Below are 72089 nucleotides of genomic sequence, written 5' to 3' on the forward strand. Positions count from 1 at the left end.
GTAATCTGATAATTCAAATCAGTATACTAGTAACATGATAATTCAAATCAGTATACTAGTAATCAGTAATTCAAATCAGTATATTAGTAATCTGATAATTCAAATCAGTATACTAGTAATCTGATAATTCAAATCAGTATACTAGTAACATGATAATTCAAATCAGTATACTAGTAATCTGATAATTCAAATCAGTATACTAGTAATCTGATAATTCAAATCAGTATACTAGTAATCTGATATTCAAATCAGTATACTAGTAATATGATATTCAAATCAGTATACTAGTAATCTGATATTCAAATCAGTATACTAGTAATCTGACAATTCGAATCAGTATACTAGTAACATGATAATTCAAATCAGTATACTAGTAATCTGATAATTCAAATCAGCATACTAGTAATCTGATATTCAAATCAGTATACTAGTAATCTGATAATTCAAATCAGTATACTAGTAACATAATAATTCAAATAAGTATACTAGTAATCAGATAATTCAAATCACTATATTGGTAATCTGATAATTCAAATCAGTATACCAGTAATCTGATAATTCAAATCAGTATACTAGTAACATGATAATTCAAATCAGTATACTAGTAATCTGATAATTCAAATCAGTATACTAGTAATCTGATAATTCAAATCAGTATACTAGTAATCTGATAATTCAAATCAGTATACTAGTAATCTGATAATTCAAATCAGAATACTCACAATCTGATATTCAAATCAGTATACTAGTAATCTGACAATTCAAATCAGTATACTAATAATCTGATATTCAAATCAGTATACTAGTAATCTGATAATTCAAATCAGTATACTAGTATTCTGACAATTCAAATCAGTATACAAGTATTCTGACAATTCAAATCAGTATACTAGTAATCTGATAATTCAAATCAGTATACTAGTAATCTGATAATTCAAATCAGTATACTAGTAATCTGATAATTCAAATCAGTATACTAGTAATCTGATAATTCAAATCAGTATACAAGTATTCTGACAATTCAAATCAGTATACTAGTAACATGATAATTCAAATCAGTATACTAGTAATCTGATAATTCAAATCAGTATACTAGTAATCTGATAATTCAAATCAGTATACTAGTAATCTGATATTCAAATCAGTATACTAGTAACATGATAATTCAAATCAGTATACTAGTAATCAGTAATTCAAATCAGTATACTAGTAATCTGATAATTCAAATCAGTATACAAGTATTCTGACAATTCAAATCAGTATACTAGTAATCTGATAATTCAAATCAGTATACTAGTAATCTGATAACTCAAATCAGTATACAAGTATTCTGACAATTCAAATCAGTATACTAGTAATCTGATAATTCAAATCAGTATACTAGTAATCAGATAATTCAAATCAGTATACTAGTAATCTGATAACTCAAATCAGTATACTAGTAATCTGATAATTCAAATCAGAATACTCACAATCTGATATTCAAATCAGTATACTAGTAATCTGACAATTCAAATCAGTATACTAGTAATCTGATATTCAAATCAGTATACTAGTAATCTGATAATTCAAATCAGTATACTAGTATTCTGACAATTCAAATCAGTATACTAGTAATCTGATATTCAAATCAGTATACTAGTAATCTGATAACTCAAATCAGTATACTAGTAATCTGATAATTCAAATCAGTATACAAGTATTCTGACAATTCAAATCAGTATACTAGTAATCTGACAATTCAAATCAGTATACTAGTAATCTGATATTCAAATCAGTATACTAGTAATCTGACAATTCAAATCAGTATACTAGTAATCTGATAACTCAAATCAGTATACTAGTAATCTGATAATTCAAATCAGTATACAAGTATTCTGACAATTCAAATCAGTATACTACTAATCTGATAATTCAAATCAGTATACTAGTAATCTGATGATTCAAATCAGTATACTAGTAATCTGATAATTCAAATCAGTATACTAGTAATCTGATAATTCAAATCAGTATACTAGTAATCTGATAATTCAAATCAGTATACAAGTATTCTGACAATTCAAATCAGTATACTAGTAATCTGATATTCAAATCAGTATACTAGTAACATGATAATTCAAATCAGTATACTAGTAATCTGATAATTCAAATCAGTATACAAGTATTCTGACAATTCAAATCAGTATACTAGTAATCTGATAATTCAAATCAGTATACTAGTAATCTGATAATTCAAATCAGTATACTAGTAATCTGATAATTCAAATCAGTATACTAGTAATCTTATAACTCAAATCAGTATACAAGTATTCTGACAATTCAAATCAGTATACTAGTAATCTGATAATTCAAATCAATATACTAGTAATCTGATATTCAAATCAGTATACTAGTAATCTGATAATTCAAATCAGTATAGTAATCTGATAATTCAAATCAGTATACTAGTAATCTGATAATTCAAATCAGTATACTAGTAATCTGATAATTCAAATCAGTATACTAGTAATCTGATAATTCAAATCAGTATACTAGTAATCTGATATTCAAATCAGTATACTAGTAATCTGATAATTCAAATCAGTATACAAGTATTCTGATAATTCAAATCAGTATACTAGTAATCTGATAATTCAAATCAGTATACTAGTAATCAGATAATTCAAATCAGTATACAAGTATTCTGATAATTCAAATCAGTATACTAGTAATCTGATAATTCAAATCAGTATACTAGTAATCAGATAATTCAAATCAGTATACTAGTAATCTGATAACTCAAATCAGTATACTAGTAATCTGATAATTCAAATCAGTATACTAGTAATCTGATGATTCAAATCAGTATACTAGTAATCTGATAATTCAAATCAGTATAGTAATCTGATAATTCAAATCAGTATACTAGTAATCTGATAACTCAAATCAGTATACTAGTAATCTGATAATTCAAATCAGTATACTAGTAATCTGATGATTCAAATCAGTATACTAGTAATCTGATAATTCAAATCAGTATACTAGTAATCTGATGATTCAAATCAGTATACTAGTAATCTGATAATTCAAATCAGTATAGTAATCTGATAATTCAAATCAGTATACTAGTAATCTGATAACTCAAATCAGTATACTAGTAATCTGATAATTCAAATCAGTATACTAGTAATCTGATGATTCAAATCAGTATACTAGTAATCTGACAATTCAAATCAGTATACTAGTAATCTGATATTCAAATCAGTATACTAGTAATCTGACAATTCAAATCAGTATACTAGTAATCTGATAATTCAAATCAGTATACTAGTATTCTGACAATTCAAATCAGTATACTAGTAATCTGATATTCAAATCAGTATACTACTAATCTGATAACTCAAATCAGTATACTAGTAATCTGATAATTCAAATCAGTATACAAGTATTCTGACAATTCAAATCAGTATACTAGTAATCTGATAATTCAAATCAGTATACTAGTAATCTGATAATTCAAATCAGTATACTAGTAATCTGATAATTCAAATCAGTATACAAGTATTCTGACAATTCAAATCAGTATACTAGTAATCTGATATTCAAATCAGTATACTAGTAACATGATAATTCAAATCAGTATACTAGTAATCTGATAATTCAAATCAGTATACAAGTATTCTGACAATTCAAATCAGTATACTAGTAATCTGATAATTCAAATCAGTATACTAGTAATCTGATAATTCAAATCAGTATACTAGTAATCTGACAATTCAAATCAGTATACTAGTAATCTGATAATTCAAATCAGTATACTAGTAATCTGATAATTCAAATCAGTATACTAGTAATCTGATAATTCAAATCAGTATACTAGTAATCTGATAATTCAAATCAGTATACTAGTAATCAGATAATTCAAATCAGTATACTAGTAATCTGACAATTCAAATCAGTATACTAGTAACATGATAATTCAAATCAGTATACTAGTAATCAGATAATTCAAATCAGTATACTAGTAATCTGATAATTCAAATCAGTATACAAGTATTCTGATAATTCAAATCAGTATACTAGTAATCTGATAATTCAAATCAGTATACAAGTATTCTGACAATTCAAATCAGTATACAAGTATTCTGATAATTCAAATCAGTATACTAGTAATCTGATGATTCAAATCAGTATACTAGTAATCTGATAATTCAAATCAGTATACTAGTAATCAGATAATTCAAATCAGTATACTAGTAATCTGTTAACTCAAATCAGTATACTAGTAATCTGATAATTCAAATCAGTATACTAGTAATCTGATGATTCAAATCAGTATACTAGTAATCTGATAATTCAAATCAGTATACTAGTAATCTGATAATTCAAATCAGTATACTAGTAATCTGATAATTCAAATCAGTATACTAGTAATCTGATAATTCAAATCAGTATACTAGTAATCTGATAATTCAAATCAGTATACTAGTAATCTGATAATTCAAATCAGTATACTAGTAATCTGATAATTCAAATCAGTATACTAGTAATCTGATGTATGTCTCTATTACATGTCTCTATTACATGTCTCTACTACATGTCTCTATTACATGTCTTTACTACATGTCTCTATTACATGTCTCTATTACATGTCTCTATTACAGTTTCTATTACATGTCTCTATTACATGTCTCTATTACATGTCTCTACTACATGTCTCTATTACATGTCTCTATTACATGTCTCTATTACATGTTTCTATTACATGTCTCTATTACATGTCTCTATTACATGTCTCTATTACATGTCTCTATTACATGTCTCTATTACATGTTTCTATTACATGTCTCTACTACATGTCTCTATTACATGTCTCTATTACATGTTTCTATTACATGTCTCTACTACATGTCTCTATTACATGTCTCTATTACATGTCTCTATTACATGTCTCTATTACATGTCTCTATTACATGTTTCTACTACATGTCTCTATTACATGTCTCTATTACATGTCTCTGTTACATGTGTCTGTTACATGTCTCTATTACATGTCTCTATTACATGTCTCTATTACATGTCTCTATTACATATCTCTATTACATGTCTCTATTACATGTTTCTATTACATGTCTCTATTACATGTCTCTATTACATGTCTCTATTACATGTCTCTATTACATGTGTCTATTACATGTCTTTATTACATGTCTCTATTACATGTCTCTATTACATGTGTCTATTACATGTCTTTATTACATGTCTCTATTACATGTCTCTATTACATGTCTCTATTACATTTCTCTATTACATGTCTCTACTACATGTCTCTATTACATGTCTCTATTACATGTCTCTATTACATGTGTTTATTACATGTGTCTATTACATGTCTCTATTACATGTCTCTATTACATGTCTCTACTACATGTCTCTATTACATGTCTCTATTACATGTCTCTATTACATGTCTCTATTACATGTGTCTATTACATGTCTCTATTACATGTCTCTATTACATGTCCCTATTACATGTGTCTGTTACATGTCTCTATTACATGTCTCTATTACATGTGTCTATTACATGTGTCTATTACATGTCTCTATTACATGTCTCTATTACATGTCTCTATTACATGTCTCTATTACATGTCTCTATTACATGTCTCTATTACATGTCTCTATTACATGTCTCTATTACATGTCTCTATTACATGTCTCTATTACATGTTTCTATTACATGTCTCTATTACATGTCTCTATTACATGTCTCTATTACATGTCTCTATTACATGTGTCTATTACATGTCTCTATTACATGTCTCTATTACATGTTTCTATTACAGTCTCTATTACAGTCTCTATTACATGTCTCTATTACATGTCTCTATTACATGTCTCTATTACATGTCTCTATTACATGTCTCTATTACGTGTCTCTATTACATGTCTCTATTACATGTCTCTATTACATGTCTCTATTACATGTCTCTATTACATGTCTCTATTACATGTCTCTATTACATGTGTAATTCAAATATAATCTAGGTATATACTACTGTAATTCAGATATAATCTAGGTATATACTACTGTAATTCAAATATAATCTAGGTATATACTACTGTAATTCAAATATAATCTAGGTATATACTACTGTAATTCAGATATAATCTAGGTATATACTACTGTAATTCAGATATAATCTAGGTATATACTACTGTAATTCAGATATAATCTAGGTATATACTACTGTAATTCAGATATAATCTAGGTATATACTACTGTAATTCAGATATAATCTAGGTATATACTACTGTTATTTAGATATAATCTAGGTATATACTACTGTAATTCAGATATAATCTAGGTATATACTACTGTAATTCAGATATAATCTAGGTATATACTACTGTAATCCAAATATAATCTAGGTATATACTACTGTAATTCAAATATAATCTAGGTATATACTACTGTAATTCAGATATAATCTAGGTATATACTACTGTAATTCAGATATAATCTAGGTATATACTACTGTAATTCAAATATAATCTAGGTATATACTACTGTAATTTAGATATAATCTAGGTATATACTACTGTAATTCAAATATAATCTAGGTATATACTACTGTAATTCAGATATAATCTAGGTATATACTACTGTAATTCAGATATAATCTAGGTATATACTACTGTAATTCAAATATAATCTAGGTATATACTACTGTAATTCAAATATAATCTAGGTATATACTACTGTAATTCAGATATAATCTAGGTATATACTACTGTAATTCAGATATAATCTAGGTATATACTACTGTAATTCAGATATAATCTAGGTATATACTACTGTAATTCAGATATAATCTAGGTATATACTACTGTAATTCAGATATAATCTAGGTATATACTACTGTTATTTAGATATAATCTAGGTATATACTACTGTAATTTAGATATAATCTAGGTATATACTACTGTAATTCAGATATAATCTAGGTATATACTACTGTAATTCAGATATAATCTAGGTATATACTACTGTTATTTAGATATAATCTAGGTATATACTACTGTAATTCAGATATAATCTAGGTATATACTACTGTAATTCAGATATAATCTAGGTATATACTACTGTAATTCAAATATAATCTAGGTATATACTACTGTAATTCAGATATAATCTAGGTATATACTACTGTTATTTAGATATAATCTAGGTATATACTACTGTAATTCAAATATAATCTAGGTATTTACTACTGTAATCCAAATATAATCTAGGTATATACTACTGTAATTCAAATATAATCTAGGTATATACTACTGTAATCCAAATATAATCTAGGTATATACTACTGTAATCCAAATATAATCTAGGTATATACTACTGTAATTCAAATATAATCTAGGTATATACTACTGTAATTCAGATATAATCTAGGTATATACTACTGTAATTCAGATATAATCTAGGTATATACTACTGTAATTCAGATATAATCTAGGTATATACTACTGTAATTCAGATATAATCTAGGTATATACTACTGTAATTCAGATATAATCTAGGTATATACTACTGTAATTCAAATATAATCTAGGTATATACTACTGTAATCCAAATATAATCTAGGTATATACTACTGTAATTCAAATATAATCTAGGTATATACTACTGTAATTCAGATATAATCTAGGTATATACTACTGTAATTCAGATATAATCTAGGTATATACTACTGTAATTGAGATATAATCTAGGTATATACTACTGTAATTCAAATATAATCTAGGTATATACTACTGTAATTCAGATATAATCTAGGTATATACTACTGTAATTCAGATATAATCTAGGTATATACTACTGTAATTCAAATATAATCTAGGTATATACTACTGTAATTCAGATATAATCTAGGTATATACTACTGTAATTCAGATATAATCTAGGTATATACTACTGTAATTCAGATATAATCTAGGTATATACTACTGTAATTCAGATATAATCTAGGTATATACTACTGTAATTCAGATATAATCTAGGTATATACTACTGTAATTCAGATATAATCTAGGTATATACTACTGTAATTCAGATATAATCTAGGTATATACTACTGTAATTCAGATATAATCTAGGTATATACTACTGTAATTCAAATATAATCTAGGTATATACTACTGTAATTCAGATATAATCTAGGTATATACTACTGTAATTCAGATATAATCTAGGTATATACTACTGTAATTCAGATATAATCTAGGTATATACTACTGTAATTCAGATATAATCTAGGTATATACTACTGTAATTCAGATATAATCTAGGTATATACTACTGTAATTCAGATATAATCTAGGTATATACTACTGTAATTCAGATATAATCTAGGTATATACTACTGTAATTCAGATATAATCTAGGTATATACTACTGTAATTCAGATATAATCTAGGTATATACTACTGCAATTCAAATATAATCTAGGTATATACTACTGCAATTCAAATATAATCTAGGTATATACTACTGCAATTCAAATATAATCTAGGTATATACTACTGTAATTCAGATATAATCTAGGTATATACTACTGTAATTCAGATATAATCTAGGTATATACTACTGTAATACGCCGTATTCCGGTTATCGAAAAAGCCCCGAAAAGATAAAAGATATGATTGTTTGGCCACTAGGGGCGCTGTTTTAGAACCGGAAGTGAGGGCCAGAAATTGTAGAGCATTGTTGCAAAGCATAGAGTCTATAGGCATCGTAACCACTGACTAAAGATTGTCTGTCATTCCCCGTAACTTTACGCTATAATATTGCATTATCGCCCATCAAATAACGAAATAGCAAATTAACCTCTCGTTCTCCTAATATTTCGCGTAAGTTTGGCTCTGCAATTCGAACGTGAGGAAAACCCAAAAGTAGCAACATTTTGAAACGGGTAGTACACTGACATCTCACTCACGTTTTCAGTGTGACCTCGTCCATTTGCGTTACCGTTGGAGAAATTGTAGTGATTGCTTCCAGTCAAACATCGGAACGGAAAAAGGTACAAAAACAGAGGAAAGAACCTTCAAAATCACAATATACGCTACAGTTATTGCAGCTTGTATAAAACCAATCTGATTAAAATCCGATGTAGATGTCGGCTAATCGTTCATTGCTATTTTACTTTCGTTATTGTGCGTGAATTGACCTGCGTGGTACATGTTTGATCGCCTCCTCTACCGATCAGGACAAAAACGTAAACATGTACCACGAAGGTCAATTCAGGCAAAATAACGAAGGTAAAATAGCAATGAACGATTAGCCGACATCTACATCGGATTTTAATCAGATCGGTATAAGACATGGTATGATGAGTGAACCACGTAAACGTTACATGGAAGGCCAATTCATTGAAGGGGTGGGCGGTGTGGTACATCAATCACAATAACAATATTTATGATTCGTTGCCGACTTCAATGGGTTTTTTTTATACACTGATGGTCCTGAATGAAGAATAGCAAGCTAACCAAAGTGTGATAGTAAAGTTGAGTATATCAATACACATATGTTTATGCCAACTTATAACCAGTACATGAAATGGTTTTTTCCGGACAAAGTTTTATGATTTCACCCGTGGTGCTACACCACTGTTCTAATAAACAAGAAAGGCCTAAGTATGCGGCGACATCAGTTACAATATAAACATGTGGCTTGGTAATTGTCGACCGAACTCTCAATATTGCAATGACTGTAGCTGGAAGCTGTTCAATCTGATTAAAATCCGATGTAGATGTCGGCTAATCGTTCATTGCTATTTTACCTTCGTTATTTTGCCTGATATTATTTTTCTTGGTACATGTTTACATTTTTCAGCCTGATCGTAGAGGAGGCGATCAGGCAGGCTAAAAATGTAAACATGTACCAAGAAGGTCAATTCAGGCAAAATAACGAAGGTAAAATAGCAATGAACGATCAGCCAACATCTACATCGGATTTTAATCAGATTGGAAGCCGTTGTCAGATTTGTAATTTTCTAATCGTTCTTTTGTCCAGCAACAGACACCAGTAAGGTAAAGAAATATGTTTATCATGTCTACATCAGGTATATTTCGAAGGTCATCCGTCCAACTTTCAATGTTTCCGCTGTCGATTAGTAATCTTTTGATGCCCGACATCCACTTTTCGTCTCCTCTTCCGTTCTCTCAGAAAATTATCATTTTCTAGTGTTTCAAGACCAAGGTTGACAGCATTTCTGGCGATATCTAGTAGATTTAGAAGTAGTAATTTTCCACTCTTTTATGAATGCACGGGGTTCTTTTACGCCCATTTTGTTGACAGCTTCATACATCGCCATACTATTTATGATGCCATGACGAAAATTCTGGCCCTCACTTTGTCAGATATGGTGCGCCCTCTCGCGATACTTTCCTGCGAAACAACCGGAAGTTCGATAACCGGAATACGCCGTATTCAGATATAATCTAGGTATATACTACTGTAATTCAGATATAATCTAGGTATATACTACTGTAATTCAGATATAATCTAGGTATATACTACTGTAATTCAAATATAATCTAGGTATATACTACTGTAATTTAGATATAATCTAGGTATATACTACTGTAATTTAGATATAATCTAGGTATATACTACTGTAATTCAAATATAATCTAGGTATATACTACTGTAATTCAGATATAATCTAGGTATATACTACTGTAATTCAAATATAATCTAGGTATATACTACTGTAATTTAGATATAATCTAGGTATATACTACTGTAATTCAAATATAATCTAGGTATATACTACTGTAATTCAAATATAATCTAGGTATATACTACTGTAATTCAGATATAATCTAGGTATATACTACTGTAATTCAGATATAATCTAGGTATATACTACTGTAATTCAGATATAATCTAGGTATATACTACTGTAATTCAGATATAATCTAGGTATATACTACTGTAATCCAAATATAATCTAGGTATATACTACTGTAATTCAGATATAATCTAGGTATATACTACTGTAATTCAAATATAATCTAGGTATATACTACTGTAATCCAAATATAATCTAGGTGTATACTACTGTAATTCAGATATAATCTAGGTATATACTACTGTAATCCAAATATAATCTAGGTATATACTACTGTAATTCAAATATAATCTAGGTATATACTACTGTAATTCAAATATAATCTAGGTATATACTACTGTAATTCAGATATAATCTAGGTATATACTACTGTAATTCAGATATAATCTAGGTGTATACTACTGTAATTCAAATATAATCTAGGTGTATACTACTGTAATTCAGATATAATCTAGGTATATACTACTGTAATTCAGATATAATCTAGGTATATACTACTGTAATTCAGATATAATCTAGGTATATACTACTGTAATCCAAATATAATCTATGTATATTCTACTGTAATTCAAATATAATCTAGGTATATACTACTGTAATTCAAATATAATCTAGGTGTATACTACTGTAATTCAGATATAATCTAGGTATATACTACTGTAATCCAAATATTATCTAGGTATATACTACTGTAATTCAGATATAATCTAGGTATATACTACTGTAATCCAAATATAATCTATGTATATACTACTGTAATTCAAATATAATCTAGGTATATACTACTGTAATTCAGATATAATCGAGGTATATACTACTGTAATTCAAATATAATCTAGGTATATACTGCTGTAATTCAAATATAATCTAGGTATATACTACTGTAATTCAGATATAATCTAGGTATATACTACTGTAATCCAAATATAATCTAGGTATATACTACTGTAATTCAAATATAATCTAGGTATATACTACTGTAATTCAAATATAATCTAGGTATATACTACTGTAATTCAAATATAATCTAGGTATATACTACTGTAATTCAGATATGATCTAGGTATATACTACTGTAATTCAAATATAATCTAGGTATATACTACTGTAATTCAGATATAATCTAGGTATATACTACTGTAATTCAAATATAATCTAGGTATATACTACTGTAATTCAAATATAATCTAGGTATATACTACTGTAATTCAAATATAATCTAGGTATATACTACTGTAATTCAAATATAATCTAGGTATATACTACTGTAATTCAGATATAATCTAGGTATATACTACTGTAATTTAGATATAATCTAGGTATATACTACTGTAATCCAAATATAATCTAGGTATATACTACTGTAATTCAAATATAATCTAGGTATATACTACTGTAATTCAGATATAATCTAGGTATATACTACTGTAATTCAGATATAATCTAGGTATATACTACTGTAATTCAGATATAATCTAGGTATATACTACTGTAATTCAGATATAATCTAGGTATATACTACTGTAATTCAAATATAATCTAGGTATATACTACTGTAATTCAAATATAATCTAGGTATATACTACTGTAATTCAGATGTAATCTAGGTATATACTACTGTAATTCAGATATAATCTAGGTATATACTACTGTAATTCAAATATAATCTAGGTATATACTACTGTAATTCAAATATAATCTAGGTATATACTACTGTAATTTAGATATAATCTAGGTATATACTACTGTAATTTAGATATAATCTAGGTATATACTACTGTAATTCAGATATAATCTAGGTATATACTACTGTAATTCAGATATAATCTAGGTATATACTACTGTAATTTAGATATAATCTAGGTATATACTACTGTAATTCAGATATAATCTAGGTATATACTACTGTAATTCAGATATAATCTAGGTATATACTACTGTTATTTAGATATAATCTAGGTATATACTACTGTAATTTAGATATAATCTAGGTATATACTACTGTAATTTAGATATAATCTAGGTATATACTACTGTAATTCAAATATAATCTAGGTATATACTACTGTAATTCAGATATAATCTAGGTATATACTACTGTAATCCAAATATAATCTAGGTATATACTACTGTAATTCAAATATAATCTAGGTATATACTACTGTAATTCAGATATAATCTAGGTATATACTACTGTAATTCCTTCATTTAATACATTTATTTCCTTCGTATCTTGCCCTTTGTGTTTTATTTCGTCGTTCTTGGTTGAATTTTTTTGTCGTTCTGAGCTTGATGCCTCCTGCTACTGATCAATATATACCATTTCATGAAACTAACACCGATAAACGTCGAGATTGAAATATGAGTACACCCCCGGTACACCCGTAAATTCCTGAAATTACACGACTACAGTCCGCCTCAACTCGTGAAATCTAAGGAAGACACATATATTACTTGCTAGATATCTGTTTCCTATATCGTCGAATCTTTTCCCTCTTACTTAGTTGAACGTAGAGGTATTTTTAGCAGCAATTATCGCACCAAACCCTTTTAGATGTTCTTCCCCAGTAGTTTTCTTCTTTCTTCATCAAAGGAAAACACGAGTTCCCCAAGGGCGTTGTGTCACTACCAGTCGCTATGAATAGTGACAAACCCTTAGGTCACGAGTATTTTCCGGCAAGAGCAAAATATTGGAGAATGACATCATTATATATACCAGCGAAATTAATATCAAAGACAAATCGATGAAAGCAATAATTGCAATTTTAAGCGTTTTTACTCATATTTCGCACATACCAGAACCAGTGACGTAGAACGGCCAGGGTATAATTTCCGTATTTTTTTTCTTCAACTTCAACGGCCTGTGCATGATATAATCCCTGTTGTCTGTCTGTCTGTCTATCTGTCTGTCTGTCTGTCTGTCTGTCTGTCTGTCTGTCTGTCTGTCTGTCTGTATACATGCCTTTGTCAGCATATTGTATTTTCCTGTCTTGATATCTCATGTATGTCAACTATGAATATTTGCAGAGCCAACAACAGATTAGTAACCAAAACATCTCTGTACATGACTATTTATTTGGTATGTTATAACGGCATTATAATGGTGTCCAGCTAGTTATTACTTTCTAGACAATGTCTAATTGAAATTCAACGAGTAACTTTGTCAACGGAGAGTTTCAGAAAATTTGCAGTGTTGTCATGTCTTTACATTGTCGATAGTTATTTATAGATATCATCGGATATTTAAGTATGTCTGAAACTATTTCACTGTGACAAAAAATCTTCAGCTTGGTTGAAGTTATTTCTATAGGTTATTAAATGTCCAATATAAGATTTAGGTTATTTGGACACATTATCATACCTCTAATATAACATACGCTGTAATTGAGTCACGAGTGGCCGGCTAGGATTCTGAGGGTGTGCGCCGGTTCGAGCACCATCGCTGCCGTTTATTTCTGAGTGGCTAAAGTCTTTGAATAAGATATGAACCACGATTGTGCCTCAGTCAACCCATCTGTATAAATTGGGGACTTTGTAGGATAGAGGTTGCAATGTGAATGATTTAATCTTGTGTACGTATGGAGGCTGCAATGGATTGTATGCTGCCTAGGGAGTTGAAGTATAGAGGTCCGCTGTGATGCCATTCATTCGTAACAGTTACGAGTGCCTTGGATTCTCAGGAGAATTGAAAGGCGCATTATTAATTCACATTATTATTATTATCATTATTATTATTATCATTATTATTATTATCATTATTATTATTATTATTATTATTATTATTATTATTATTATTATTATTATTATTATTATTATTATTATTATTATTATTATTATATAATATCATTAAATTATTATCATTACAGTTATTTGTACAAATTTTCAAATCCTCATTATAATTATAGTTATTACTACACATCATCAGATCTCCAATATAAGACTTTAATCACTTCTACATGTAGAAGTCAAGAGTACGTCGACAGTTATAAAGCCCTGTAGTACAATAGATAATATCAAAACTGTGTCTCGAATCATGTCAACATATGATGTCAAATCTCGTATCATGTTAACATATGATGTCAAATCTCGTATCATGTCAACATATGATGTCAAATCTCGTATCATTTCAACATATGATGTCAAATCTCGAATCATGTCTGACGTAATCTCTACGTCACAAAATGAGGTTTGACTGCACAGGTACATCATTTGTGTAAACTGATATTGTCACTGCCTATGTGACCCTTGACCTATGTATTTTATGACAGTAAAAGAAACCGCGGGAACCTTGGAATCCATACTAAATTATTAATGTTCATTGACAACACGGAATGGTTGATTCTGTTCATGATACATATCGTTCAAGCAATGAACATTTGTATCACGTGTTGTCGGTTCACCAAACGCAATACAAAATACCAATACGCAGCATTTTAATACAGTGTTGAACTTCCAAGAATAAACAGGCACTCTCAACCATTACTGAACACATTGTACACAACCTAAGACAAACAGCACTGTCGTTGGTTGTTGGTTGTCGAGTATCAGACACAACTAATCATTAAACTCTCCCCTCCTTTTCGGCTAGAAAGGAAGGTTTATCTTCAGACACGTTCTCAAGAAATTTTCACTTGTGTTCAATATTCAAATGTAGCACCATTTGGAAGCCCCCACCCCTACCCCCACAATGATATGGTGCATGGTTTCTTCCACTTTCTTTCATCGATATTCAAATGACCTATAGACTAATTTAGTGCTACTCAGACAACCGCTAGAAACAAATAGATGTAAATAAAAGAAGAATGCTAATCCATGACGGTGACGGTGTTCCCAGCTCGTTCTTCTATTCAACTTTGCCGTGACATGTCGGTACCAACTACCTACTCATTCCTCTAAAGCCTTCACTTGGATCGACGGAACGGCATTGATAAGGTTAGTTTAAACCAAATGTCTCATCGTACAAATGTAGATGTATGTTTTTTAAGTGAAAGTAGGACCCACCGTATGTAATACAGATCCACTTGCCGTCAAACAGTACAATAGAACACGGCGTAACTGCGTCATCCACCACAGTCTGCTGTTTTTATGCCTTAAGGTGAAGTAGTGTGGACAATAAAGACGCAGCTAAACTGGAGACAGCTCCTTCATACTTAGTGTTGATTGACTGTCAATTCTAAAATCTAACAATGCTAACAATTCTACATTCTTTGATACCAGGGAACAAAAGGTGAAACAAACTTTACCTAAACTTTAATAGTTGGTACTGGTAATGACAACAAAATAATTGAATTGGTCATCAAAAAGTTTCTTTTTGTTTTTTTAAACCAAAAAAGACCAGTATTTTGTTGCTACCATAGTGAGGGCTGTATTTTTTGTTTTTGGAACATTGTACTTCATGTATTTCCCTAAGACACTGACAACGCAGAGAAAACAGCCTGTCGACATTTACAGTATGTATGTATGTATGTATGTATGTATGTATGTATGTATGTATGTATGTATGAGTGCATGCATGTATGTATGTATGTGCATGTGATGTGATGTGATGTGATGTGATGTGACACGATGTGACATGTTATGTACAATCTACATAAACTGTTTATAGGTTGTAGGTTCGTGTTATAAGTCTAATATACATACCGAGTGAATCTAGTGGGAGTAATGTTAAATGACGGTATTTTATTAACATACTATGCGAGTACCATTTAATAATATCACAATTAATGACCAATTCAAAACTATTGCTGGCTGGACTCAATAAGCTCAATTCTCTACAAATACAGTTACTGTACTTGGAAAATGTATAAAAGCGACTTTCGTGTATGAAGTATATATCATAACAGATGGCAAGGGTGAATTGGTCTTTACAGAAACAACATGAAGAGATGAACATACATGTACAATAACGATAATTATCTAATTATTTGTATAAATCCTATATTTAGTAAAGATATCATAGACATAATCAATATTCATAAAAGTTTCTAAATTCACATCAAATTTGTCATTATTTAAAGGGGCACAAACTAAGTTAGTATGGTTTTATGATATAATTGTATCTGCATATTATTAAACGGTATACTCAAAGTATTCTACTTACTGATTTTCAACCATCACTTGCTATCCAACTCAAACCTGGTATTAGGACCGATGACGTAGTTTATTGTACGTATCAAAACAAGTTCATGAAATCCTTACTGTGCAATTAACTGTTTTAACAATGCCAGAAGACAATTGTAGTGTCATAGGAGAAATGCATCGACGTTGACATCATACCAGAAGAGTTCAAATGAAGTTTTTGCAAGTCTTTTCACTCGAGAAAAAAATCTTATAAAACTTAACGTGTGCCACTTTAAAAGTAAGATTTCACACAGCGACCATATCTTAGGGAGCAGTCATTATTTACGACCTGGGGGGTCGGAGGAATTTAGGGGGGCCACTCAAAAACTGGGGAGTGAAAGCTGAGTATGCATATGTATACATGTGTGTGAGTGTGTATGCATGTGGTGTTTCAATGGAACACTCAACCTCCATTTGTATAATGTTTGTAACACCATTAACAGTTAATGAGTTATGATGACGGTAAAATGGTGAGGGGGGGGGTTATGAACAAATCTTGTGTCAAGGAGGGAGGGGGGGGGTTACGAAAGAAATTCAAGCCAGTTACGGGGGGTCACTCAAATTTCGTGGATTTTCGAAGCAATTCCTCCGACCCCCCCCCCCCCCCGTAGAATGTGCCACGGTAATATACTCGTTAAACCTTTGCTGTCTCTATGTTCTAGTAAACTCCAACCTAGTCTCACAAAAATGGGATCAGCGTACACATTTTTGAACTAAAGGTCAAAAATGATATCAAAATTTAGTCATTTTATAATCCAATATGTACATCAACATCTCCTGACGAGTGATTTACTCACGAAACAGGCTTGTAGAGACGAAAAACCCGACTTGATTTTCTTCTACCCTCAACATATACTCCGCTCTGCGTGCAGACGTATCGAGCACTGTGCTACGGATAAATCTTACCACTGACTTCCTATATATATATATATATATATATATATATATATATATATATATATATATATATATATATATATATATATATATATATATATATATATATATATATATATATATATATATATATATTATAGTCATGTCTTACACTACACATGGACATAAAATATGACTTGTTTAGCTCCATTTATTATATGGTTGTTGATTTGTCGACGGAGAAGGTCAGCGTCGGTCAAATGTATTAATTGAAGGCAGTTTGGTAGAAACAATTCATTGCCATAAATTAATTTGATGACGATATATACTCAGTGTCGTAGCATTTAATCGTTTGTAGCCTATTACCAAGAAGTTCGTTTGATCGTGTAAAGAATTGACTTTGAAATGTACTGGCAGTCTAACGATGTCATCACATTGTACCAAGTAGGGTTATGTTATAGAGCAATTATGCAAAATGAAGTTCAGCAATCGAACCTGAGAATTCTACATCGTGTAGATGTGAGACGGTCCCTAACCATTTGAAGCATGTGTAATTGTGATTAGTTACGGTCAAATCTTCCACATGTAAGGTCGATACAAAGTATCAGGTTTGAATTAACATGTAAACGTTAGTTATTAGTTTTAAAAATATTTATCCATTTCAGTTGTATATATTATTTCAGCATACGGTTGATAATTGTAGCAGTAGTTGAATGCTTAATATCGCCGGGTCACGTCACTTTCACACAAAACAAAGCAATTCATTAAGTCCGTTAGTGTTCACTACAGGTCTATTAATGATGTGCTACTCTTCAGTTATAATATCAAATTGTGGCATTTGACTGGGCCAATTCACTCGTCTTATAGTTGGCTGTGGTTGTTTATAACCAACCTAGAAACAGACAACTCCATATTAAAGTCGATACGTATAAGCACTAAAGTGTCGGTCCCATCACGTCACGCTGCCACATTTGTCCCTCAGTAAATTACATAGTGGATCGTGTATTGATTGGTGTACTTACAATGTACGACTTTCGCTTACTCATTTACATATAACTGCGAATACATTAAAATGTATGAATAGTGGTGGAGAATAAGCTTATTATGACGTAAAACTGTGGACCAGGGACTAATTATATACCTGCAAGGTAATCGATCGATCCATATTTATGCAACGCTTTAGAACACGTCGCCTATTGTATTCTGTTGTGCACCAGTCTCAGACACAGTGACAAGCCATTCACACCACGGACAATTTCTGTATACTTAAATCATATAACCGTTCATTATTGACACTTTCGAATGTGAAACTGTAAGCTATTCAGATTCCATCTTTAAATAAAACAACAATGTGAAATGTTGTTTGATGCATCACTGTCTCTTGGTTGCCATTATCGACGAGACGACGACACGTGATGCGTTAGCCAATCATAGCGCACTACAAGCTGTAGTGTTCTTTCATGGCAACCTTTATTTCATTCTGTGTTCGATTTGATTATTACACTCATAGAATGGAATAATGTACTGTGTGCGTCTAAAAGGCCAAGACGCACTGTGGGGTCGGCAAACGGCAGCAATTTCATCATCGTCACGGTGCTGTTGAACATAGCACGGCCTAGACACCATACCTACGCACAGTTTAACAGTCGTATGTACACTATAGGGATAGCGGTCTGACATTAAAGGCAACGTTATAAACTTTCCAATACAGTACGGCTAGGAGTGGACTGTCAGCTACGTTGCCGGCAGGAACGTACAGGGAATAACAACTGTTACGTGGAGCGTCGACTCTTCCCTCGTGGATGTCATTATGTCCTGTGGGTAAAGGGAACTAGGTAGGCTGATTTTATTCTAATAGACCGTTAGACGTCTACAATTTCATTTAGACATAGTAGACATCGCCTCGCTACTGCCTAAACATAATACACACACTCTCAGTTGTTTGCGATTTCGTTTCAAGTACTCGATAAAGCCTTTGTTTACACGACAAAGCCTCTAAGGGTACGACTTAACACTGTGTGTTCCTTTCATCATAATATGTTTATGGATAATTGACACTTTATTTGCCGGCTTATCTTGGATTTTTACCAACTATAAATTTGGCCTCACGCTCCCACATTTGGAGAATGGGGGAATGCAACGCATTGTAACACATAGCTGTCGAACAAACTTGGTGATCGATGCGCCAATTCACAAAATGACAATGAAACATCTATTATATGGGGAGTGAAAATAAACTATCAAAATGTGAACATTAAATTCAGTCATCGATGTCGGCAAAGTGGCATGAAATGTAGCCTAACTGCGTGAGAGGGTGTGTGTATATGTGTGTGCAGTTATTCAATGCACGTCTTACAATGACCTTTCTTAGTTTAATATCACCATAGTATAGCGTTCCCCTATTAGCATTTATAAGTGAACTCATACTATCGGGTCATTGCCATCATCCCACTGTGACACAAACAAAACCCATAACGCGTCACTGTTTTCATTATGTCAGTGCCTTGGTTTGGCATTGGAGGCTTCTAACGTGTTGTTAGCCACTTTTATTTGAGATGTGGAAATTTAAAAGTCATCATTGGTAGAATGGAAGTGTTTAGTTTGCCTAGACGATATGGCGTGTCACTTCTATGTTAAGATTGATTTAGTTAGTTGAGAAATCTGATCGCAGATCATTACTTACTTCAAAGTGTAATCGGAATTTCACATTCCATTCTATGTTAACAGAGTCAGTGAAACGTACAAGTTAGCCGTGTTGTTTTCAAAGACAGTCACATGGGTTAAGGAAAAACACGTACAAGTTATAGCCGTGTCGTTTTCAGAGATAGTCACATGGGTTAAGGAAAAACAAATTGCTTGCTGTGAACCATGTCAGGTTACTTGTTTAGTGCAGACATGGTGTACGGATAACATATGTGCTCCTTTAGTTTGAAGTCACCCGTTACAATTGTGAACTCTTTATGTACATTTATCTAATTTTGTCAAGGTCAGGTCACTGTTAAGAAAATTGTAAGCGTCAGAAACTCATGTTCAGGAAGAGGTTTTTAAAAAGACTGAAACAAAGTGAATGACAATGTAACGAACTGAGAGTAAGTAAGTATGTATGTACGTCATCCACGTACGAATGACTTATCGGTAATATATTAATGGTTCCCCGATCGCGAATCTGTGATAACACACGTTGTCACGTGAGGCTCTGCAAAGTCCTCTGTCTGTTGTCCCCAGCAGAAGACGACATAGTAAAGCAGAAGTACAAATGTAACCACCCATCGAAGTATGTCTGTAGCCCGTTCATCGAAGTATGTATGTAGCCCGTCCATCGAAGTATGTCTATAACCCGTTCATCGAAGTATGTCTGTAACCCGTTCATCAAAGTACGTCTGTAACCCATCCATCAAAATATGTCAGTAACCAGTCCATAGAAGTATATGTCTGTAACCCGTACACCAAAATATGTATGTAACCCATCCATCGATGTACGTCTGTAACCCGTCTGTAGACCATACGTCAATGTAAGTCTGTAACTCGTTCATCGGAGTAAGTTTGTAACCCGTCCATCAAAATATGTCTATAACCCGTCCATTGAAGTATGTCTGTAACCCGTATGTCTGTAACCCGTCCATCGAAGTATGTCTGTAGCCAGTTCATGTCACGTCTATAACCCGTCCATTGAAGCATGTCTGTAACCCATACATCAAAGTATGTATTTAACCCATACATCAAAGTAAGTTAATGTCTGTAACCTTCCATCGAAGTACGTGTATGTATGCCACCCATCGAAGTTTGACTTTAACCCCTGGAAGTGTGGGTAATCCCTACATTTTCAGACGGGGGTGTGCGGCCTAAGTTCAAAACCATCTTCCCCTGGCAAAAGAGACTCATTCAAACGGTTGGGGATTTTGAAGGAAAATCCTCCGGTCAATTACGTATTTCTAAAGCACGAAACGTTTGCTGTTGTCGCGGGCGTTATCGACCCCATGATTTGAGAATTATCAGAAATATCGATCCATGTTTAGTGATTTGACTAGTCGAAGTGTATCTGTAATCTATCCACAGGAATAGAATAGTCTTCAAAAAGACACAATGACATTGCATTTTTAAAATAAATGTTTGAAAGTTATGTATACCACAAGAATATTAACCTCGCTCTTTTTAGTGATGAAGACAACTTAGCCTAAAATGTTTGTATAACAGTACTACTGGAGAGCTATTATCACAACTAATATCAAATAGACTGAAAATACTGTATATTCTATAAATAAACAAACAAACAAACACAGACACCATATCAAATACACACATTTGAGAAATGTTTATCAATTTTGTTGAAAAAATAACCCAGCAACCCAATGAATAGAACACGGTGTTAGTGACAAGCATATTGAAGCAAATATTTCTTTAAAGTATTGGCGACGTTTATCCAATAATTCTAGCTGTAAAGACATTTGGTGTAAATCGGTTAGACTCAGCTAAACCAATATGTGTCTTACGTTAGTGTCAACTGCTGAGTCACCTACTTCGTTTGTATAAGGCAAAAATAAAAAAAAGGTTTGTTTCCGATAACATGTCTGCAGAAAATAGGGTTGGTAGGTTGAAATTTTATTAATTGTTTTCTGTTTGTTGTTGTTGTTGTTGTTGTTGTTGTTGTTGTTGTTGTTATTGACAATGATTGCTTCAACCCTAAGACAACATACTCGTCGATCACAATACTGCTGTGTCTGATAGTTTGATGACGTGTATTAAAATGAAGACAATTGTATCTGGTGTCTCTGCAACAGGATTTTCATTTGTAAAAGTTACTAAAGATACTTTGGCCAAAATGTTACACAGAAATAGAAGCATGTTGTCACCATTTTACCTTTGTGAATGTTAAAAAGCGTTTCGGCTTAGGGTCGGTCGGGTTGTCAGAAACACAATACTTTTTTATTTGGCCTAACCATTATATCTATGAGCATCGCGATCGTCTTAAGCTTTGTGACACATTGCCACTGGATAAATGATGGGTGTATTGCCATGTAAATCGGCAAGCATTGATTTGACACGAACGTTTGATTGACAAGGTAACAGTGTTTCTCCAGAATTCACACACTTTATCCGTACTTACAAACATTGACAAGGTAACAGTGTTTCTCCAGAATTCACACACTTTATCCGTACTTACAAACATTGACAAGGTAACAGTGTTTCTCCAGAATTCACACACTTTATCCGTACTTACAAACATTGACAAGATAACAGTGTTTCTCCAGAATTCACACACTTTATCCGTACTTACAAACATTGACAAGGTAACAGTGTTTCTCCAGAATTCACGCACTTTATCCGTACTTACAAACATTGACAAGGTAACAGTGTTTATCCAGAATTCACACACTTTATCCGTACTTACAAACATTGACAAGGTAACAGTGTTTCTCCAGAATTCACACACTTTATCCGTACTTACAGACATTGACAAGGTAACAGTGTTTCTCCAGAATTCACACACTTTATCCGTACTTACAAACATTGACAGGGTAATAGTGTTTCTCCAGAATTCACACACTTTATCCGTACTTACAAACATTGACTAGGTGGTAATAGTGCACGTGTTTCTCCAGAATTAACACACCGTGTCGTACTTTTGAACACCGTTATCTTACCGTAATAAATCAACCGAGAGTAGAGTGATTGGTCAATGAAGCCCCAAACGCACAGTGAGTGGTGACAACTGTCGATGTCATCATTGTGTATTCCTCTAAAGTATAATTTACTATGGCAACAACTTAGTGTGTTATGAGACAAGACATTACGTAGAGAAATTATGAACATTGTACAGATTACAAAAGAAAACTGTACATGTAGTTTTAGATCAGTTTATGAAGGATGTGTTTTGAAAGTGATTGTTACGAAGTATGTATACAACTTCAATCCATCAATCCATGCAACAGGCAGACTAATATTTTATAATCATATATATACATTATATATATATAATTATATATATATATACATATGTATATATAAGTATATATATACATATATATACACGTGTGTGTATGTGTGTGTGTCTGTGTCTGTGTGTGTGTGTGTGTGTGTGTGTGTGTGTGTGTGTGTGTGTGTCTGTGTGTCTGTGTGAATGATGATTTAATGTATGAAGTAGTGTAAGTTCTTATACGGACATCGTAACCACGCAATGAGCCTAAGACATAATAGGTGCCTATATATACAACGGTATACAGACTACAGCATGGAATTGACAATGTCAGATATTGACACTATCAACAAACCCAGTAAGTGATTGCTTGCTGCACATTTTAACTATTGTTCACAGCAATATCCCTTTCTGTTGTTATCAACGGACAGATTTTTTCACTCCTGAGTACATAGTACTTTCAGTTTTTTGTCACGCCAGCCTTATAGTATGACGTCACCATATTAACCTCTTTATCACTGTGATCGTGACCTTTGTGTTACATGAATGTTTGGGTCTTGTCGTGAAGACACTCTGACTGATTTATTTCTGCCCACTTGTCCCGTGTAAGCGGCTATGCTATTTTCTACAGCTATGCAATATTGCAAAATAATAAACTGGTGTATATGAGGCATTGAAGTATGTAAACGAGTCTAGCTGTTGTTGACTTGAAAACACTACTGGTTCACAAACAGAAACCGCCTCAAATAAATCACAAGTTGATATTCTTTATGAACCAACTCTAGTTATTCTCTTCAGTGGTACTATACGCCCTTTAAATTGTGTATACTGTCAGCATTCTCTGATAGTTGGTCTTTTCACGATTACAAAGAACAACTGGCCGTATTGTACAAACTAGTACAATATCTGCCGATGACGACAATGCGTTCAATTTTCACACCAAATAGCCGCATAAACAATGACAAACAATAACAACGCTTTGTCTGTATTCTTCGTGAGGTCGTTATAGTTTATACGGCTTTCTGGCGATTATAGCCGTCTAGAACGTCGTCGACACTCTGTCATACACACGGCCAAACTTCAAAATAAGCCTCAGATATAATGTTTTCACTATAACGCACCATTCCTACATTCTTCTTAGCTTTCCACCTTTTAATCTCGTTTGTATAAGCTAATATATCCACATGCACGTTAGCGCGCGTCTCGCTGCCATGGTAACGACTCATTAGTAGATTACTTGACCCCTGTACCGTCACATCATTATTATTAAAACATTTCACGAGAGGTGAATTTGTATAACGGTTCTCAGTAACCTCGTCGCCATATCTCAACATTTCACGAGAGGTGAATTTATATAACGGTTCTCAGTAACCTCGTCGCCATATCTCAGCATTTCACGAGAGGTGAATTTATATAACGGTTCTCAGTAACCTCACCATATCTCAACATTTCACGAGAGGTGAATTTATAAAACGGTTCTCAGTAACCTCGCCATATCTCAGCATTTCACGAGAGGTGAATTTATAAAACGGTTCTCAGTAACCTCGTCGCCATATCTCAGCATTTTTTTACGATGCTGTCATGTGTAGGCCTCTTTCACTTGTCCCCCACTGAACAACCAGCTTCTATCAATTATCAGCAAACGTATGAACGACACATTGACAGTGAACGCATAGGTACAGGTACCCCTACATTGCTATATATATACAATACATATATATATATATATATATATATATATATATATATATATATATATATATATATATATATATATATATATATATATATATATATATATATATATTCTAAATTAGATGCTTTTGGTGCCGAGATTTTGGGATGATTTGTGACGACAGAAAAAGCTGGATCAATATATCGAATGTTTTACAAGTGCAATTTATTTCGTCTGCGCTACTGGTCACTGAAGCGAGGAATAATACGAAAGAGCTTGCTAGATACATTTTGTTGTCATAGCAACGCACTGTTTAATACCATAGTGACAAGGAAAGTATATCACGCCATTGTCGAGTCGTGCATACACATGTATATATTTGTATAGAGGTAGAACTGAGTTTACATCTTAGCAAATACTCTGACCACGTCAGTATGTATGCACTTTTTATAAGGCTTATAATGGCCACTGTTGACAGACTCTTTGAACACCTCTCAGTATGAAATGACGTGTATCATAATATAAGAACTGTATGCAACACTAAAGACATCCCGTCGTAGATTACTGCAAAACATCTCAGAGAATGTACACTGTCTCTTTACGAGCCCAAAGACGTGAAATGGTATCCACGCCATGCACACTATTATATCCAATCTGGACAATACAGACAATCGTCACACTATCATTCAATTCCATTTCTTCTGGAAACTGACTAATGTCATGCCTGGAACCCAAACAAGGATTTGAATTCACTGAGGAAATCGAAAAAAATGATACAGAGAATAAGTAACAACGTTATAGAAAGTGTACATTGTATTCTATGTTTTAGCTTATAGCATACATACTAAACCAGAAATTTATTTATACATACATACATACATACATACATACATACATACATACATACATACATACATACATACATACATACATACATACATACATACAGTAAGTTTAAGAATAGCATGAAGAATGCACCCCTCAGTTTTTGCGTAATCCCCCCCCACACACACACACACACGTACGTACGTACGTACGTACGTACGTACATACATACACACACACACACGCACACACACACACACGTACGTACGTACGTACACACACACACATACACACATACATACATACATACATACATACACACACACATACATACATACATACATACATACATACATACATACATACATACGTGTGTGTGTGTGTGTGTGTGTGTCACGTGATATTGTGTTACACAAGACTGGATACAAAGCCCAATATCACGTCATTCAATTAATGCCACATACCAGTACCGAGTTTAAATCATACCCGTTGCCTTGACAACCATTTATCAAGGCTTTGTGAAATGAATAGCAATACAGTATACAAATAATTGTAATTCTTGTTTCTCCTTCAAACTACATTTAATAATCGCCTACTTATTCCAATGGTGGGCAATGACACGCTAGAGTGAATATATCCTACAATATGGCGACTTTTTTCACCACGAAAGTCACGTCCACTCAAAACATATAAAAACGTCCAATAGTTTCCATGACAACAATATGTTCTGTTTATTATTCATTAAGGGAGGTGATGTTTATTGTTTTAACTAGTAATGTTTACATACATTTTAGTCCATTCTAGCTATGTTACAGGTAATGTCTACATACATTTTAGTCCATTCTAGCTATGTTACAGGTAATGTCTACATACATTTTAGTCCATTCTAGCTATGTTACAGGTAATGTCCACATACATCTTAGTCTATCCTAGCTATGTTACATGTAATGTCTACATACATCTTAGTCTATCCTAGCTATGTTACATGTAATGTCTACATACATCTTAGTCTATCCTAGCTATGTTACATGTAATGTCTACATACATTTTAGTCCATCTTAGCTATGTTACATGTAATGTCTACATACATCTTAGCCTATATTAGCTATGTTACATGTAATGTCCACATACATCTTAGTCTATCCTAGCTATGTTACATGTAATGTCTACATACATCTTAGTCCACCTTAGCTATGTTACATGTAATGTCTACATACATCTTAGTCCACCTTAGCTTAGAAATATCAATGCATACTATAAAACAATTCAAGTTTCATGGGTTTATTTGTATTTTAAATACATAAACTACAATTTCACTGATATTTCTAACATGTTTTCAAAATTGCCCTGCAAGATCTAGATATGTTATGTTTACATTTTTTATGGTAAAATACAAGTACTGTACAATATCCCCAAATAAGCATTTGTGTGGCTAACCTCCCCTTGATAACAATAGACTCTACTTGAATCAAAGGTCACTCTTGGTATATGAGATGAATTCATTAGTTCATAGAGGTATGTAGGCAATGCTGTAAAATAGTCTACGCTTTTCTACCACTCGTTCTAATAACTTTCCATTATAAAATAATAATAACAAAATCTTGCACGTCACAAGTACATGATTGTATTGAATCGTTCAATTATTATTACATTACATTATTAATATTATTGAATTTGTCACGTTATTATTCAATTTATATTTAAAACGCTAATGAAACTATAGTCGGAATGTTTCAGTAGAAATCACCATGGACACACTGGACACCCCTCCCCCTCCCTCCCCAATACCACAAAGAACTATTATGTCGACAACAACGTATGTCGTGGCTCACATCAACATTGACAAAGAGGGCGAAGTGACACAACAATTCTTCACCGGTAAACAATTTTACTATTCATGCGGCTTACCTAATTAACATTGCTCGAAGAGATTATTTCGTTTCCAAAAGCACTACACACCAACATTTGGCAAATCCCGCAAGGCATAATTAAAGCAATGTAGAATTTCAACACCACCCTACTGGCAGGGTACATCGAGGTTAGGCTGGGATCAGAATTTACGGAAGGGGGGAGGAGGCATGGGGAGAAAATATTTTGGTCAATTTTTTTTTCGCAGCCACTTCGCGGTCTCAAAAATGTCATGACTCCAAAAATAAACCCAAGAATTTTCGTATCCCCCCTCTACACACATTTTAATATGTGTAATTATACAGTAACCCCCACCCCAACCCACCAACACACACACTCTCTTCAGAGATGTACAGTATTGTACGCTACATTAAAGTAACAGTGGAAATCAACCGGCGTCCATACAAAACAATGAGATATTTCTTTACAATAAGATGTGGGCTTTAATTGCAAAAAAAGGTCTCGCACTGAGCTGTAACCTGTACTTGGATATACTTAGCCAGCAGGGTTTTATCCTTCAATCTTGACTTTGGGCAGAAACAGCCTCCCCATGATAGCTAGTGTGGAGGGTGTAGGATGGACGGTAAGCACTTCTTCTGAAAATAATGACATGCCAGAGGCCATTTAAAATCATAAAATTTCAAATTGTACACATTATTGAAAGCCATAGAGTACTTGATTATTGTATAACTGTATGGCTATATTCTCTACACTTTACTAACTTATACAACGATATTTTGACAGCCACATACACATTTGCTTGGCTATTGACTGCCTCATAATTAAATGTAAATAAAGTTAACAATTTTGCAAACTACAAGGTAAACTACTGCTCGTGAGGTTTGAATGCTCAAAAAAGTCTCCATAGAGAGAGATAGACAACCTTCAATAACAGTGCAACCTACAAAAATAATGGTTCAACCTAACTACAAAGACAATAGTGGTACAGCGAGAATGCCAGAAATGGTACAACCAAGTAGATCTCCTCAACTCCCCTCGAAATACAATCCATGCTGCTAACGGAAACAAATTTAAATCCTTCACATATAATATCAATTTCTGTCCTACCAAGTTCCCGTTTACATGAACCTCCGTAACCATGCATAATGTTACGTTTGTTATTGTATAAACTAACAAATAATACTTCCTTCAGCATCCTTCACGAGTAGTTTTATTTCACTGACGACGCGTCAAACGCTTTTTAGATGGTTAGATGTACAGCGAGATTAGAAGGCTATATTTACCTAATGGGCTTTTTATTCCTAGACATCACCTGCTACCATTATAGTATTGGCATTCACAGACAAATAACACATACTTGGATTTTAAATTTATATTTACATCGGGATTTTGCTCGATCAAAATTATAGAAATCACAATAAATTAATTAAAGGACTTAGTGCCGACCTGCGCTACATTGATTGATTGATTGATTCGTGTTTCCAAGTAACATTACAAAACCTAGACAGATAATATGCACTCTGAAATGAAAGCCGTTCAGTATGGGTGTAACACTCATATGTCAAAAAACACAACAGCAAGTGACAGTAGATATAGTAGTCCGATTCAGAAATACAGACACGGTGACACTGATACATTAGATTAAGACTACATCACGTGACAAATAATATATGTGAATAAAATGTACACAGCATACATCATGTAATAGTTAGAAAATAAAGACATGGTATTAGTAAAATGTTGATCGTTTAGGTCGTTAGAATACTTTAATCATTAGCCATTCCACGTGTGTCACTTGATGTCATTAGCAGATTGACGTCCATGAGATTGTGAAGAACAAAAGACGTTTTGAATAGTCGTGGTGTGTGTGTGTGTGTGTGTGTGTGTGTGTGTGTGTGTGTGTGTGTGTGTGTGTGTGTACCACTAGAAGTCACATCGTTCCTTTTGTACAGTATACTTAAACCAACCTAAATGTACGGGATGACGTAACTAAAATACCTTACTGTGGGTTATTTAGCGTCTATTCACCCAATAAAGTTTAATGTCGTTTTCAGTCGCCTCATGACATTTCACTGAAACCGAGCAATTCCTCGCCTTTTTCGATATCCGACTCTGCTAACTGCAAGCAAACTACTGTCGGCGGTTCAATATAATAATAATGATAATAAACTTTATTTAGACTCGATAGGTAAAAATCTTTTTTCGTAAGGGTCGAGAACATTTACTGCAGACATAAAAATGAACAATAACAATACAATAGCAGAAAATGACAATATATACAATTGCAAAATATTCAATTACGATACACAAAAAGTACAACAGACCAAAATACGAACAATAACTGAGATAAATTTTTACAGACGATACACGTACATACTAAAATTTTACATTGTCATCGATAATAATAATAATAATAATAATAATAATAATAATAATGTTGGTTTTTATTTTATAGTGTTGTTCAATTCTGTGCTCAAGAAACACTTTACAATTATTAGCCCTGGCATGGATCTATAGCGGCACAACGGTCATTTACTTCCTCAACTCATGGGGGAGCATACAATGCATAAAACCCTCAAAGTAATATTTATGACAATATCGAACAATCCCTCGCCTTATTCGATATCTGACTGTTAGCTAACTCCGGGCTAACTATTACTGTTAGTGGCAATCCCTCGCCTTGCCAGATCTCGAGACCTAGTCAAGGGCGCCCGAAGTGAACTCAGCTATCATGTATTTTAAAATTTGTCCGTGATATCCGAGATATTAGCATATATCCATCAGCTTCGTGTGACAATAAAGTTATATATATATATATATTAGGTAGCCATATACTGATGTTCTGACATCAAAATATTGCTTCGCGCGTTCAAAGACGGAAATACTATGCTGCCGCGCTTTCCGGGAAAAGAACGAAAGAACGAAAGCTGCTGCGCGAGGGGGGACGGTTTAACCTTTAGAATACAGAACATGTATTGAAAAAAGACGTTTGCCATTATCAGTAATGGTTAGAAATATGGGAATGTCTGTCTGCTGTCTGTCTCGTTGCATCATTCAGCAAACATAGCCAAGTTGATACCAGAAAGTGAGTGTCATCAATATCATGTCATCACGATCATGACATCGTCAAAGTATATGATCATGAGTAGTTTTTAATCGCCAGTTCAAGGTTCAGTGGCATTTCACTTGTAACTGTTACCGTCTGCACATTTTTCCCGGTGTTTCAAATCAAAGTGTGTCCAACTGGGATTCTTCTTCTTTGCGTAACCTAAGTGTAAGATATACTAACACTCCGTTTCCTTTTATTTTCTACAGGGCGATGACTTCATGCAGAGTGCGACCTAAGCCCAGATGGGTTGATGGACGCAAATCGGAGTTCCGTGCAAAGAAACGATATATAGCCAACGTGATTCGGGTGTCGCTAGTAACAGTATGTTTTGTATTCCTAGTATTGTGTTCTATCAACTGGAAATCAACCAAAACTACTGAATACCAAGGTAGGTAGACTTGTAACCTGCAATTTGTTTTCAGATTTCGACATTTTCTACAAAACTAACGAATTACACAAACCATGATCAGAATGACAGCATTATATTTAAGCCCAACAAAAAAATTATATGCTTCCGATTACAATCAATTTTAGAATAATTGGGGTAGGTAGATATTTTTATATTTTATTTTATATATGTAATTTTTTTGCATACATTATGTGAGTGTCTAGTTCAGGTAGTTGTGTTTTCCGTTGTTTTCCACATGGTCTCTATATATGTTATTAGTTTCTTCCCATCAGATGTACAGCCATTGGAAGAACAGTTTTATATTGTCTTTTTGAGTTTATGTCAGTTTCCCATCCACTATTTATTGTGAGACTTCACAATTTTCGCAATTTGATTATTATTTTCTCGAAATCGTAAAAAAATGTTCAGGGTCGGCAGTAAAAAAACTAGGTGCGGTCGCTTAACCGGAACCAAACAATTTTTTTTTCTAGGCCTTAGATAAAATAATTAATACTAAAAACTTTCATCGTAGATAGAGGGTAAACAATACAATGGATACGTCGTTGAGAGAGACATATACCGGCGATCGGAAAAGGGGCATTTATTATTACACTACATTACATTATAGTATATATATATATAATTTGTTGTTATGGTATTAGTTGTTAGTTGACTATATGTTCTAAAAAATAAGATTTTTAATGTAATCTTGTTGATATTGTTACAGGAACATGTGATGAAACTTTTTCCAATAATTTGTTGCACAGTAAAACAAATCTAGTATTGTCAACTGAGGATACAATCCCTGAACTGTACGAAAATACAACTATGCAATTGTTTCCATATCTGATAAAATTTGAGTTGACATTGGTACTTAATGAATGACCTATCATTAAACATTTGATGTTAAAATCTAATTTCTCACTCAGTCGTTTTACAACAAAATAGTCTCCTTCTTCAAAAACGCGTGGTAACTGAGGAATGAACATTTAAAACTGTTGTTGTTTATATAGGGGTGGTGATAACAGTAGGTTTCAAATTACATATAACGCTTGAACATTACCCCATACCGCTATACTCCACTAATCGTCGTGTTGCTTGTATCCTTACATTCAGTCACATAACTAACATCAACTTGATCAAGTCAATAATGATGAATTATACGACCAACATTTTTCATACAAGCGCGATAGTAAACCCGCCAATGAGTAGTAAAACACTTGTAACATTTTGTCTGAAAAACAAAAATGACAAAAACTGCAATTGGTACAAACTATCCCTTTATCTTTACATATTTTTGTTACGTGTATCTGGTGAATAAATTTCATCCATTGATTGATTGATTCATTCATCCCTCCATTCATTCATTCATTCATTCATTCATTCATTCATTCATTCATTCATTCATTCATTCATTCATTCATTCATTCACAAATGTACCCTCTTATTTTTTAGATAACTGTAGATTTGGTTGACAACTTAGAACGAACCGTCACATAATAATAATAATAATAACAACAACAACAACAACAACAATAAATATATTGCGTATATTGAATATACAACGATTGTAGGGTCTATATATCAATGAACAATTGTACTAGATCGATCGCCTACTACGAATAAATGACTAAAAACATTCAGGAATGAGCAACACGTAAGGCCATATAATGGACGAATGCTTTTGTGAAAAATATGCAATTGTGTAAATAATTTAATGGAAGTAACCTCTCGTTACCATGTCTACAATCAAAATAAATCAAAATAAATACACGGTTATAATAATCAACCGTCAAACCCAGGCGTCATATTCGAAGCAGTGCAGTGCACGTGGGAACGCACCCACGTTCTACGTGTATCTCCGTTGTTGCTGGGCGTGGAAGTTCCATGGACGATATGTCGTTGCTATGGACAAAGAGCGTGCGTTGGAATACGAGACAAAACCACAAAGAAAACGTGGTCCATCAAATTTGATATTTGACGACATTGAACAACGTTGTCATAACATTTTACAAAGCTGGTTTGATTTTAATAACGACTACTAAAAGTATTTCATACGAAGTTGCCAATGTCTAACTTCATGTTATACCATGGAAGAAATAATATCACGGTGTTCATACAGTATTTGTCATTCGATTTATAGTGGAAAGAAAAAATGATAGTTTTGGTAGCGTCTGTGTTTTTCCCTTACGAAGTGTGAGCATAGCAGTGCCTGCACTGCGTTGTGTACATTTCATGGAAATCAGGCAACCATCTAGCATATGAATTTCCACTGAAACTGTGAGGGGGTGTCTGTTAAGTAAAGCTGCGAGGGGTGTCTGTTAAGGGAAGCTGTGAGGGGGTGTCTGTTACATTGTAAAGGAAGCTGCGAGGGGGTGTTTGTTAAGGGAAGCTGTGAGGAGGTGTTTTTAAGGGCAGCTGTGAGGAGGTATCTGTTCAGCGCCACCATAAAGAGGGCAGTCGTTACGACTACCATTTCCTGTGTAGGCCTAATGTGCACGTGTAGTTTACAGTTTGAAGCGAATCCACAGTTACGTTATATGTTCAGCCAACATGAAATCATGGTTTATATTATCCGATCATAATATATTATTCAGAGTACAGATTATTGTCAAATAATCGCCCCCGTTTAATTTATTTTTTCTCAATGTATGCAGCAGAATTGATATCTCATCAATGTCAAATCAACCTTCAACTTCAAGTTATCTCACTTTCACTGTTCTTAAAGGAAAAGTTTGAAAATGTTAAAATTTAGTCACTATTATTATGGATTTTTATCTATTTATTTTAAAATTTATGTCTAAACAAATAAATAAACAAATGAACTATCAAAATAATAAATAAACAAATGAGCTATTAAAATAATCAAACTATACCACCAACTATTGTACAAATGTCATATTCCAAAAGCTTGTTGTGACGTCACGTTGGCAATATTTAGGAACTGTAGACATTGAGTGTGTTTTGCGCTTTACATCTTAACAAATTGAATATTTCACACGACTCCTCCTTCCCCATAGAGTATCTGAGACATGATTCTCCACCTTTTCCCCATAGAATGTCCACCCTTTCCTTCCCCATAGATTATCAAGGACACAACCACCCCTCCCTTCCCATATAGTATCTGGAACACGATCACCCTCCCTTCCCCATAGAGTATCTGGGACACAACCACCCTGATTCCAGTATTTGGGACATAACCACCCCTCCATTCCCATAGAGTATCTGAGACAACCACCCTCCCCTCCACATATTGTCTGAGACTAGACACGACCTCCCCTCCCCTCCCCATATTGTCTGAGTCACGACCACACCTCTCCCCATACAGTATGTCACTTACAACCACTCCGACCATGACGAATACATTGATGGTGTCATATATAACCTGCTACTATTCATGCCACTACGCCGCCTATACTAAGTTCTCTGTTTCATTTCAACATAAAGACCGTTTTAATGTAAGAGTGGAGAGGTGCACAATAGTTGACAGGAGATTGGTATTCCAATATATCCTATATAACAACACGTACCTCCATAGATCACTAGGTCGTCACGATATATTGCCGATCACACCATCTATACATTCACTGTGCGGCAGGGAAGTATAAAAATGAACGTCTTTTGTTTGCGTGCCGACATCCTAGGCGTTTAAATGACGTTGGACAGCAATGACATTCATCGATAAAGTATTAAGTGAACAGTGTAATAAATTTCAGGCACATTTGCTTTGCATATCGTCGATACTTTAAAATGGTGGAACTTGACTATTATACGTATGTGTGTTAACCTTACATTATGAACATTTGCCCGAATCTGAACACTTTCCAATCGCGAGGGCCAACAATTCTTTTGAAGTGTTTTAATATTGCCTGAACGAGGCATGGTTGGTATACTTGAAACTAAAAATCACAGTCGAATTGTCTTTATCTGAAAATGAAGACGGTGAGGTGCAACGAAAGAAAATTGAAGAGGGTAAGGAGGGGGGCACATGTTTACTAAAAACTAAAAAGTCTAAACCGGTGTGCTTTCTGCCAAGAAATCTGTAAAACCTGCATTATTAGTACACAACACTATATGTAATATGTCACTCCTAAAGAGATACATAATAGTTTCAAAATAAAGTGGCATAAGTGGGCACTGAATTGCCATTCTGCTTGCATAGTCAGCTTATTTAGTGGAATGATATTTTAAAATTGTATTAATGTGATAAAGTAACAATGGTGTAGTATCTAGCTAAATGTTGTATGACTAAAGTTGTCAATAATATAATGTGACTGACTGATTGATTTATTGATTCATAGACGAATATTTGATTGATTGATTGATTGATTGATTGATTGATTGATTGATTGATTGATTGATTGATTGATTGATTGATTGATTGATTGATTGATTGATTGATTGATTGATTGATTGATTGATTGATTGATTGATTGATTGATTGATTGATCGACTGACTCACTGACTGACTGATTGGTTGGTTGATTGATTGATTGATTTATTGCAGGTTCTCTCTATTCGTCCCGTCATCTACTCGTTGCTACGACTGGTGAACCTGAAAACAGTACCGCAAGTCATCATGAGGTGCCATGGAAAGGATGTCAGTTTGAAAATGACATGGGTGATGTTCGCTATGCATGGGCTGTATTCTATTTGCTATTGGTTTTAGTAACATTTATTGGTAAGACTAAATGTATTTGTTATTAATATAGTGTACACTAGTGGAGGATGGGGCTGTTCTTGTCAAATTGTTATACATTGTCTCAATAAGCCCAACCTTCACAACTCTCTGTATTGCCTTATTTCTTACGAGTGTCTGAAGAACTATGATCAAATTAAATATGCAGACACAGACACAGACACAAACAAACAATCAGACACACACACACACATTGTAATAGTTATATATTGAAACCCAATTTGTTCATTCAACTCAATTTAATACTATATATACTTTCTATGTAATCACTGCTGGTGGATAATATTGAGTTGGTAGTTTCCATTGTGATTTCTTTGAGGCTTTCCACTCAGAAAACAAAATAAAGTATCGGTTGTCTGAGGCTTTCCAACAACTGAGCGTGATTATGTGCATCGAAAGGTAGAATTTGTGAAATGAGGGTTTAGGTCATGCAAGTGTAAATTGCCCACATAAATAATAGAACTATCGTCTCAGTACAATGAGAGATAACACACAAGAAGTATGACAAAAAAACACATGACATTGAGCACAATAACCAATATTAATGGGGTCAAACCTCAGTGATTGTTACACTGACTTTTGTCAGACGTTCATCCCTATTCAACTCCAAATCGGTCAACTGTTTGTTACACACCTACAATACAATACTGTGCTGTAAACCTTTGGTGGTGATCTATGCTATTAAAGTCATTCATATACTAGTACTTAACATGTTATGATTTCCTCGGTTTTTTTCCCCAAAATCTAGAAAGAATCTTTCCGGACCGTCCCACTGAATAGAACGAAATGGTTATATATAATCAGTACGTCATGTTTACAATATATGACGTCACAATATTGTTTTCCTTCATGGGGAAACATACATATCTTTTCACGGTAACCTTTTATCGACTTGAGGTTGATTTGGAAATTCTTCATCAGTCTTTATCTGTCTAGTTATGTAATATTTTTTAGTGATTCATCCACTTTGTAACGAATATTTTCAAAGTGAGAAACAATACAGCAAATATAAATCATGCTGCTAAAAGTAAAATTTAACTCGTCAAAATCACCTTTCAAAGTTGGACAATATACTCAAGTAACAGTCATCATCTCAAATATCAATAAAAACACATTTACATAAAGAATAATTAGTTATACCGTCAATATATCCATGATCATAATAAAGTTGTTTATCAATAATCCACAAAATAAATACCAATTTCTTGTCCGCACATTTCCATTTAAACACACCACTTCGATAACAGCCACGGCGTGTATAGTTGCGAATAGTGTGCGAAGTACACACAAACAAACCTCAAATAAGGACATTGTAGTGCGCATGCGCAAAATGCGTGCGCGGGTCTCGAAGTGTTACAATACATGGATAGGCTAGCATCGGACCAACATATCTATACAGATAATTATAGGTAATGATTTAGGGTTTTGATATAAATTGTGATTTATGTTACTTTATATGTTGACTGTTCGAGTGCGAAAACAGTTTACAATCTGTGTGCATATAGACTTTTCACTTGTTTTGTGTGGTTATATTGATATGTACTGATGGGTCTTGCAATTTAAAGTCAGTTATCTTGTCCTCATGCTATTTCTGTATTTTCTCATTGAAACGATAAAGCTATTTTCTATTTCAGGGAAATACTCAGTCTCTCATTATTTTCATTTTCGTGTTAATCTTCCAGCTCTTGCCATTATCTGTGATGATTTCTTTGTGCCATCATTAGAAGTCATTTCTGAAAAACTAGAACTTTCAGAAGATGTTGCTGGAGCAACGTTCATGGCTGCAGGGTCTTCAGCCCCAGAACTATTTACATCAGTAGCTGGTGTTGCCCAGGAAACAGATGTAGGAGTTGGTACTATTGTTGGATCAGCTGTTTTTAACATCCTTATCATCATAGCCCTATCTGCTGCCCTCGCAGGCCAGGTATGTTTGAATAATCTTTCTGTATATGTGTATGTTAAAATGGACCATATCGTTATCAGGAACTACATACAGTACATGTAATCATAATCTGCAGCAAATTAGCAGCTATTTGGAAAACAAATATATGATGTAAATATCACACCCCAACCTTTACATTGTGGCCATTGCCTTGCTGTTGGCATGGTGATGACGGATGCTGATCATGAATACACAGATTAAGCAAGAAGATACAAATTCCATTTTTGTTCATAACCCATCAAAATGCTGAAATGTAAACATGTGAGAGATGTAAGCTAGCCTTTCAGATTTCTAGATGTACAACTTGTATACACCTATTGGCAGTGAAAGTCTATAGGAAAGACATTAACCAGAGGTGCACTAAAACTATGATATCAACTATCAGCTAACATTATTTCTAAGGGATTCACTAGATGTATTTAGTACCAGCACAACATAACCCAAAACTTAGGCAGTACAAATACATCATGTCATTGGATTGGCAGTAATTGTTGGATTATTTTGGTTTTACAGGTACTTAATCTAGACTGGCGTCCACTTACACGTGATAGTGTTTATTATGCACTTTCCATTGCTTGCTTTATTGGATTTACATGGGATGCTAGAATACAACTATGGGAAGCTATAGTTTTACTTGTACTCTATATCCTCTATATCGTTTTAATGAAATTCAATAAGCACCTTATGGAGCTTTTGGGCAAATGTACATGGTAAGTTTTGAAACATGGTTCGCTACTATTGGTCTGTTTTGAAATATAGTTTGTTACTATTGGTCAGTTTTGAAATGTAGTTTGTTTCTATTGGTCAGTTTTGAAATATAGTCTGTTACTATTGGTCTGTTTTGAAATATAGTTTGTTTCTATTGGTCAGTTTTGAAATATAGTTTGTTTCTATTGGTCAGTTTTGAAATATAGTTTGTTACTATTGGTCAGTTTTGAAATATAGTCTGTTACTATTGGTCAGTTTTGAAATATAGTCTGTTACTATTGGTCAGTTTTGAAATATAGTCTGTTACTATTGGTCAGTTTTGAAATATAGTTTGTTACTATTGGTCAGTTTTGAAATATAGTCTGTTACTATTGGTCAGTTTTGAAATATAGTCTGTTACTATTGGTCAGTTTTGAAATATAGTCTGTTACTATTGGTCAGTTTTGAAATATAGTCTGTTACTATTGGTCAGTTTTGAAATGTAGTTTGTTTCTATTGGTCAGTTTTGAAATATAGTTTGTTACTATTGGTCAGTTTTGAAATATAGTCTGTTACTATTGGTCAGTTTTGAAATATAGTCTGTTACTATTGGTCAGTTTTGAAATATAGTCTGTTACTATTGGTCAGTTTTGAAATATAGTTTGTTACTATTGGTCAGTTTTGAAATATAGTCTGTTACTATTGGTCAGTTTTGAAATATAGTCTGTTACTATTGGTCAGTTTTGAAATATAGTCTGTTACTATTGGTCAGTTTTGAAATATAGTTTGTTACTATTGGTCAGTTTTGAAATATAGTTTGTTACTATTGGTCAGTTTTGAAATGTAACATAGCAAGAACAATGGCAAATACCCCAGAGTACCCACACTGACACTAACATGGCATGCAGTTCTGTTATTACTACAAATATTCATCTGAAACAGCAAATTTGTATAAAAATTGTACTGGATGATAACAATTTTGTTTACAATATACAAGGAAAGACTAAATACTCATTTCCACATAATTGGCATATATATATGCAATAAATGTTTTCTGTATTGCACTGTGGTACAATTGAAATACCACTACTACATGTATGCTAGCACATCAGTGGAAGTAATCACTTGTACACAAGTAATAATGTAGTTGGTACATGCATGTACAATGTAATAATGTAGTTGGTACATGTGTGTACAATGTAATAATGTAGTTGGTACATGTGTGTACAATGTAATAATGATTATTTTGTTTATACAGTGCCTGCTGTGCAAGACAAGTTGTACCAATAGATGCAGAAAGTGGACAGGAAGTAGAAACTGACACAACTAATGTTCCTGGAGAGGAGACAGCAAGTAAAAAACTAGATGGTGATAATAATATTCCAAATGATAGTGACACTCTTCCTCCATTGAAAAAGGTAATTATACTCTGAGTATCTTTTTAGCATCATGTGTGTTTTGAATCGTTTGATGTCTTACATCAGTTTTATCTTTTGCTATTACTTTTCACTGCATTTTCTTGGCTATGATTTATTAAATTGTTGTTTTCTTTCCAATCTTTAGTTTTCAACTTTATCCACCTCTTTTTATGAGTGTATGTGGAAAGCCAATTTCCAATACATTTGGCAATAAAATTATTATTATATTATTAGTGCGTTTTTCTTTCCTTTGTATCCCATATACCAACCCTTACTTTCCTTAATTGGCTGTTTAGACTAGTGGCAGCGTTTTTCTTTCCTTTGTATCCCATATACCAACCCTTATTTTCACCTTTTGAAATATTTCTAAAACAGTGTTTTCAACTAAACATTTTAGTATTAATTAAAAAGTGCAATATGTACATTTCTGTTAGTCTTTATGAAGATTGATATATTAAGGATATTGACTACTCTGTTTGTTTGCCATCATCAGGACCGCCGACTATCAGTGGTCTCCATTGCCAGTACAGGATCTGGTAGTAAACATATCTTTCACCATGTCAAACATGGTGAACTCTCAGGGAAAATTGTGAGTATTTCATATATTCATTTAATCAGACTATATGTTTTACCCAGATATTTATCTTGGTGTTACTATCCCAAAAAGTTAGCTCAGAGATTTATCTTGGTGTTACTATCCCAAAAAGTTAGCTCAGAGATTTATCTTGGTGTTACTATCCCAAAAAGTTAGCTCAGAGACTTGTCTTGGTGTTACTATCTGAAGAAGCTTCTACACCAAGAAAACTTGTTGAGATAACACCAAGAAAAGTTTGTGGGCAAGTTTTTGAAGTGAAGTTGATTATAGAGACCTGCTGTATATTGTTTGTAAGTCATACTGGTTCAATGATGTCACTATCCATCTTAGCCTAGTAAAAGAATTCTCTGATAATTGACATATTGCATGCAATGCTTCTCTAACTGAATGCCTTGATTGCTTGCTGTATTGTGAATGTTCAGTCTTATGCATTGCTTAACGCGTACATGTACTACACTAGCTGTAACTGAAACTATTTTGTTAACCACTGACTTAATTTGCTTGTCAATACCATGCCTACACATGTAATCATTAACAATTCACCGGACAAACATTGAAATAATATGTGTCGATCGATGTCACTGAAAGTGTTTGAGGTCGTTGACCTAGTTTGTAATTCATTATTGAATATTTTATAAGCACTACCATATATGGCATTCATATCTAGGCTGATCACACTAAAATGGCACCAGATTTAAAGCAAAGTTTTCAGATAAAGTTATGTCTGTCACCACACTACTTTTGGATAAAATCAACCACCAGTTGTAAAATATGATTGTCTTTGTGTGAGTAACTGAACCTTTTTTTTAGTGAATATATCTTTGGTTACTTGATGAAAACAAAATGTATGAGTTGCAGCCAGTGTAGGTTTAAAACATGTTTTTATTATTCATTGTGTTCTATGAATGCATTAAACGTATATGAGATGATAATTATATAATAACCTTTGACCCCCACAAATTATAATGTCATGTGATTTGTGGTTATCAAAATGAAAATACAAAAAAAGGGCAGAATGCTTGTTTGGATGCATTACACTAGTACTCAGTTGTACTTGTACTAAATCTTTATTTAATTCATAAATCTAATGCCTAAAGCCTCTCCTGCAGAAACTTGTAAGTATACAATTTGAGTCCTAACATCATGAAATCTAATTCCCCAGCTTAATAAACAATGCCGTACTAACAAACCATTTTTTTATTTGTTTCTCCCCTCCCCATCCTTCTGCTCGCTGCCTGGATTCTTATTACATGCTAATTAAAACATCTTACTTGCAACCAATCCTGCCTTTAAAAACTTCTCTTTATCTTGCATCACAAAATCCAATCAAATATTATCAAATAATTCAATAAATTGCTGCAAATTTTGTGTATAAATCTAATCTAATCTAATCTAATCTAATCTGATCTGATCTGATCTGTTTTAAAATGAATCAGACTTCATCACAAAATGACTTACAGAAGATGAGTGGGGATGTTGATATGAAAATTGTAAATAATGTTAATGTAAATAATCACACTGAAAGTATGAATAAATTATCTAGTAGTTCAACTAGTGGTGATAACGGTGTGTCAAAACCTCTTCCTCCAATAAATAAAAATAATTCTAATACAGTCTATGATGTCAATGATAAATCTAAGTTGATAAATGATAATAATGATGACATTCAAACTAATGGTCTTGATTGCTATAATCCTTCCTTGACTGACCCTTCTGACTCTAAGGCAAACAAACGTCCATCCATTGCTGTCACTCATTTTGAGCTTACCAATCTAGACATCAAACAAGCTGATAAAGAAGACAACAACACACAACCATCACAGGTGAGTTACTCACATTCTATTTGTATCACTACTCAACTTTTCTTTCTTTCTTGCTTGCTTGCTTTCCATCTATCTAGATAGGTCTACCTACCTATCTACCAACCTACCTATGTACCTACCTACCTACCTACCTACCTACCTATGTACCTACCTACCTACCTATGTACCTACCTACCTACCTATGTACCTACCTACCTACCTACCTACCTATCTATCTACCTATGTACCTACCTATGTACCTACCTACCTACCTACCTACCTATGTACCTACCTACCTATGTACCTATAACCTACCTATGTACCTATCTATCTACCTACCTATGTACCTATCTATCTATGTACCTATCTATCTACATACCTACCTATCTACCTACCTATCTATCTATGTACCTACCTATCTATCTACATACCTACCTATCTACCTACCTATCTATCTATGTACCTACCTATCTATCTATGTACCTATCTATTTACATACCTATCCATCCACCCATCCATCAATCTGTTTATCTATATCTATTGCTCCATCCATCTATCCATCCATCCAACCATCCATCCATCCATCCATCTATCCATCCATCCATCCAACCATCCATCTAACCATGCATCCATCCATCCATCCATCCATCTATCCATCTATCCATCCATCCATCCATCCATCTATCCAACCATCCATCTAACCATGCATCCATCCATCCATCCATCCATCCATCCATCTATCCATCGATCCATCTATCCATCCATCCATCTATCCATCCATCTATCCATCCATCCAACCATCCATCTAACCATGCATCCATCCATCCATCTATCCATCCATCCATCTATCCATCCATCCAACCATCCATCTAACCATGCATCCATCCATCCATCTATCCATCCATCCATCTATCCATCCATCCATCTATCCATCCAGCTATCCAACCATCCATCTAACCATGCATCCATCCATCCATCCATCTATCCAACCAACCATCAACTTTTAGGTTGTGGATTTCCTCTATCCACACTTAATGTTGCCAAGTAACCAGAAAATTACATCTGATGCTTGAGAAATCGTTGTTGCCACGTATGTATGTACATTTGATGTATTGGAGGAATGTCTATGTTTGTACGATGTATTTGTGAAAGGAATAGTATAGTATGTACATATAGAGTAATTGATGGGTGGGTAGCCATAACTTCATAAGTGAATCGTTGGATGGGTGCATGCATGCATGCATGGATTGATAAATGAAATGGCAAATTCAAACATTATAATTTATTGGTATGACCCAGTTTCCACTAAACACTAATTGTTGGTTATTGTGTTCATTGTTAGAAGGATAGTAAAGACAAAGATGATGCTGGCAGTAAAACTGAAGAGGAAGAAGAAGAACCACAGATCGTATTATGCTCTTGTATGCCAGCTCTTGCTATGGGATTCCCTGATAGAGAAGAAGCACGTCAGGGTGGATGTTGTGGTTGGATAAAGTACGTCTTCAAATGGATTTTATTTGTGGTCAGCTTTCCATTTGTTGTCCTCTTCACCTGGACTATTCCAAACTGTGGTAAACCTCATCTACGGTGAGTAAAACTATTATATAATAACTGTTTTTATATGCTTATATAGTAATTATAATATTATATACATGACAGTCATATTTTCTACAGAAAAAAATCTTGAAAATTTCAGTGTGAATGCAGAATTGTAGCTCATTACTCTCCATGTCTTTAAAGCTTCTAAGCTCCAACTGAAATAATTTTTTGAAAATGATTTGTTAGAAAGAACGTATTACAAGTACTTATTCATAATATGATACACCCTGAACAGTATTGCATCACCTGTCAATAATCATATTTTGGAGCTGTATCCATAATAATCAAAACAAATTTGATATTTTGGTCCACAGCAAAAAGTCAATGCCCTTAATGGCCATCATGATTTCAACCTGTTTCTGTACTGCTTATGGATAATAATATTGACCCCTGATTAAAATGTACAATATTGTCTAATTATTGGTATTTTAGCAGTTTTCAGTGAATACAGTCTAGTTTTCTAATTGAAAAATGATACTCCAGTTACAACTAGTACAGTTTTACAATGGTAACAGATTCAAAACCGAGCTTTTGCTCAAGATTAAAATTTGCCACTACTGTACATACAGACCATTTTAATAGATACAATGGTTTGTTTTTATAAATAATTGACCAATTTTTAATGAATATATCTTTGGTTATTTGATGAAAGAAAACATCCCAGTTGCAGCTAGTGTAGGTTTAATGTGGTCTTCTAATAAAATAAAATAATTATTTCCAAAGTGACGTGCATGATATACATATTATTATCCAACATAACAGTATATATGCCACCTGTTGGTGTACCAACAGATTCCTAACCATGAGCCAGCAACCAAAGGAGAATAAAATTTAAAATACAGTTATAACATTTTTTGTGTACTATCAAGTCATGTCAAGAACTTCAACAAGGTTTTGTTGTTTTCAGGCGATGGTTCATAGTATCTTTCATCATGTCTGTGGTATGGATCGCTGTGGTCAGTTTTGCTATGGTAACCCTTGTACAGCGTACTGGATGTATTCTTGGCGTTGATGAGTTCACAATGGGTCTTGTCATCGTTGCTATTGGTACCAGTGTGCCTGTAAGTTTTATTCTACACACTATAAATTATCAGATACCCAGAATCCATTGCAATGCAATTCAATGGAGAGTATGGACATCAAACCCAGGCCCTGCACACTTTGCCCAAATATGGCAAGTGCACGCTCATCGATATCGATTCGCTCAGTGAATAGCTTTGTTAATTTCTGCACTATTCTGACATTTCTGCTAAATATAATAATATATCAGTGCCAATTAATGTGATTATGTGATTCAAATGATGTTTTCATGCCACTACATGGGGTATATGATAAAACCTTGGTAGTACTGTTTATAGGCCCTCTCCTAAAGTTGGGCTCTTCCACCTTACCTCGGTCCGCAAAACCCATAACCGGGCTGTAAAGAGTAGCTATAGTATTATAGCCTTTCAAATTACTTCTGAAACTGTAGAAATACTTACAGATCTGTGTGCTGAAGTTGAAGGCTACTATTTAATCCATGTAAATATTCCCACAGAATACCTATAAATAATTGTTGTGTTGTGTTGTGTTGTGTTGTGTTGTGTTGTGTTGTGTTGTGTTGTGTTGTGTTGTGTTGTGTTGTACGTGTTGTAATCTTTTGTATTTCATTGTACATTATTTGATTGCATTGCTTTGTTTTCATCAATGTTGTGAATATGAAATGTAGAGTACAAATAGTGCAGCAGTAGTGTCAGTAGTGTTATCATTGTGAAGGACATGACAAAATAGCTGTACAATCAAGACATCATGTCATGCCTTATCAATTGAAATGAACAAACAATAATAATAAAATGTATCACGGAACTAAATATCAGAACAATAATTTGTACTACAGTACTGAGTAAATCATAATATATAATGTGAAAATAATATCAACATTAATCTTTATTTGACACCACACTGTGATTTATTTACAGGATGCATTAAGTTCTATACTTGTAGCCCGTGATGGTTTTGGAGACATGGCAGTGTCCAATGCAATTGGATCCAATGTATTTGATATCAATCTTGGCCTGGGTCTACCATTCGTTATAACTATTGCCATCAAAGAGGGTAGTTCTCTCTATCTTTTCCTTGGCAATGATGAAGTAAGTCCTACATGACCTTAACTCTGATCATTAAACAGTCTCTGTCTGTCTGTGGCAAGTGTGTGTGTGTGGGGGGGGGGAGGGGGAAGGGGCTACTCTCACCAATCTTATAGTTAAATTACCATTCTAGGATTGAGTGAGTGCTGTGTTTGCCATACAGGATAAATCCCTCAGACTATATATATTTATGAATGTATAGCCCCCCCCCCCCCCCCCCCCCCGGGGGGGGGGGGGGGGGGGTGGGGGGGTATTCTGTTTAAATTGCTGATCATAAGGATATGATAAATTGGTTATTACCTGATATCACCTCTTTGTTTGTCTGTTATCAGTCACATCATGATAATTCACATAACAAAACTTGTTTTCTGACCTGTTTCACTTTGAAACAGCAAAAACAGTGATATGACGAATGAAGAGGGTGAGGGTAACATTGGGTAAAAACTTCATATTAAGTATTCCAAGATTTGGCCAAATTACCATAAGAATGTTACTATAGTGATCTGAGTTTGTTTATATCAATGGAAAATAGAAAATCTTAACTTACATTTTATTTACCATTTGACTTTGGTTTTGCCAACTAGAAAGCATCAATCTCACTTGTTTTTCTCTATTTTTTTTCCAGTTACACGAAGCATATGTGAATGGTGAAATGTTATTAACACCACATGCTAAGTTTGGCTTCATCTTACTACTGATCCTTGTACTCACTCTCATCGTATTTGGTGCTGCTCGCTTTAGACTCACAATGGGCATTGGAATTTCATTTGCCTTGATGTACGTTGTCTTCCTGATATATGCATTCATTCAGGAGTTTGTATGTGACGGCTACAAATGCTAGCGATGACATTATTACCACTGTTACCATCATCAAGTGATCAATAAATGTCTTGGATTAGTTCTATACTTGTACTGTATATGAGTATTACATTAAGGTGGTATGTCAGTCATCTCATTCATACATGGATATACTGTCAATACCACAATAGTCATATAGGAGATTTGAAGTTTGACAAAGTGACTGTCAAAAGTTTCTATGGAGGTGTCAGTAAATGATCAGAAACCATTGATGTAATATATGTTATTATGTACCCTCACCATTCACAACAATAATGGCCGTCTGTAACTAAACTCCATACTATTCTGGTATTGACAGTATTATTCATGGATCACTCAGTATACTGATGATAAGCTTACAGACACACTGTCCTCTTTGACAATATCAGCCATGTATGTGTACCACTACAGAATACAGACACAATATCATATTTCGCATTGGACCAATTGCTACACCCATGAAGTGTTACATGTATATATTGATAATAATCACCAGTTGTCATGACAACAAGATTGTTTGCACCAAACCTTATATCTAGTATTTTAGACTATGATTGATGTCAGTGTTGATTGATATATCAATCTGTAATAGTTTTCAATATCGTATTATAGCAGTACTAGTAACTATATCATTTACAACTAATGATACTATCATGATGTAGATATTTCAAGTTACTAAATTCAATCCAATCTGATTAAAATCCAATGTAGTGAACTCGGCACAATTTCTTTATTTACCTACTACTTTTATTGTCATTTTTTCATGTTTTGTTCTGTGGGTGCCTGATACCTACGTCTGACACAATACCATAGGAGTTCTCGTAATGAATTGCATACTTACCAATAGCCAATCAGAATTTATCTTACAATATAACACTCAATGTTCGAAATTGAAAGAAAGAGAACCACCAAACAATAGCATCATTCATTGTTGTGTGCGCTCTGTGCTCAAGCTATTTTAGTTTGGCTCGAGAACAACTATGGTATTGTGTCAGATGTAGTTATCGGGTGCTCACAGAGCTAAAAAAGAACAAACGACAATAAATGTTAGCGCTAAATAAAGAAATTGCAGCAAATTCAGTACATTGAATTTTAATCAGATTGGATGATCTAGACATTTCCAGTTACTAGATTCACTTTAAGTATTATGGGATATCTAGATACAAGAAGTAAGTTGTAGGGTCAAAATAATAAGTTCAAGTCAGAAATGGCTTTGCAAAATTTGCTGGTAATTTTCCCCCCATTTCAGTTTGTTTTGTTTTGTTTCGATTTACTTCCATAGCCTAATATGATGTACCGTTACTATGGTAAAATTGTGTACATGACTGTGTGCTACCCCAATATTACACATTCAAGTAGTCAGTCCACTGTTTGACATCTAGGCTAACTGTATACAATTAGCTGAATTGATGTGTGTACTCTGTACTCTGGTTTGATGTCCATGTGTAAACAGTATAAGTAAACAAATCCTTCTTTGTTGGATGTAGATAAGATTTGATCACTACAAGTAATTCTACATACTTCAGTAAAGTATGAAATTAAAGTTAGTACTTAGAAAAATAATATTTACATCTGCTAAGATTTATGACTAGTCAAAAAACAACACAAATTTGAAATCTGATATGTCATAACCACCATTGACTTGGACTGATAAGTATTTAACAAATACAGCATCTACTTCTCTGTCTTTGAAAACTCCAATGCCAGGTTAGTATGACATTGAAAACTCCAATGCCAGGTTAGTATGACATTGAAAACTACAATGCCAGGTTAGTATGACATTGAAAACTCCAATGCCAGGTTAGTATGACATTGAAAACTCCAATGCCAGGTTAGTATGACATTGAAAACTACAATGCCAGGTTAGTATGACATTGAAAACTCCAATGCCAGGTTAGTATGACATTGAAAACTACAATGCCAGGTTAGTATGACATTGAAAACTCCAATGCCAGGTTAGTATGACATTGAAAACTACAATGCCAGGTTAGTATGACATTGAAAACTACAATGCCAGGTTAGTATGACATTGAAAACTCCAATGCCAGGTTAGTATGACATTGAAAACTACAATGCCAGGTTAGTATGACATTGAAAACTACAATGCCAGGTTAGTATGACATTGAAAACTACAATGCCAGGTTAGTATGACATTGAAAACTACAATGCCAGGTTAGTATGACATTGAAAACTACAATGCCAGGTTAGTATGACATTGAAAACTACAATGCCAGGTTAGTATGACATTGAAAACTACAATGACAGGTTAGTATGACATTGAAAACTACAATGCCAGGTTAGTATGACATCATTGGACTACTTACAATACCAAATTAGTATGATGTCATTGGACTACTTACAATACCAAATTAGTATGACATCATTGGACTACTTACAATACCAAATTAGTATGATGTCATTGGACTACTTACAATACCAAATTAGTATGACATCATTGGACTACTTACAATACCAAATTAGTATGATGTCATTGAACTACAATGCCAAACAATTTATATATGCCTTTTTTTTTCATTTATAAAACTCTTTACTTTTGAATGCCTTTACATCTAAAGAATCTTTTCATCAGCAATTACTTATAGCACAGATAAGTAAGAAGTCTTTACTTGTCTGTGTTTATAGATAGACCCACTTCTGACCAGGGTGTCAATGTAATTGCTTGATTCACCATTGTTTACATAGGAAGATTATAAGCTTTTTGTTTACTCTGGACACTTATTTGTATAGTCCAAAGTTATACCACAGGGGACTGGAGAGGTATATGTGAAGATTTACATATGCTTACCACAAGCTAGATGGTGAATGTTTTACACTAGGGCACCAAGTGTCTGTGATGTAGCAATTAACACCTTATGTGTACACTTAGTGAACTAGTTGATAACAGTTACAGATAAACATTTGGAATAAATTACACTCATGTAATTCATCAAAAGTAATCAAAAACATAAAATATTCTGTTAATCTTCACAGTTCCCTGTGTATTACTTTGTATTTGAAGCATTTATATCACTCCAACTAGTGTCTAGTTAGTAAATATATCAATTAATGACATGGCAATGCTTAGAATCTATGGATTGTTGGGAGTTATTATCTAATGAGACTAGTAATTGGTCTCAGCTGTCATTTACTGAGTTGTGATAGTCACAAATCTGTACATATATCATGTATATTGACTTTTGTATTAATACTGCTTTGTAATTGTAAAAATCCTTCTATCCCAAGTCTTGTAAATTGTCTCTTTCATGTCAATTACAAATAGTAAATATCTATGTACATAAAGTTATATTAAAAATGCATTGTTTTCATTATTTGTTTCAAATTCAAAATTAATTGTAACTTAATATAATCTGCATATCAAATTGGTGAAATATGTCAACATAATATTGTCATGGTTACCATTACAATTTTTACAGGGTATGCAAATCAGGGCTATTTTTTTCCATTTGATATGCATTGTTTAAATCCAAATCACCTACCTGTTTTTATCATCTAGTAGAGGTGCAAACAAATGATTCAGTCAATTTTTTCTCTGCTTTGTATCAAAGGATCAATTTCCCTCTACATAGTGTTCCCATGGTAACTATGGTTTTCCCTACATCAAATTTTACCATCACAATTATAGTGCCATTCATTACAAGTGCCAAACAAAACTACAAAACAAAAAAGACAACACCCCCCCCCCCCCCCCGCCCCCCAAAAAAAGGAGAGAGAGAAGATTTTAGCATAAAAATGTAGCATTATATAATTGTATCTGCTTTTGTAGCATGTTGTTTTTCATACATTGGGTCCACATTGCAATAAACACTTAGCTTTAGTTACAAGGTGTAAAGTTGATATGACTTGTGGCAGTATACAGCCTCACATCTTTCCTGTCAGTACAAAGTGTACATTAAATGATGTATCCAGACAGTTACATTCCAAACAAACCAGCTGTACATTTGAAAAGTCCAGTCTCCTAAACTGTTATCACTGTTCACTATGTTAATGACCAAATTAGAAACACAAAGACACCACAAATTACATATATGTATACTTGCAGATATAAATATATTGAATATAATATCCAAAACATAAAGTTTTATTTCAACATGAAGTCACTTCCTATGCTACACTTCTAGCCTTGTATATCCTGTAGATCAGTTCTTTACATCTCACTGACCTAAATTTAATCATCCAATCAGAGTGTGTGTTTTACTCTGTAGGAATGACTTTAATCATCCAATCAGGATGTGTGTTTTACTCTGTAGCAATGATGTAATGTTTACAATGATTGTATCACTCAAAGTCATGTATAACCAATATCCTTCAACTGAAATGAGTGTGCGTTATTTGTATGGCATAATTTAAAAGTGTGAATGATATGTTTTCTTGTTTTAGCTCAGCAAAAAATCAAGCTGTAAGTGAGGATAATTTTTAATCTGTAGATCTGTACAAAATTTAGGAATTAGTTATTAGGATAATGTAAAGAACAGTGTGAGTCATCTCACTTTGACGGTTTCTCAATTGTCAAAGTTGTTAGACTCTTTAAAACAATATTCTGTACATATTTACTAAATTTGGTTCTCAAATTTCTGTATTGTAACTTTTCTTTTTGTAACTCAATTTACATGAACTTTGTTTCTTAGATTTGTGTACAATTTATTATAATTATATGATACAACAAACCCGTCCGTCCATAAATATGGGGATGTATTTGCATGTGAGTATCCCAACCAATCAGAATGCAAGATTGAAGACAGATGACATAGGTACATGTACCCACTAGGATATAACACAGATGTACATATACCCACTAGGGTACATTAACACACATGTACATATATCCACTAGGGTACAACACACACACACACACACACACACACACACACACATGTACATATATCCACTAGGGTACAACAAAGACCAGTACATATACCCACTAGAGTATAACATGTACATGTACATATATCCACTAGGGTACAACACAGATTGGTACATATACCCACTAGAGTATAATAAGTTAACACACACATATACATTATTGCACATATACAGGTACACATCCACAGCACCACTACATAAATTGGATGGGAAATACTTGCCGTAGACAGAACTCAGAAGACCAACAAAGGTACCTGTAAAAGGTACATACCATATTCATGGGTACAAATACCCACTTTTAGACTATTTTCCCATTACTTAATGACACCGTTATCTACTGTGGGTACAAATACCCACTTTTAGACTATTTTCCCATTACTTAATGGCACCATTATCTACTGTGGGTACAAATACCCACTTTTAGACTATTTTCCCATTACTTAATGGCACCATTATCTACTGTGGGTACAAATACCCACTTTTAGACTATTTTCCCATTACTTAATGGCATCATTATCTACTGTGGGTACAAATACCCAATTTTAGACTATTTTCCCATTACTTAATGGCACCGTTATCTACTGTGGGTACAAATACCCACTTTTAGACTATTTTCCCATTACTTAATGGCACCGTTATCTACTGTGGGTACAAATACCCACTTTTAGACTATTTTCCCATTACTTAATGGCACCGTTATCTACTGTGGGTACAAATACCCACTTTTAGACTATTTTCCCATTACTTAATGGCACCATTATCTACTGTGGGTACAAATACCCACTTTTAGACTATTTTCCCATTACTTAATGGCACCATTATCTACTGTGGGTACAAATACCCACTTTTAGACTATTTTCCCATTACTTAATGGCACCATTATCTACTGTGGGTACAAATACCCACTTTTAGACTATTTTCCCATTACTTAATGGCACCATTATCTACTGTGGGTACAAATACCCACTTTTAGACTATTTTCCCATTACTTAATTAATGGCACCATTATCTACTACGTAGACTCAGGAGTTAGTCTGTAAAACTACACTATTTTAACATGCCATGTAAGTATAGTGACCACAGAAGGCTGTTTTTGTTTATAATCTTCTAGGTACAATGCTTTATTTGATGCATTTTATTTTGTATATTTGTCCAGTTTTAATAGCAATAATGATATGATATGTACTCTGTAGACCACTATATTCCTACTTTATTGTATAATATTTCTGCTTTGTGATGTTAAAAACTGTGTGTTTGTATGTGTACATAACTCAGTAAATTAAATTATAGATTTTTTTCTACCGAACTGTTCTCTTGTCTCAACATTCATAAACTTCAAGTCTTTATGGTTTCAGTAACTATTAAAGTATGCTTGGAGATCAAGTCTATGGTTTTAGTAAGTATTAAAGTATGCTTGGAGATCAAGTCTATGGTTTTAGTAACTATTAAAGTATGCTTGGAGATCAAGTCTATGGTTTTAGTAACTATTAAAGTATGCTTGGAGATCAAGTCTATGGTTTTAGTAACTATTAAAGTATGCTTGGAGATCAAGTCTATGGTTTTAGTAACTATTAAAGTATGCTTGGAGATCAAGTCTATGGTTTTAGTAACTATTAAAGTATACTTGGAGATCAAGTCTATGGTTTTAGTAAGTATTAAAGTATGCTTGGAGATCAAGTCTATGGTTTTAGTAAGTATTAAAGTATACTTGGAGATCAAGTCTATGGTTTTAGTAACTATTAAAGTATGCTTGGGGATCAAGTCTATGGTTTTAGTAAGTATTAAAGTATGCTTGGAGATCAAGTCTATGGTTTTAGTAACTATTAAAGTATGCTTGGAGATCAAGTCTATGGTTTTAGTAACTATTAAAGTATGCTTGGGGATCAAGTCTATGGTTTTAGTAAGTATTAAAGTATGCTTGGAGATCAAGTCTATGGTTTTAGTAACTATTAAAGTATGCTTGGGGATCAAGTCTATGGTTTTAGTAAGTATTAAAGTATACTTGGAGATCAAGTCTATGGTTTTAGTAACTATTAAAGTATGCTTGGGGATCAAGTCTATGGTTTTAGTAAGTATTAAAGTATACTTGGAGATCAAGTCTATGGTTTTAGTAAGTATTAAAGTATGCTTGGAGATCAAGTCTATGGTTTTAGTAACTATTAAAGTATGCTTGGAGATCAAGTCTATGGTTTTAGTAACTATTAAAGTATACTTGGAGATCAAGTCTATGGTTTTAGTAAGTATTAAAGTATGCTTGGAGATCAAGTCTATGGTTTTAGTAAGTATTAAAGTATGCTTGGAGATCAAGTCTATGGTTTTAGTAACTATTAAAGTATGCTTGGGGATCAAGTCTATGGTTTTAGTAACTATTAAAGTATGCTTGGAGATCAAGTCTATGGTTTTAGTAACTATTAAAGTATACTTGGAGATCAAGTCTATGGTTTTAGTAACTATTAAAGTATACTTGGAGGTCAAGTCTATGGTTTTAGTAAGTATTAAAGTATGCTTGGAGATCAAGTCTATGGTTTTAGTAAGTATTAAAGTATACTTGGAGATCAAGTCTATGGTTTTAGTAACTATTAAAGTATGCTTGGGGATCAAGTCTATGGTTTTAGTAAGTATTAAAGTATGCTTGGAGATCAAGTCTATGGTTTTAGTAACTATTAAAGTATGCTTGGAGATCAAGTCTATGGTTTTAGTAACTATTAAAGTATGCTTGGGGATCAAGTCTATGGTTTTAGTAAGTATTAAAGTATACTTGGAGATCAAGTCTATGGTTTTAGTAACTATTAAAGTATGCTTGGGGATCAAGTCTATGGTTTTAGTAAGTATTAAAGTATGCTTGGGGATCAAGTCTATGGTTTTAGTAAGTATTAAAGTATACTTGGAGATCAAGTCTATGGTTTTAGTAACTATTAAAGTATGCTTGGAGATCAAGTCTATGGTTTTAGTAAGTATTAAAGTATGCTTGGGGATCAAGTCTATGGTTTTAGTAAGTATTAAAGTATGCTTGGAGATCAAGTCTATGGTTTTAGTAACTATTAAAGTATACTTGGAGATCAAGTCTATGGTTTTAGTAAGTAACAACAGGACATATCTTACATACGGTCTACACTACGCGAGAAAACAGGATCAATGAAAGAATTTGTAAACATATACACAGGCACAGTTTTGGTGTAATTGCTGACTTTCTACCAATAATTTACACTAGGGTGAGAGTAGGAGGCATTAACACATTTGGGTTTAGAGGATAACAAAATGTTTAATGAAAATCAAGGTCTTGTTAAACTGCTGAAACGTCTTCCTTCAAACAAAGCTGGGGGACCCGACCATATTTCAAACAAACTCTTGAATGAATTCGCAGAGGAATTTGCACAACCTCTAGTTGATATTTTTAATGCGTCATCCGAGAAGGTGTTGTACCACAACAGTTTAAGGATGCTACGGTTGTACCGCTAGCGAAAACATCAAACCCGCTGTCTCTTGACGATTTCCGCCCCATTTCCTTGACGAGTAGCATTGCCAAGGTAATGGAAAGTTTGATCGAAAAGTGGCTGAAACGAGAGATTGTTGGTAAAATAGATACAAAGCAATTTGCATGTACCAAAAAGTCTTCTTCTACACTTGCCCTTGTAGACATGGTTCAAAGCTGGATTGAACAACTGGAAAGCCATGGTAAAATGGTTAGAATCTGCTTTCTAGATTTTAGTAAAGCATTTGATAAGATTGACCATAACATTTTAATAGCCACACTTATACAACTTGGCATTAATAGCAAAATTGTGAATTGGGTGGCGCATTTTTTATCTGGGCGTCGACAACAAGTTAAAATAGGGAATTTTCTATCCAGTTGGAAAGGAATTCGGGCAGGTGTCCCACAGGGAACTAAACTCGGGCCCATTCTTTTCACAATCATGATTAATGATATTCAAGAATGTATAGAATGCTCACATTTTGTATTCATGGATGACACCACTCTATCTGAGTGTTTCAATCGAAGTTCGTCTTCATCTGCTATGCAGTTACAATTAGACAGGGTGAACAACTGGTCACATATTAATAACATGAAATTAAACCCCAAGAAATGTAAAGAAATGGTTATGTGTTTCGCAAAAAGTGTTACTGATCCCCAGCCCCTCATGCTCGATGGTATTTCCTTGTCATCAGTTGAAAATTTTAAATGCCTTGGAATCACTATTAATAATCAGTTAAAGTGGGAAAACCACGTTAATGAAATTATTACCAAAGCTTCCATGAGATTACATATTCTACGGATATTATGTCGGTTCGGTGCTAGCGTAGAAGACCTCAAGCTCATTTATGTATCCTTAGTTCGTTCAACTCTTGAATACTCATGTGTTGTGTGGCAGGGGGGTCTAACAGAAAAGTTAAAGACGCAAATTGAGCGCATTCAGAAACGGGCCTTGCGGATAATATATCCTTTTAACAGTTACAATGAATCACTGTCCTTGTTGAATCTCGATTCACTTGAATCTAGGCGGAAAAAAATCTGTCAAAAATTTGCTAAGGATGTAATTCAGTCCAACCACAAACTCAACTATCACATCCCAACTCCAAGTAATCATAACTATGCAACCAGAAATCGTAACCGTGTGAATTTTTCATTTCGCACAAAACGCAAAGAATGTAGTCCGATAGTGTACTGTGTAAATTTGTTTCGCAATAGGTAAAGTGTTTACTACATGCTTTTGCTACAGACTTGTCTTTGGTGTTGATAGTTATTGACCAAATTCAAGTTGTAACTTCAAACGCACACAGTTAATCTCAGAGGTACCAGAATCTCAGGACACGTATTCAGGGGATAAACTCACAAGCACACAGAATATTACTTTTGGTGAAGTAGGTGTATGCTTAAACCGACAATACGAGAGCTTTGGATTCGTTTTCCTTCACTTACGGCTGTTCAAACTAGATAGAAACAATAGTTCCCCGTAGTATTCCTACTACGACGCAGATCAGACACCGTAAATCCAGACGTGTTGCTCTCTTCCGCCCCGCAAGATCTCTCCGTGTAAAGTAGCTTATTAGCATACACCCAACATTCACATTTTATTCAAATCTAAAATCTTCATTCCGTAATACAAATATGGTTAGTAAATAACATGTTTACAGTAAACTTCAATTCTTTTCCTTATATAGGAAGTGTTTATGAACTACGGTTAATTTAATTCAGAGATAATCTATTTTGAAAATACTCTTTTCTACTAAGGCTGAATTCATTAAAAGTTGTGATTTATCACTTGTAGTGACACTTGCAAACGTTCACTTAATTACAAGTAATAACATGGTCTAGCTCGTATTACTATCTCATTAATCAATTAGACCTCACACGGTCGGGTAACCTAGATACAATTACTGTGTTTATAATACAGTTATATACTTTGTAACACCACCCCCTACTCCATAGTGTTTTGTCCCCAAAACAATTAAGCAATTGAAATTGAAAAGAATAATAAAAGAGTAATAAAAGGTATAGAAATGTTAATAATTTGAGTAAAATTCAAAATTCAAAGATATTCTGTGTAAGGTAAAATGTAATCAAAGAATAGAAAATTGGTAATAATTAATTTTTGTTTTGTTTTGTTTTTTTTTTTTGTTTTTGGTTGTTGGAGTTAAAATGTTAAAATGTTAGTAAAAGTTCAAAGTCTCTGAAATTACTTAAATGTTAGAATGTTAATAAAAGTATGTTAATAAAATTATTGAAATCACTTATGTCGACAGAAAATCACACGTCGGCATTGAAAGTTAAAATATACTTATTCAAAATCGTAAACACTCTTATCTAATTATCTTAAAATGGAAAAAGTGTCTTATATAAACGTAAAATACTTGTCTTCAACAAATTAAAATATCTCTTATCTAATCTTAACGCATTATCTTAATTATTACTCAAAATGTCCATAGTTGAAATGTTTCTTCTTATTAGAAGTTCAAAATTGTCTCACAGTGTAGAGTTCAATATTATTTCAACAGTCATAGTTGAAATGATCTCAACGTTCAGAGTTCAATGTTCTCATTTCAAATAGTAATAAAGTTCAAAAGTAATTATACAAAAAAAAACTCAATAAAATGTTACAAATTGATGTCAAAATTGAAATCATCATTATAAATAGGTACCATTAATAATAATTTCAAAGTCAAAAATCAAAATTGACTATAGTCAACCATCAAAATTCCAGTGACGCTACCTTTATTGTAAACCAAGTTAAACTCAAGGGGTCACACTGTGAATTAGCCTTATCATGTTTAACCGGAGTACTTAAGGTCTTATTAGCTCTGGATTTACTAGCATCAACACTATGAGACCGTGTATCAGTCACGTCTGGTATGTCAATAGTCGCATTAGGTGCGTCCTTATTTTCATGAATGAAGGGGCCTTCTAAGGGGTTGTCATGAATCGTACAGACAGTCAAGGGTGTCATGTCCTTATTACTATTGTTCATACTATCATTAGATTGAGTGGGTAGCATCGGAATGCTAGACATCTCACCAGGACCCTCGTCATGATCTCTATTCTTAATTGTTAGTTTTCGCCAATATTGTCTAAATGTACGAAGGCAGTATTTGTAGGTGGCCCTGAATATCAAACAGAGAGCAAAGATACACAGTGCTTCAACAATATATTGATATAATCGGTGTTCTGCTTAGGTTCAAATGCTTGTGTAGGCGATGGGTTCGTAGATTTATCCCAAGAAATTTGCTGTGCTTCAACTTGTTTGTCAGTAGTATTTGTAATGCTATATTCACATTTCTCATTTTCCACATCTATTATAATATTAAGGCCAAGTAAAAAAAATGATAAGAGTAAAGTTACCCAGCTCAGAGTGGAGAATAAGAAGATATATCCTAGTGAACCGTCATTAAAATTGATTGAACTGTCGTTACTATGTCGAGCTTTGTACAGCTGTTAGACCTTGTCATCTAGAGATACAGTTCCCAACAGGAATTTCCCGATTAAGTTTTAACAAGTTACTGACTAGTCGATTGCATCCTCGAATCACGCGAATAGCAATCTTTTTAAATAAATAGACCCAATACAAGACTTTTACCTTCAACGATATATCTGACATAACCTATTTTAAGAAAGGTAAATATGCCAACGTTATAGAAGGAGTGTTATACACTATTAACAAAATGCCTTGTTTCATCAATACTAACGCATTTCTCCACCATGTCTTAATCAACACAATTATTTTATACGATATTCAATGCTCTTAAATTAACATTGATTATATAATCCAACTTAATATTTCTAAACATTATAATATCAGAGTTACTCAACTTGGAGTCGAAAACCATGTAAAGCCAAACAGACTATAGGAAACATGTATGTTTTCATATTAAACTCAAACGAAGTGAGATAGACTCTACAATAAATTCATCAAACAGATTTATTCAATCTATAATCTGTTTATAAATTATTGTTTCTACCAAAGGGTCACTGTCAGTTATTGTCAAGACTTGTACCTAGGGGAACTGTAGTCGGTGTAGCGATAATTTAGAGTACCTTAAATGAACAGAAATGTAGACATTTAAAACAAAACATAATTACATACCAAATACATGGTGTGACCACGCATAAAATATTTTGGAAATTTTCCATCAGAACGAAAACAAGGCTTGGTGTAGCCAAACACTTCCCTTACCATATAAGGTGATAAAATGGTATTTTTTTTTTTTATTTTTGTTTGAGAGCGGTGACAAATGAGACGGTTCACTAACTATACAGTCAACAACAGTATTGTCCTCACCAAATAAGGCAATAAGATGGTAGCATTTTTCGCTGATAGGAGTGATAAATGAGAAAAGGTAATTATAGTGACTATGTCTTTGTTATCAAAAATTTTCCGTTGTTTTGAGCAATCATTGAAGAAGTACCTTTCAGGGCCTCTATCATTCAACGTCTGGCCAGACTAATTCAATTACTCACACAATCATAGGACATAGCTGTCTTTGTTCCAGATAAAATAAGAAACTTGCAAAATCAATCATACAGGCACTCTTAAATGATAACTCAAAACAATTGACCTTAAATAACTTTTTATACTATGTGATATCAATATTCAAATATAATCAATTTCACACGACGCGATATGTTAACGTCTTTTGTGAAAGAATGCAGCGATCAAACAGGTTGTTTCCTAAATTGACCTTAAGTGTACATGTTCTATTTAGATTTATCAACAAATGCCTGTTTATTTCTCCATAGCTACTTGTCAAATCAGACTACTGCCCAGTAAAGTTGAATAATGAATTGAATTCCTCCCGTTCCAAAGAGGATTAGTCTAGTCTTAGAGGGATGTGTCTTATTATTCAAATATCTGTCTGTCATATCAAAGTTATGTAAAGTAGTACCGTCTGGGAGTGGCTGAAAGTAGTAGTTGCTAAACCTCGTGTAGTCTGAATTCCTACATAATTTAATAACGTCACGTTAATAGTGGATCCTATAAGTCCATTTGGGAATGTGCCCCTTAGCTTAGCCGAAATTACACATTTACACCTAGAGGGTATGATATTTTTGAGATGGTCCTAGAGTGGTTTTTCGATGTATAAATAATTTGTTGACGTGCTAGATCAATAATTACCCTATGTCGTTTGTTTAGGAAATCCATCCCCAGAATGAAATCTCTGTCTAAATTTTTAAGTAAATGCACCGGAGTTTTGACCACTTGATTGTCATAATATACTGGAAGTCGTACAAAACTCAAAATAGGAATTTGCTGATTGTTTGGTAAATTTATGCAATTGTATTCAGATTTTCAGAAATCATCTCACTGAGGAATTTTATCAAATTATTTTGTAGATATGATGGTGACATTTGCACCAGTAGCAATTTAGGTACTAATAGTATTGATAAAAGTTCTAACCTTGCTCAATTACTGTTAGGAACCATCGAATCAGCAAATTTTACAGAATTTCACTTTGGCTTGTGAGAAGTGTTTGATGATTTGACATTTCTCACACGCCTCAGTAATTTTTTTTTGGATAAAATCTACCCCGAGGAAGCCTCTGGCAATTTCTCGCAATGTGATATATTTACCACATGAATAGCAGCTTTGTTGCTGAGAACATGCATGTCCCGTCTTATTGAAATTGCGGCAAATTTGTCTGCCTAACAAAAGTTTTCTCCCTCCCCCTTATTGTCAGAAAATGTTTGAGATTGTACCTTAGATCTCAAGTCTTCACTTTGGCGATTGAGAATGTCATTCTGTTGGCGCAATTGTTCAGTGAAATCCATTGTGTGTTGCAACAAATTTTCCAGAGTCCTGTTTTTCGGAATGTTCCTTAATCCTTCGTTGGACGATTGTTGAAAATCTTCAACCGGTAGTTTAGATATTTCTGCCGTCTTCGCCTCAGAGAACGCATTTTCAAAGTCATTTGGTTCCCTTTCTTTATATCATATCAAAGTCCTTTTTCGACGAATTTTGTTCTTTGAATAACGCTATCCTGCCTGGAGTCGCTCACCAGTTTTACTGCCCGGATCTCACACCAGTGCTACAGACTTGTCTTTGGTGTTGATAGTTATTGACCAAATTCAAGTTGTAACTTCAAACGCACACAGTTAATCTCAGAGGTACCAGAATCTCAGGACACGTATTCAGGGGATAAACTCACAAGCACACAGAATATTACTTTTGGTGAAGTAGGTGTATGCTTAAACCGACAATACGAGAGCTTTGGATTCGTTTTCCTTCACTTACGGCTGTTCAAACTAGATAGAAACAATAGTTCCCCGTAGTATTCCTACTACGACGCAGATCAGACACCGTAAATCCAGACGTGTTGCTCTCTTCCGCCCCGCAAGATCTCTCCGTGTAAAGTAGCTTATTAGCATACACCCAACATTCACATTTTATTCAAATCTAAAATCTTCATTCCGTAATACAAATATGGTTAGTAAATAACATGTTTACAGTAAACTTCAATTCTTTTCCTTATATAGGAAGTGTTTATGAACTACGGTTAATTTAATTCAGAGATAATCTATTTTGAAAATACTCTTTTCTACTAAGGCTGAATTCATTAAAAGTTGTGATTTATCACTTGTAGTGACACTTGCAAACGTTCACTTAATTACAAGTAATAACATGGTCTAGCTCGTATTACTATCTCATTAATCAATTAGACCTCACACGGTCGGGTAACCTAGATACAATTACTGTGTTTATAATACAGTTATATACTTTGTAACACTTTTCCTTGCGTTCTCGTGTTTTGTGTATTTCTGTAAATTGTGTTTTGGAGTTCTGTGTCAATTTTATGCTGTTGTGGTTTTACCATGTGAGAGATTCCTTTTTAAATTGGTTTTGTGTATTTCTGTAATTTGTGTTTTTGGTTCTGTGTAAATTTTATGCTGTTATGGTTTTACCTTGTAGAGATTCCTTTTTAAATTGGATTCAATTGTATATGTTTTTTGTAACTCAGTGTAATTTGGCCTTTTGGCCACAATGGCTGGGATTAATAAACCATTATTATTATTATTATTATTATAAAATAAACAACTGAGAAATAATCATCAACAATATTGATATGCTACTATCTAGTGCTTATATCCTATAAAGTATACAAAAAGGGTTCACTTGTTCAGTTACAGTTCTGAAAATATATAGCGATACATAAACAGCAGGACATAGATACACAAACAGTTGAAATCTACAGCACAATGTTTAACTGAAATTATTTTCTTAATTCCAACACTGGTGGCGCTCTTTTAATGTGCAGACACTGTCGTTCAACTTGTTATTGCAAGTAGTTCACTTCAACTCCAAGGGTCAATACCGGATTGTGCTGGGTAACATAGAATCCAAACACAATGTTATGATATCTTCACCAGGCTTGCAATAGTGCTGGTCACTTTGTGAAGGTTGCAGACAGCTGCAGGTTGCTATTATATTTCCATTACACATCACTTTTTTAAATCTAAGAAACTTGTTTGTTGGTCACTGGGGTAACTTATTGTGCAGGTCACACACAACATGCACTGTACTATTCGATAGAACCTATGTGCTGGGCTAATTGCACACAGAATTTTGTGTATTTACACCCCCCTTTACCAAAAATCACCATGTTGGATAGTAAAAATGTGCACATTTAATATGCACACCCACACAGTACATCGTGATTATTACCGCTAACTCAGACACCATTCCGACAAACTGCTGCTACACCATCACCAAGGGATAGAGTTTGTCTTCCAGAAATGACTGAAACACAAATGCAAAATATATTAATAAATGATATATTTAATTCACTAATTCACATTACATGCTATACATTGCAGGCCTAAGGTGTTTGTCTTTAGATTAGTTGTGTGCTTGTTTGAGTTTTACAGCCATGCAGTAACAAATCACCAGTATAAAAATCTTGAGATGTGGAAAATCACAAAACCCACTAAACTATGAGGCCTGATTGCTATTTTTTCTGTCCCAGAATAGTTAACTACCGGGTAGTCAATGTAATGCACTTATATGGTTTCGTGACCTTTGACCAAGAGACAATCATGAATGAAACTGTCAGTCATAGACAAAATTGGTGTTTTTGATTTGTAATCTCCCATGCATTTGTAAATCGATCTGTAAAAGCATATTTTAATAGAGTATTTTCTTTTGGTCAGTCGAGGTGAGTGGTACCATGGATGTATGCGGATACCGTGCACCGAATATCAGAGAGTCCAATTCTTTACCTTGTGTACATGCATGTAGTCAGACATGGAAGTATCATTTCAGTATTGAATGAATTTCTACAATCTGCTCTATCAACTGACTATTCTTGAATCCCCAATAAATAGCTCATAAATATGCTCATTGCCGTCGTTGACAAAATAATGGAGTTTGAATATAATACTTACATTCCAAGATGTCCTTTGTGAGTTGATTTCACATGGATGAAGTTCATTGTAGTTGTAAACAAAATTGTAGGTAGACTTAATGTGCATGCCCAATATACTAAATGCCTTCTTCCCCTGGCAGAAGGATAAGCAGTGTGCAGATAAAGCAGTTTGTCACATTACCCCTTCACGTTGGCAAAAGGTGAACTGAAATTAGTAAAGTCATACCTTGATTGACATTACCCACTATATAAAGAAGAGGTTGAAAGAATTGAACTTGAAGCCCCTTCTGCCGATAATGTAGGACAAAGAGGTCCAAGTGTTGTTAATTTTTTTTACCCTGCAAAAAGCACTTATATTAAAAGTAATACTTCAGTGGAGAGTAGATAAAAGAAGGAATCCTGGGAAAAATTCAGCCAGGCTGTGAATCCTGTATTACAACTCTGATATCGCAGATATCTACAATACCAAAAATGATTAGTTAGCATAGCACTGACTTCAGAAAATATCCCAATTCCACTATTACAGGAGTCCTTGCAATGATTATATAAGACATACTATATTGACTGTAATAGAGATGACAGTGGACCAACTCTTAATAGGAAGTGGTATCATGTCGTTTTGTTCAAGTTTATAGCTGAAATCTATCTTATACAATCAAATTAATCTGACTGGTAGTTACACAATGGCTCATACACACTAGCCTATCCATAGTATTAAGGTTTCTTCGGCTAGGGGTGGTGGTGGTGGTGGTGGTGGTGGTGGATTGGTAGGGGGGTCACCCTGTTTTTGAAATTGGTGGGGGGGGGGTCATGCTGATTTGTGGTAGGGGGGGGGGTATTGTGTTTTGGATTGTGATGGAAGAAAAACATCCTTTTCTACAATGGCATATAGCCTTGTCTGAAATGTATTGCTTTCATAAATTCTTTAATATTACTTCACGTAAGAGTTCAAACATAACTATACATAATACATACCGGTATATACTTGTATTACCTAGCTACCACACCAGTTACAGAACATGTCATGTAAATGCTTGGCTGTTTCACAATCAATACTTCACTTATATTACACTTTAGAAAAAATACTTCAACTCTATCTAGTTGCTTTTTACATATTTTCCTTTTGGAATATATTTACCCTGTGTTGTCAATAATTATGTGATAGTATTATCTCGGGATCGTATAAAGTATTTTCAAGACGGTCAAACAGTCCACATTGAGTAGAGTCACTATCAACAGATATCTACGGTCCAGATACCTAGGTCCCTGTCCAGATACCTACGGTCCCTGTCCAGATACCTACGGTCCCGGTCCCGGTCCCTGTCCAGATACCTACGGTCCCTGTCCAGATACCTACGGTCCCTGTCCAGATACCTGCATAATAATGATACTGTGGATGTACGTACGTATAAGCGTGAATGCTGATACATCCATGGAACTGGAAGACCCCGGCATGATTACAGATAAAAGTATAAAGTTTTGATATGTAGCCGATAATTTGTCACGTTGAGAAATATACCTGTAGCTTAATAATGTGATCTATCGTCAGATGTAAAAACACAAACCATTATGTTTATGTGAACAAAAAAAACAATCCTTACAATAATTTAGTTGTTTACATTTGATAAACCCTTTCTTCACGCGTTCGCTTACAGTCATCGTGCTAGCTTCAGATTTCTTTATTTCGTCAGGGTGGTTCGAACTCCCCAGCCACTGTACAATAAGCATTCAACAAGATCTCCTCAGAAATACACGGAACCAGTATGACCGGGCAAATCGAGATTTTCCATGACATCCTTGTAATATGTCATAGATGAATGGGTACATACCAGGAATCTAGAATGTAACTACATCATCATCATCTGTCCTTCAAAGTTCAATCCACCAGTATGGCGTTGAATGCCTGCCAATATTCGAAAATTCAATACTGCAATGACTATATGCAATACTGCAATGACTATATGCAATACTGCAATGACTATATGCGATATGACTACATGAGATGATTACATGCGATATGACTACATGCGATGTGACTACATGAGATGACTACATGCGATATGACTACATGAGGTGACTACATGCGATGCGACTACATTAGATGACTACATGAGATGACTACATGCGATATGACTACATGGGATGACTACATGCGATATGACTACATGAGGTGACTACATGCGATGTGACTACATGAGATGACTACATGCGATATGACTACATGAGATGACTACATGCTATACTGCGATGCGAGATGGTGACATGATATGCGGCGATTTTGTAATGACGTTATGCCATTCGTAGATTATTCAATATGCATAAGGGGTAGACAATTCGATATCCTGGGGGGCTTTGAAGATTGGTGGAGAGTCATTATTTTTTTCCCCACCTGCTTGCCTGAGAATTATTTTTTTCTCCTTCGCCTATGCTGGCAACTTTTTTTTCTTTGCTTTTCTGAGATATCCGCATTTTTTTACGTCAATGTTGAACACCTACATTTGTTGCCACAATTTTCTGTTTGGTTTTGGCACACGGTAATAGAGAGAGTAAAAAATGTTCTATGACACACATATTATATTTAGAAAACTACATATTTCATACATGTTTGATTTTCAATTAAATAAACATCGTTGACAGTTTTTATGCCATGGTATGGTGACACACTGAAAATACAAATCGGAAACTTGATTGGTGAGCTCAAACATTCAGATAGACCAGTCAGTTTCTCAAGCTTGGGGGATGGGGGGTGTCAGTGTTTTTTTTTCCATTGGGCCGACAAAAAGTCACTGACCCCCCTGAATAAAGTTTCATAGCATCTGACAGTAAGTTGTAGAGGGAAGAGCTTTGAGACTGGGATATGTCCACCTCTTGTGTGTTATTGTGTGTGTGAATGGGGGGGGGGGTTTCTAGGGTTCTACAAAACGGCCTGGAGGATTTTTACTTCTAAAGGCAATGTTTAGGCTATTCACAGACACTTTCAGACAATAATTTACAAATTTTACAAGACAGCTCTAACATGTAAAAAGCAACTCTGTGAGGTTGAAACATTTTTGAAATAAAGTTTCATAGCATCTTGACAGTAAGAGTTGGAAGAAAGAACATTGATTTGAGACTGGAACATGTCTACCTCTTACGGGGGGTTCTTGGGGGTCCCCCCTAGAAGCCCTGGAGGTTTTTTACTTCTAAAGGCAATGTTTAGGCTATTCACAGACACTTTCAGACAATAATTTACAAGCTTTAAAAGGCAGCTCTAACATGTAAAAAGCAACTACATAAGGTTGAAACATGTTTGAAATAAAGTTCCATAGCATCTTGACAGTAAGAGGTGGAGGGAAGAACTTTGATTTGAGGCTTGGACATGTCTACGGTTTTTTTTACCAATTTTGGTGAATCTTATTGTTGGTTGAGTGGCCTCTGGGGTGATGGAGTGCAAGGGGTCCCCCCCCCCCCGCCAGATCTGCAGTTTTTTGTTTCTATTTAGGCAATTTTTAGGTTATGCATAGCCTCTGAGATATATATTGCCAAGCATCGAAAAGCTAAAGTAAATATAACTTTTTACCTAAGTTTTCCATGTTATAAAAGTGGGCCTGTAACATTGGTATAGGGGCATTGATATTGCATGTATAGTAAAGTTACTGATGTGTTAGAGCACTTTAGGAGGTCATACCTAGTGTACAATAGAAACTTGAATTTGAGTTGTGGTGTCGATACATGTAGTGTCTGAAATAGGAAGTATAGCATCCCTTTTGACAAATTCATACTGAAGAGACTAGAACAATTTAGATTAAGTTCTTTTATAAACTATCCAATAGTATGAAGGTTACCATTACAAAACCTTCAAGTTCACTTTTGCCCCAAAGTGTAAGATAAGTGAAGCACTGATTGTGAAACAGCCAAACACTTACATGGCATGTTCTGTAACTAGCGTGGTAGCTAGGTAATACATGTATTATATGTATAATGTTATGTATAATTATTTATGAACCCTTACATGAAGTAATATTTAAACCATTTACGAAAGAAACAGAGAAAAGAACAAATATATATATATGTACCACATGCTAACGAAACTGACTGGTACCTGACATGTGTTTGAAACTGTTTGTCATGATTTGACAAGTGTCCTGGTTGGAGAGGTACGAGCAAGTTGAACAGTATACTCGAACCTGTGCATCATTTCCCTGCCAAGACATTTTTTTTTCTAGCAGTAGTGGTCCGTCTTTTTTTCCATCACCCTCTCATATCCGGATTTTTTTTCAAGCAAATCCATTTGGCATCTTTTTTTCCCCGAAATCTTCCAAGCCCCCCCCCCCCCCCGGATATCAAATGGTCCACCTCTTACCACGTGCAACGGTGCAACATGCTGAGGAGTACTCCCTAGCCTGTTTCATATCAATACTCGTATTATGCGTATTGAATAATCTACGAATGGCATAACGTCATTACAAAATCGCCGCATATCATGTCATCATCTCGCATCGCATTATTGCATATAGCTACGGTCATCTCATGTAGTCATGTCGCATGTAGTCATCTCATGTAGTCATATCGCATGTAGTCATCTCATGTAGTCATATCGCATGTAGTCATCTCATGTAGTCACATCGCATGTAGTCATATCGCATGTAGTCACCTCATGTAGTCATATCGCATGTAGTCATCTCATGTAGTCATATCGCATGTAGTCACCTCATGTAGTCATATCGCATGTAGTCATCTCATGTAGTCACATCGCATGTAGTCATATCGCATGTAGTCACCTCATGTAGTCATATCGCATATAGTCATCTCATGTAGTCATATCGCATATAGTCATTGCAGTATTGCATATAGTCATTGCAGTATTGTATTTTCGAATATTGGTAGGCATTCTACGCTATAGTACGTGTACGTTACAGAATGACTGGTACAGTGATGTCAATGAATGTCTTCAACATTTGTGCAGAAGTCACAAAAGTATTACTGTAAGAATCTCTAGTTAATCGATTCATTTTTTCTTGTTCAGCACATATTCAAGTCTTTATTCAGACGTGAGGTATATTTGTTTACTTGATAAATGTAGTAAGAACAGTTTGAATTCTAAAGGTACTAGCATTAATATTCCATTTTATGTTAGCTCAGAAGAAAAAACAATTATACATTTGCATGTACCAAAATAAAATGACACTGCCAAACATGGTTTGTACTTTTGACTTCCTTTATCAGGACGTATCTGGACTTTATATGCGTATAAAGATACTTCTGTGTTTCCCACTTGGATGTAGCACAGGGGGGGGTCAGTGTCTCAATGAAATTATATTTTCATTTACCAAAGCAATCAGTTCACGTGACACGTTTGATTGACAGTTGTCATTGGTAGATATTGTTGGATTGATAGTTATATGTTTACTCGAGTGTGCTATCTTCATAAAAATCGTCTTAAACACTTCTAAATTAAATCCTCCTCACATAAAGAAAGAAGCGACCACAAATTTGACTGCTCATATCGTAATTGAATCCCGAGAAATCAACTGTCATATGAAGCTTTCCACAGTTAATAAACTAGTTGTCTTGCCATTTCTTGCCCTAATATGTGGATACTGTTGTTCCACCTATTTTAGACAGAGAGTATATCTGGCCTGAATTACATTTCCGCGCAAATGCAAACCGAGGGAAGGGGTGGGGGCTGATGAGAAAATATTTTGTACAAATTGTTTCCCAGTTCCCTCTTCCCATCAAGCTCACAAAAAAACGTTGTCGCTGATTTTCATTTGTGCAGTTATATGGCATACTTCCCGTATTCTGGAGATGTGCAAATGTATGATACACTAGTATAAAATAACAGTGGTAATCGACTTCAGTGTTCATACATAATAAGAGATTTCTTTATAAGTGTGGGATTTGCAAGGAGAGGTTGGATCGTAATCTATATTTGGAGATACTTAGCCAACCCCATTCAATTGTGGTTTGGCACAGGAACAGCATACCTTGATCACCCATGGGGAGTATTCTGGAATAGGGCTCAATCATTTGGTAACCTTGCCAAAATAAACCACAGGCTAGCATTGAAAGGGTTCTGGAAAATTCATTAAAAGTGTGTAAGTAATGTTTATGATAGTCCATATATGCTTTTCAAGTTACATTTTAAAGTTCCACAGATGCCGGATCAGAGAACTAGAAAGTTTACAACCTGATGCCAGTAAATTTAATGTTTTTAAACACTGTGCCGTTCACAGATGTACATGTATAACAACGTATAGTGGTCTTTGTTGTAGTATTTTGAATATTGACTTTAATTTATCAAATTTAATTTTCCAGATTGTCCACCTGACAATATTGATTTTATATATTTGCCTCATAATGTATTTTAGATATAGTATTTTATTTGCCACAAACTCAAAATCATATCAACATAACAAGAGAGAAAGTACAAAAGACAGTGGAATAAATATTACAATTAAACTGATGGATGAATACAGAGTTTATGGCTGGACCACAGAAATAGTTTGAAACAAACTAGTCAAGTTTGTGGCCCATACTACAATTGATTAAACAAATAAAATAATCAAAGCAAAAACAAAAACAAATTTGAAATTAAAACAAAAACAAACAAAACAAAACGCGTTCTCATCAAAAAAAAATATATAACAACTGGCATTAAATGCAATGTAAGGTAGAAAAAGCTGAATTAATTTTGTAACAAATACTGTTTTAACTGAGATTTAAAAGTAGTCCTGGATTGTATTTTTTTCAATTCTTCAGGTAAGGAGTTCCAATGTTTTGCAGCTGCATACTGAAAATTGTGTTGCGTCAAAGTAAGATTTACTTTTGGAATGTAAAAGTTATCTCTCGTTGTATTCCGAGTGTGATACGTATTTGGTGGTGTGTTGAAATAGTCGTTAACTGTTTGCGGGAAGTGACCGGCCCTCAAATCAAAAATAAATAAAGAAGTATTAAATTTGCATTGCTGGTGGACACTTAGAATTCCTAGTTGCTGAAAAAGAGGGGAGGAGGGAGCACCAATATTTGAAAAAGTTATAAAGCGAATAACTTTCTTTTGAAGGTTTAAGATAGGCTTGAGAAATGTATTGTATGTATTGCCCCATATCTCTATACAATATGAGATATGGGGCAAGATCATAGAGTTATACAGCAGAAGAAGAGTAGATTTAGGTACGTAATAGCGAATTTTGGAAATTATGCCATTAATTGGAGAAATTGCTTTCCTAACTTTTTCAATGTGTGATGTCCAAAGCATATTTTGATCTAAACACACGCCAAGATAATTGGTTGACGTTACTTGTGAAATTTGTGAGCGATTGATGCCCAGACTTCCCTCCGTTTTCACCAATCTTTGCGAAGTCTTAATAATCATGAAATTAGTTTTTTCTACATTGATAGTGAGCCTATTGGCGTCGCACCAGTCACAGACTTTCCTGAAGTCGAAATGGAGTTGATCAAGCTGAATTATATTTGAGGGATTGTTGATAAATTGAAACAAGTTTGTGTCGTCGGCAAATAATCGAAATTCAAATGCATCAGTAGCGTTCACAATATCATTGATGTAAATCAGAAGGAGAAGGGGGCCTAAAATTGAGCCTTGTGGTACTCCACATTGTATTTTGCTATATGGCGAGGTAACATTATTTATACAGACACACTGCTTACGCTGGGAGAGATAACTTTTAAACCAAAGTAAAGGCAAGCCTCTGACACCATAGTGACTCAGTTTCTGTAGAAGCATACTATGGTCTATTGTGTCAAAGGCTTTCCGCAAATCAATGAATATACCACATGTCAGATAACCATTGTCCAGCTTATTAGCAATACCAGTGATCAGGTCAACCAGGGCAAGCTTAGTACTGTGTTTTTTCCTGAAACCAAACTGAGTTTTGATGAGGATGATGTATTTTTCAAAATATATAACAAGTTGATGATTGACAATAGATTCAAACACTTTACTGATTACGGGCAAAATTGAAATGGGGCGATAATTGCCAACA

At 34.0% G+C, this 72089-nt stretch overlaps 1 protein-coding gene across 3 annotated transcripts; it reads left to right on the forward strand.

Annotated features, from left to right (window-relative positions):
• The first annotated feature begins 19361 nt into the window (after positions 1-19361).
• On the forward strand, positions 19362-49299 carry LOC144442354 (sodium/potassium/calcium exchanger 4-like). 3 transcript variants are annotated; one of them, XM_078131673.1, is made up of 14 exons: positions 19362-19726; positions 31490-31671; positions 36179-36352; positions 38053-38294; positions 38826-39022; positions 40258-40417; positions 40911-41006; positions 42449-42487; positions 42653-42835; positions 44157-44401; positions 45321-45474; positions 46372-46542; positions 47165-49238; positions 49270-49299. In XM_078131673.1, the coding sequence occupies exons 2-13, from the start codon at positions 31494-31496 to the stop codon at positions 47378-47380; spliced, it is 2055 nt and encodes a 684-aa protein (XP_077987799.1). In that variant the 5' UTR covers positions 19362-19726; positions 31490-31493; the 3' UTR covers positions 47381-49238; positions 49270-49299. The 3 variants fall into 3 exon arrangements, with proteins under 3 accessions (XP_077987799.1, XP_077987801.1, XP_077987802.1); XM_078131675.1 differs by lacking the exon at positions 42449-42487 and having other exon boundaries at positions 42737-42835; XM_078131676.1 differs by lacking the exon at positions 42449-42487 and having other exon boundaries at positions 42737-42835; positions 44160-44401.
• Positions 49300-72089: the final 22790 nt, after the last annotated feature.

The sequence above is a fragment of the Glandiceps talaboti genome, chromosome 11, assembly GCF_964340395.1.
Source record: "Glandiceps talaboti chromosome 11, keGlaTala1.1, whole genome shotgun sequence".
NCBI classification, from domain to species: Eukaryota; Metazoa; Hemichordata; class Enteropneusta; family Spengelidae; genus Glandiceps; species Glandiceps talaboti.

Coding starts and splice junctions, on each gene's coding strand:
- LOC144442354 (XM_078131673.1), top strand. CDS start 31,494: ATGACTTCATGCAGAGTGCGACCTAAGCCCAGATGGGTTGATGGACGC. Junction 40,418..40,910: donor CTCTTCCTCCATTGAAAAAG/GTAATTATACTC, acceptor TGCCATCATCAG/GACCGCCGACTATCAGTGGT. Junction 42,836..44,156: donor ACAACACACAACCATCACAG/GTGAGTTACTCA, acceptor GTTCATTGTTAG/AAGGATAGTAAAGACAAAGA.